At 39.4% G+C, this 72,089-nt stretch overlaps 1 protein-coding gene across 1 annotated transcript; it reads right to left on the bottom strand.

Moving 5' to 3' along the window:
* Positions 1-27,020: 27,020 nt before the first annotated feature.
* DKK2 (dickkopf Wnt signaling pathway inhibitor 2) lies at positions 27,021-69,621 on the bottom strand. The gene is made up of 4 exons (XM_077177167.1): positions 68,794-69,621; positions 32,905-33,055; positions 32,103-32,252; positions 27,021-31,576 (listed from the first exon to the last, which is right to left on the bottom strand). The coding sequence occupies exons 1-4, from the start codon at positions 69,049-69,051 to the stop codon at positions 31,326-31,328; spliced, it is 810 nt and encodes a 269-aa protein (XP_077033282.1). The 5' UTR covers positions 69,052-69,621; the 3' UTR covers positions 27,021-31,325.
* Positions 69,622-72,089: the final 2,468 nt, after the last annotated feature.

Below are 72,089 nucleotides of genomic sequence, written 5' to 3'. Positions count from 1 at the left end.
ACATGCTGTATACAGTTTACCAAAGACTATTTTTCTGCCTTGGAAGGAAATAATTTTCTGGGAAATTTCTGCAGAGGGTGGGATCTGTAAAAATGCTGCATGTGTGTCTGATTTTATTTTCATTTAAATTGATTATAATCTTGTTTACTCTTCTTCCAAGTCTTATCTGACCAATGTAAAATATATCTTATTGCATTCTGTAAAGTTCCTATTTGTCATTCTTGTATCTTATTTAATTTTAAATTTTATTTTTTATCTTTTAATACATCTATTCCTTGTGGACATTGAATGATGTCCCCATGGCATGGGGATTTTACAAAGTGTTTGTAAAAAGCTTTTTAGAAGAGTGTTTACAAAAAATTATGTCTGATACTGAGCTTTTTTTGAAAAATATTCATTATTTTTATCTTTTAAATCCTCTTGCTACTTTTGTTTAGAGTTTTCTTATCTTCAAGTATAATAAATTGGAAATTGAAGAGGAAGGAGTTTTACTAGAACAAGAAAGTTTAAAATATGTTATTATTACTTCATTTCAGATTAATCAGGCTGTATAAAGGACCATATGTGTCCTCCAAGTCATATATGTATTTTGGGTATGAGCTGGGAGAAATTAAGTGGCTGCATATTGTTCACACTGTGGAGAGCTTGGTCCTCTGCACGCTGCTTGTAGTTAGGTTGTGATCACATCTTTACTGTAACCTGCAGTGCTCTGCAAAAACTTGAGGTGCCTTTGCTTAGTTAGACAAGTGCTAAAGTGTTTGCAGAGTTAGAGCTTGCTGTCATGCTTGTCTTTCTTGCCTTTGTGTGTGGGCTGAGAGTTTGTGTGAGGTCCCCAAATGAGAAGGACAGCCACCTTCCTCCTCATCACAGCTTTCATGGAGGAGACATGGTCAGCAGCTCTTCTATGCCTGACAGGCTCAGAAAGTGTCCTGGTTCTGGCCAGAACAGGGTTAATTTTTGCAGTAGTCAGGAGGGGGCATGGTAAGGACATGGAGGTTATTCCATAGCACCTCAAGTTGTTTTCTGGGGGTGGGGAAAGGGTGCCCTTCCAGTCTCCTAGCAGAAGTGAGCAATCAGGTGTTGTAGGGCTCTGTGTGGAGAACAAATTGAGTGTGGATCACCCCCCTCTCTCATATGCTTTATTATTAACACTGTTGCTGTCACTGATCACCTTCTTATTTCATTGTTGTTATCAGTAAATTGGTCTTATCTCAACCTGTCCTCTTTACCTTTTGTTCCTCCAATTCTCCTTTTTAGCCCACTGCAGGAGGAAGTGAGCAAGTGGCACATGGCTTGGAGTGTTTCAGTGGATACACTAAATTGGGGAATACCATTCCTAAACCATGACAGAAGGAGACAGATGACTTCATCATGTCTGTGACTATGATTTAAAATTTTTAAACTCCTGCAGCTACTCTGTTTGCTAGAAGGGCAGTGATGAAAAAGGCAAACTTCAGCTAGCTGACCAGGCTTTGAAAGTCCAGTGCATAGGAGTAGAGGGAAAAATCAAGTCTGGATATCAAGGATGAAAACAGTTTACCTTTTTTTTCATCTAGGGGCGTATCAAGTGGCCTGCTGTCAGGCAGAGGAAATGAAAGAGGGATGAGACAGACAACTGGAATTGCAGGTGGTTCTACTGGTTTTGTGATGAAATTGTTTTGTGCCTTTGATTCCTTAAAGAGGAGCAAGCAGTACGGCAAACTCTTACTTCATTTCAGTGTACGAGAAGGTAAAATGTGTTTCATTAAAACAAGATTCTAAATGTGTTTCATTAAAATAAGATTTTGAAAAATACTTGTATGATGATGACTAGATTCTCAGAGATAGTTTAAAGAAATGTGCACAGCATTCTGTGAACAGATAAAACATTGTCTGTAATTCTTTGGATATATTGCCTGTTATATGCACTGTCATACTCCATTTAAGGTCTTATCAGTAAAGCATGTAGAATAAAATTGCTAGCACTAATAGGGCATTGTTCTAAAATGGATTTGTCTGTCAAATGAAAGTCAGGACCAGAAAAGGTATTTAACTGTGCATCTGCTTTTAATGGAGATACGTGAGCAAAACTCACATAATGAAGGTTTCTAAAATGTTGTTGGGCTGTTCCTAACCTTTCTTAAACCAATGAATTTATAGACCTTGTAAAGTATATAAACCTAAAAGTTCAGGATTCCATAAAGTGGTCCCACAGATTGATATCTTATGGGGTAAAAAAATTCTATATAATCAGTCTGTGATCAATTCATTCTAAGATAATGAACAGAGGACACAAATCTCTGAGGTACATGGTGGAAAGAAGCAGTTTATGTGTATATACACAGATAAAGGTCTTTTGCTGTCACAGCATTTTCACTAGGTTTTCCTATGAGTCTTTTGTCAAGTAATTTGAATTTTCTATTTATTGGCAATTTGGATAGTCTGTTCACCCTTGTTATTCAGTGTGTTCCCATTGCTTGAAGTGCAGCAAAATGCAGCACAAAAAGACAGTCTGTGACCCTAGGAATATATCATCTTTGCAGAGGAATCCTATGTACACAGTAGAGGAAAGTAATAAAAGTATATTTGCCTACAGGACAGCAAGTGGTCTCAGCATGCAAGGAACTTAACCCTTGTCAGATTATTTTGGAAGAGCCATCTGTAAAAGAGGGATATGAATCCTGTGATATGCATATACTAAAATCCCACGTAAATACCAGTGCAGCCTGGCTATTCAGGCAGTAAATCTTAGAGGGACATCTTTTTTGGCCTGTAATAACTCAGACCATAAGTAGAGGTAGAGACTGCTGTCTGTTGCTGAGGACAGGGTCTGCTGAAAGTAACAACACACAGTTAATTAATTCCAGATCTGTGCATTGATTCAAATTTATCAGGCGAGATCATATATAAACATGAATACATCTGTATTATATTCAGAAGTTCACTGTTCTGAAGCTTTTTCTCTAGGAGTTTGCAACATACCTGAATGTACCCATGTTCTAAAGAAGAAGGAAATTTTTTGCATCACGGTCCTTGCCAGTTTCCCTTCCGAAGAAAGATGGTAAGCAGTAGGAAAAAAAATATGCATATGTTATGAAACCAAAATCAGATTTCATTACAGTATTGACTAAATACCTACAGAGAGGTTTCTTTTTTTTAGAATAAAAAAGCACTGGGGAAAACATTGCAAAAATAAGTATTAAGGGTGGGAAGGGGGCCAGGGCTGTGAATAGGAAGCCCCAAATACCAGCACCAGGAATTAGATTCCTGTCGTATCCAAAAAAAAGAACACACGGAAATGAGTTTTTAGGGTCACAACGACCAAGTGCACTTCAAAGCAGGGCACTGATTGCCTGGAAAGAGCAGAAGTGATAACCCAAGGTTATCTGGTGAAGCAGTGAATTTGTGTTTCAGTCTGAGGAGATAATTTTTGTTAATGTCCCTGGTGACCTGTGAAGCTTCTCTGTCAGTGGAAATGACAAGAGAGAGTGAATGACTTACAGCATCACCTGTCTGCTTTTGACAGCAGATGCCAGAGCACAGCAACTTGTTGGGGAGAGAGAGGCGTTAACTCATATTTTTGCCTTCCAAAGTTATTCCAGCCAAATATCTGTCATTATCAATACATCTGTCATGCTGATCCTTGTGGGTAAGAGCTAATGGTGGGTGTTCATTTATTTTGTGGAACTTGTTTTATTGGTATGTTGGAATTTTTTAAAAGAAACCACTCAACAATTCCCTTTATAGCCAAGCAGCACATTAGTGCATAGAGTAATAGTGCAATCAAATCCTTCTACAAGGAAAGCAATGCTGCTCTTTTTTTCTAGGAATTTAGCAGCATCCAGTAATCACAGTGATATGTGCTGGGTTCATGCATTCTCCCAGGGAGAGAAGGTAAGGGAATAATAACAGATGCTAGGCTGGGTATCAGTCTCTTGTGATAATAAAAACAACATTGAAGGTTTCAAGTGGGAAAGGCCTAAATGCAGAAAGTGTTGGAAGATCTGGTTGAAGATTAGTCTTTAAACCTCACGTGGGGGAAAGGGAGGTGAACTCTTTTCCATAAATCATCCATATACTTAATTTGATATCAAACATGAACCTTAACATGTGTCATATAATCTGGCTAAATACACATGGGTCTTATTAAAATTGTGTGAGCCAAGGACTGTGCTGATTTACACAAGTTTGAGCAAGTCTTTTGCAAGGCAGCAGAAGTACCTTAATTTAGAGTACTTTCATTTAGAGATAGAATTTAGGATGTTTTTAGCAATTCTAGTAGTTATCCTCATAAAGCTGCTGACCAGGAGCCTGTTGCTGTAATTGAAAAGATTCTTATAGCTTTGCAAAGGAAGATTCATTCCCTTAAATTCAAGTGGTTATCTGAGGTGTGTGATTAAACAGGGAGAGAAACATTTCTGGAGCATCTGTGACTCTGAGTTCAAACCTACAACTTCTTCAGACTGGGAAATAGAGCTGGATGCTGTAAACCTCTCCTTTCCCCCCCTCTCCCTCCACTTTGTTTTGTATTTCCTTTTTTACTTCCTTTCTATTTTTCTTCTTTTTTCTTTTAATTTCTTTTTGTTTTCCCCTTTCCTTCTTTCTTTCCCTGCCTTCCACATTTTTCCTCTTTCATTTTTCCCTTTCTTCTTTCTTGTTGCTTTTCTATCACCCTTTCAAACCAGATGTGAAGTCCTCGGAACTGAGCTGGGAGAAAAAGTTCTTATTTGGAGTAAAGTGCACCACTTATGCTGAAATATTTGATATTTGGGACCAGTACCAAAAATCAGCAGGTCGAGCAGACCACTTCATTGAATGTGGCTCCCTCAGTTTGGGATTATCAGCCCTGCTTCTCCCACACAGAGTGGGCTCCAGGCTCTGCTTCATCAGCACACTCAGAAGATACCATTAATTACAGTGTGCTTCATAGGCAGGAATGAAAATAGAGGAGGGGAAAGCAAGTAAAGGAGGATTTCTCAAAAGACAAGGCGGCAGCAAAGTATGATTTGAAGCATCAGCCAACAGGCAAGCCTTAGGAAAATGAACAAAGTTGCTACATCTAAGCATATGAAGAGAGTCCATTTTTACCTAATTGAATTTATATTGAGATTTCTGGTATCACTATCAATGATCTATATGGTGTGAGTTAGGTCACACTCTGGTCACTGTGAGGTGTGGTGTTAGGGCTTTTTGCCAGTTAAATATAAGCTCAAAAATGTATTTGGGAAACTAAACAAAGAGATATGCAAGGAGATGCGATAAACTTCTTCGCTTGAGTGAAAGATGAAAACTCAGTCTGCAAAATATTCTGAAGCACAAAATGCCTGTAAAGTAGTTGTGAAGATATATCAGTTCATAAAAAGGTATCTGTAACAGCTTAAAAATGAAGTGAAAGCAGGAATACAGGAACTGCAGGAATCCCTGCAGGACGAGAAGTGCTAGCTGCGGTTGAATTTAGGAATTTTCAAGCTGCCCTACTCCAGTCAAAGGACAGAAAAAAAGGTATTTTTATGCTGACATTTCACAGAATTCCTACAGGAATCCTCATTTAAACAAACAAACAGAAATAGATGATGATTCTGGCACACTAGAAACATCTTAATCTGACCTATGAGAAAAGATTCCTGAAGAATCTGGAAATGACAAAGATCTTAATTTAAATGTAGGAAAATTCTGAACTTGTGTGACCGAGGCACAGGGAACTCAACACTTTTAAATGTGTTAAAAATACAGATGATTTATTGCCATAGTTAGATGTAAGGAAACTTTAATCTTCTGGAATGCCAAACCAGTATTTTTGATTAAACAAAACAAATATATAAAAATAAGTTTTTATCTGCATGATGTATTTGATTAAAAGTAACCTTGTACTATTTGAAGCTTAATTTTTAATTTTACTTCTCACATCTTGAAAGCATTTTAATCCTTTCTACAAATGTTTTGTGGCACCGAGAGTGCTGTGTTTCCCAAGTGTTAATCATAGGGAATAGTTTGTCTTGTGATGGGATGTGATCCAATAGTTAACTGAAGGAAGAGGTACAGTTCCATGGAATTTGGCACCAACTGAATCAGGCTCAAGGTGTTGCAGATTTGAACCTTCAGCAAACACTGAACAGTGACTTTGAACTGGGAGAAAAAAGCTATATTCTGATATTTTTCCTCTGGCAAAACAATTTTCTTTAATCCATGAAAAGTTACTTCATTGAGACTTTCAGTAGAGGTATTAACATCAGGATTATGGCAATGTCTTACAAATTTGATCAAAAATTACACATGAAACAATGAGTTTGTTTGTTTTTATTTGTTTAGGTTTTTGGGTTTTGTTTTGTGTTTGTGGGTTTTATTGTTTTGTTTGGTTTTGGTTTTGGTTTTGGTGTTTTGTTTCATTTTTTTGTTTTTTCTCAGCATTAAATCCAAGACATTAATTGTTCTAAATGGCTTGGAACTGCTTCCATCATACCAATTATTGTTGCAGGGAGTCTTGCAAACAATTCAGGGGACTTGTGGGGTTCAAAAAGGTAAAATGTTAGCATTTGGGTATAGCTATTTTTTCATAGTTTCTTTCTGCTCAAGTATTTTGATTGAAACATTGTCAAAATTAAGTATGCTGTACTTAGCTTTAAGGTCACTGCCTTGAATAGCTGAACAAAGTATCCCTATTTTCCACCAAAGAGACTGAAGATGAAAATATCAGAAGATGAGCATATATAATTGGGACACATTAATTTTAGCAACTTCATTTCATTTGAGTTCGTAAAAAATACAAGTTCTTCAAAATAGGAGAGAATATTTGTATAATAGATTGACCTTTGAAGCAAAACTGATGATCTTAAATATAGAATGCATCATTTCCTCAACTGAAGGAGAAATGTGGCAAGTGACTTTTTTTTTCTGTAGCTGTATGAGTCTTTCATTCAACATAGTGTGCTGCCTGCTGTCTTTTCCTGTCTGCATTCTTCATACCCTGTCTAAAAGTTGCACAGTCTCATTCTCTTTAATTCCTTCTCAAAATACTCCGTTCAGGGTTATCGTACATGACTCCCTCCCTTTTACTTGAGTGGCTTTGAGGATATCTTTTTTCCTTGAGTGATTGGACATGTACCTGCATTTTTGGTTTAGACACCTAAATTTGCTAAAAATACTGAATTCTCTTCCTTATCTGAAAGCAAAGAAATCATTACATGCTGCAAGACCAATGGGAGAATTTCGGTGAAAGCACAGAAAATACAAAAGGAAAAGTAAAGCGAAAAGTAGATTGAGAAGTTATAAGAAAACTTATTTTAAAAGCTCTTTCTTTTTGATAAAAAGATTTGTAGCACACATTATTTCCAATATATCTAATTTGGTTTTTTAAAGGGATTTTTGATTTTGGGAGGGGTGTTAAAACTCTGTTAGTAATTGCTGTCCTTGTTATATGAAACACAGCCACCGATGAAATCTTGTGTAGCGAAGATTGTACATGAATATGAAATTATATGATCACTAACAGATGTAATTCAGCCTCAGTATTGTTTTTCTCCCATACTGCACTTAAATATAAGGAAAAAAAATATGATGCTGAAGGTATTCTATTCTTCAATGGCCATTAGAGAAAAACAAGCCTTGAAAATTTCATTTCATGATGTGAAAGAAAATGAACCGCAGCAATCGCCCATATGCAAAAAGTCTGTTCATGCACTGGCTTTGAATTCTTTTTTCTTGATGACTATGTACCCACATAAATCTATTCAGTGGAGGAATTCCTAATTTTTGTACAAGAAAATTGGAGAAAAAATTCCACTGAATAATATTTTGGCTTTGCTAGAGCTGATTTCATTGATGACAGTTTAGTTTATCTAAATGATTAATTACACAGAAATAAAAAAGGAATAAATAATATTGATTGAGGCAGAGAAAGTAAAAGTACATGTTGTTCTCATTTGAGCTGACTATTATTGTTGTTGTTGTTTTAGAATACCTTGGCTAGGAATTTGATTTGTATACAAATTCTGATCATGTAAATGTTCAATTTAAATTCTGAATATATACCTCCTTCCTTGAATTTTGAAAGACATAAGTTTTGCTTAACCTGATACTCATCTTTATTAGAGTTGAAACCATGGACTTCAGTTGACGATAATTTTAAGTAGTCAAAAATGTTTTTATTTCAATATGTGATCTGTAGGAGATTAATGCACAATTTAGAGTTGTTGTATCTAAACATTTAATTTATCTAAATATTTAATTTATTAAATTTATCTAATTTATTTGTATCTAAATATTTTTTCCAAAAGACTTCCAACACTGTGGAAGTCCTTTGGAAAAAATATTTAGATACAACAGCTGATAAAGATGAAGAAAGTTACTCTGGAAGTCTATGTTATAAGAAGAGTGAGAGGTGGAACTTCTGATTGTGGATATTTTTTCTTAATTTGTATTCACAGTGTAGAAATATTTATAAAGCATAACATCTAGGTAGTTCAGAAATTTTACAGCAGAGTAGAAAATTTATTGTATTTTTAGATAATTTCTTTCTAATGCTGGAATTAAGGTATCTTAATGTTGGCTTAGTAAAATCCTCTGTACGGCATTTTAACCAAGGTAATGCATGCTAAATACAAATTTAATTTTTTTTTTTTTGTGACACATAACCAAAATCAAAATAATATCAAAACAAAAATTAAAACCAGACTTCCCTCTATAGTTATACTCTCGAACAATTCTCTTCTTCTATATGCTTAAGAGGTTGCTAGTTAGAGGGATTTCAATTTGTTATTTATTTGCAACATGCTTTTTCGGAATTGTTTCTCTAAATTATATAAGATACAGTTTTATATTTTCAGAGGGGTAAGCTGTGGCATACATATATCATCAGTTCAGTAAATTTAACTCGTATTTTATTGCATTTAAAATTGTTCAGCATGTGAACCAGAGAAGGTTATAGATTAATGCACAATTTTGCTGCGAGTGTGTGCGGCCGAAGCCTTTTCCACACAAATTCATTGCACGCTTTCTTAGACAGTGCTTTGGGCTGTTTCCTCCTCCAGCCACAGTTTTAGTCCTGTTTCTGATCTTAGACTGAACCTCTGTTGATGACTCACTATTGATGGAATTTGTATTTTGCTTAAAATTATCGTGTGGGGGGAATATTGTCAATTCACATGACCTTAAATTCTGACCTGTGGTTTATGTCCCAGTGTTACTAGTTTTGCTTGAGGCACAGAGTTGAAGACTAGAAGGGGCTCAGCAGTGGGTGGGAAGGAAAGCATTCCTATGCTAATTTGGACAAACTCTTCTCCATCTTTCTGTTTCTCTTATTTAACTTACAAAAGTATGATCGATAACCCTTGACTATCTCAGACTATTTTTGAGTAACGCTGTATCAGAACACTAATTTTTAAAAAGAAGCATTTAACCCATTTGGGCTCTAGATGTGGACTCAGGTAGCAGCTCTGTTGGCAGAAGTTTGCTACAAAGCTTCCCTTTACATACTCCATGTGTTGAAGCCCAGTTGAGGCTTTGCACAACCCCTCATTGGCATCTGTAGAGAGCTCCCATCACACCACAGAGCACTAAAGTGGTTTTCTCTTGGTGTTTTCTCTGAACTTGGTAGGGGCACTAAAAAGTACTTTTCCTCTAGTTGCTTCTGCACTGATGGTGTTTGCAAATTTGGAACAAAAAGCTTTTTTAGGACTTGATCCAAAAAGATAACAGATTATAATGCTGCTTAAAAAACCCTAAAACCATTTGTAACACAGTTGCCAAGTTTGAGAAAGAGCCCAGTTAAACCTATTTAAGTCCTTTCTCGTATATCATTAGAGATTTACCATTCAAAATCTCTCCATTAACGTTATTTATGGACCATTCAAAGTAATATTATTTTATGTTAGGGGGAAATAAAACTTTAGGGATTAAATATTTTACTTGTCAGTGTTCATTCCAGTAAATGTATTTTTCCCTAGCTAAATCCTAGAGTTCTTAGGATAATAGCTTGCACTTGTAAATACTTGTATCTGTGACCCTGATCACTCTTTTCTCATCAAAAATGAAATAATTATATTTCACAAATAGTTCAGCCAGCCAACCTTTCCTGAGTTGTCCCACAGTTCTGTTTCAGTTTTGCTGTAACCTGAGGCTGACATTTCATGGTAAAATCAGGAACAGAGCTATGAGGAACTGACTCCTAGAAGATGCTGGCTATGACTTTTTCAAAGCAGAAATAAATTTGGTTCAGTTATATCCCACTCACAGTTGATAAGATCCTGTTGGTGCACAGGTTCAACTGGGGGTAGTCTGGTAGTAATGAAAACAATTTCTCCTTTTCTTCACAGATTTTAGAGCAACAGTAAGTCAGCATGCACCATCAGAAAGATGGTTTTGTAGGGAAAATCACTTCTTCCATCTCCATACCTTTCAGTTACTGGCACCTCTGCTAAGGATTGAGTGACCATTTTGGTTGTGGTTTTTCATAGGTGATGGATAAAGATTTTCTATGTCTGCCAGAGTCATCCTGGAGAAAAATGTGGTCCATGAGATATGAGTAGCAACCTCTGCGTACATGATGTGTTTAGGAGTTATTGCATGTGCATGGCATAGACTTTGTGCAGGTAAATCTTCCCTGTAAGGCTATTCTAATGAAACCAACAAGTCCAACCAACAAATAACTCATTCTATTTCACACCACGGGGGTGATTCTTGGAAAGCCTGGTGTGTGCTGCACCCCTCACACCCTGCTGGCTGCATGCCTGTGAATCACAGTGCTGGTCTGCACCTGAGCACTGCTGAGTCCTCTAGGGCCCAGTCTGACAGCCAAGACCCAGCCAATCCTTACTGTGCCTATAGTTTCAAGCTTCATTTTTTGTCCATGGTGCTATTTATTTGTCCATTCTATAGTGTTCCTGACTTATCAAATTAAAATAATGAAAGGGTCAGAAAAGCATTTCCAATCTACATTTGGAAACAGAGGAAGAAAACAGTTCCTGGCTGATGTCCTTCATTAACCACACAAAGTAAAGCACCTATTGGGCTCAAAACCCCAAAAAAACAAAGTGTTGCTTCACGGATCCACAGTAGATCTGTGTCAGAGTCAGTGCATAGCATAGAAACAGAAAAATGTAAATGCTAGATTGATTTTATTCTGTGTGGGTTACTGGGAAGAAAAACTGTCCTTGAGCTGGATAGGGATCTTTCATCTGTTATGCTACTATATATATGACATTTTTTTCCTTTGCATACTGTGAATGTATTCTGCATCATGGCATATACATCTGTGTTGCTCTGGAAACACAATAATATTATTTTCGTTGTCCTAGGAAACACAGACGCAACACCTGACGGTGGTTCTTATACCAGTTTGGATGGATGTTTGTTTTCTTTTCTGTCCAAAAAAATCTTCCATTCCCTCCTGTACCTGGAATAACAGAGGTTCTTGTTATTATTAGCATTATCTCTAAGTATCCATTCCCACAAAATAGGACAGGCACTTCATGCATGAAAATATTCAGTCTCAGCAGTACGGGCTTTCCAGTTTATGGCACTGGTCCAGGTAAGTCACTTTTGCCCTCACTTAACATCAAACTTGTGAGAAGTCCCACTGAAATCCATGGGACTGCTCAAGTGCTCAAAGTTAAATGCATGTGTAAGTGCTTTGCTGGACTGATGCCGAACTAAAAGTGTATGATGGCCCACGGCTCAGAGCAAGTGCTTGAGGACCTGAGAAAGTTTGTGGCTCTTGATTTGGTTTTAAAATGGAAGAGGATGTACTAACCATCCTTGAGTTTCCGTGGTTTTAGCTCCTCTGTCATAGAATCACAGAATAAGCTGAGTTGGAAGGGACGCATCAGGATCATCGAGTGCAGCTCCTGGCCCTGCACAGGACACCTCAAGAATCACACCCTGTGCCTGAGAGCATTGTCTGAACTTCTTGAGTTCAGACAGGTTTGGTGCTGTGACCACTTCCCTGGGGAGCCTGTTCCAGTGCCCAAACACCCTCTGGATGAAGAACCTTTTCCTGGTGTCCAACCTAAACCTCCTGGGACTCTGCTTCATGCCATTCTATCAGGTTCCGTCACTGGTCACAAGAGTGAAGATATCAGTGCCTGTCTCCCCTTGTGAGGACATTAAAAACCAAAATAAGGTCTCTTCTCAGTCTCCTCTTCTCAAGGCTGAAGTTTTTATCATTTTTGGGGAAAAAAGAATTACGGAGTGAATTTGAGGGGAAATTGTACACAGGGGAACTGGTTACCTTATGCCAAGGGAATGTATGGTTGTGTCATGGTTTAACCCCAGCCAGCAGCCAAGCCCTGCATAACCTCTTGCTCACTCCCCCACCAGTGGGACTGGGGTGAGAATTGGAAGGGTAAAAGGTCAAAACCTCGTGTGTTGAGAAAAAGACAGGTTTAATAGGGAAAGCAAAAGACGCACACAGGAGCAAAGCAAAACAAGGAAAGAATTCAGTGCTTCCCATGGGCGGGCAGGTGTTCAGCCACCTCCAGGAGAGCAGGGCCCCATCCCGTGCAGCGGTTACTTGGGAAGACAAACGCCATCATTCCAAATGCCCCTCCCTTTCTATTTCTTCCTCCCACATTACACACTGAGCATGATGTCATGTGGTCTGGAATATCCCTTTGGTCTGTTTGGGTCACCTGTGCTGGCTGTGTCTCCTCCCAGTCCCACGCATCCCCAGTCCCCTTGCCAGCATGGCCATACAAAAAGGCCTTGGCTCTTTAGTCTGCTCAGCAATGACAAAAACATCTTTATGTTATCAACTCTGTGCTCAGCACAAATCCAAAACACCAGCCACTGTGAAGAACATTAACTCTAACCCAGCACAGGGTTATTGAGGTGGTTTTCTGGGTGTTTCTGCAAAAGTTCAGGTTTGCCTTTTCTTCTGCTCTTTTGAGGGAAGGGAAGCACAGGCTTCATAATAATTGTTGCATCATTTTATTAGCAATGAAGCCCCGTATGCATTTTGTAGGTTTTTGACCATGTGCAGTTCTACACAGAATTTTTTTTTTTTTAGTTTTTTGTTCCATGTGTCTCCATCAAATCTGTTTTCACAGAATTATATGATAGAAAAAATATATTTATTTTATAAAGAAACTTAGATTAATTTTCTAATACTGCATGCAAATGTCAAATGAGTAAATACAATTTCTCAGTAAAATCAAGTTCATAATCTGTTACACATGGTTAAAGAAAAACTTATTTTCCTTAGACATAGATTTATGTCTTAAGCACTCTTTCTGATTTGTGCATATATCCTTCCTCATGTTCATTGTTTTATAACTGTATTTGAATGCCTGTGGCAAAAACAAAAGCCAAGCATTTCAGCATGTAAGAATATATTTAGTCTATATTTATATATGGACCAAAGTTCCTGGAAGAAAAAGTTGATAGACTCAAGCATGAGTCCGGTATAATGATAAATTTTGACTCCCTGCGGATTGCTTAGTGCTGACAGAAAAAATACCTTGGAATTCTGCTGACCTTTTTCCCAAAGGACCTGGTCCCAGTTACTCCTAGTTACTGGCTTCATATAGTACTGTCAGTAAGAATAACTGCTCTTCATTCTGTGCAAAACTTTGTAACTTATCCAAAGTACAATGTTTGTGCATGAGATAGAAGCAGGTAGGGAGGGAGAGGGAGTGAAGAGGAGCAGCAGGAGACTTCGAGAAATTGTTTATTTTACTTTTTGAAAATTCCTTCTCCTATCATTCTTCTAGCATTCCTTTCCCCACAATCATTATTGCTTTTTGCTGTATTCTAAGATGAGCAGTGTGTGAAACAGAAGGTGTACCGTGCAGTAGCCGAAGTGCGATTCTTGGAAAAAATGTAAAGTATCTCTCAGAAGACGTTTTTTTGTGAGAAACAGTGTTCAGAGGAGCCTTCATTCAGATAAATGGGCTGACAGGCAAGAAGGAAAAAATGGAGAAAGCAGTTAATAAAACCTATAATTCTTAGGTTTTTTTATCTGGTGGAGGAAGGGTATATGTGTCTGATTCTTCAGAGACGGTTTGGGTGTGGTGGACATTTCTGGCTTCACTCTCGCTGGACGCAGCGTTGGGTGTCAATAGCACGCAGAGCAGCACATCTGCATTTTCTGGCCTGGGATAGTTTATTTCATTACTACATCCGTTTGTGGGGAGTAGAGAGAGAGAGTGAATCTGCTCCTTAGGGAAGCAAATCCAGTGAAATGCTTGTGCCAGAGCTGTTCTGTGCTCTGTGCACAAACTATGTAACACTCCAACTGCGTAACTGAGAGGTGACTGCTGTTCTGTTCATATTAACTTATGTAGGTTTCTTCATTAACATTTTTAAACTTTATTGTGGGAGAATGAGAAAGTAATCTTCAGAGGAAAAGCAAAGCATTCAGTAAGACCTGAGGATCTGTGCAATGCTCTGCTTCCTCTTTACCTGGACAAAGAGCATTCCGAGGACATGGCAGAGGGGCTGCCAAGCCCCAGGGCTGGTGCTTCCTGCAGAGTGGAGGGGACCTGCCAGGTGATGATTCAGGCCACCTGAATTAAGGAACTTAGCTTCCCCCCAGGGCTGTCAGGACCCCAGCTTCCTCCTGTAAGTGCTTGATTTTGATGCTTTGCAGGAATTACACGTTCCTTTATTATTTCTGAGCTGAAGGTTTCTTTCTGAAAATTTTGGATCTACACATGTCATAAATCAGCGTAGCTCAGTATCAAGTTTGATTTTGGATGATATTTCCTCGTGTGACTGCAGTTTAGCACCAAGGCTAAATGTATTCTTATATTGATGATGCATTGAAGTAAGTGGAAGTCCTGACAGTGCTGAAGCTAAGGGCAAAATTTTTTGGCTTCAGTCTATATTCCAGTTACACAAAGATATATTTAATCTCCTGTTAACTTCTAGGGGCTTGGGTGCACATCCCCAGAGAGCACTTACTCCCTGCTGACCACCAGTAACTCCTTTCTGATTTTATTATTTTCTCTCTGTCATAGCTTAACATCTTTATGATGCCGTCCCACTCTCCATCTGTCAAGCACCAAGGATCTCTCTTTGTGTCATTCAAGCCTCTCTTTGGAACAACTTTTCTCTGTGCAGACCTCTCCTAGTAAAACTGCCTTTGTCCATGGTCTTATGTTCCTACTTCTTTGGGAACAGGGAGAGATTTCATGTTTTATCTAATGAGTGAGATGTGACAGTAGTTTGGACCTTGGAGTCTTGAGGCATAAGTCATTATCTTGCCTCCTGTTGAAATATTAGATACAGTTACACTTCTCCTTTTAATTCTTTTTTCTTTGATTTGTCATAAAAATTTGGTGCCCTCAAGTATCAAATCATGATTCAAATGAACACATAGTCTATAAAAAATATTATTCCAAGAAGGGATTGATTTCCATTGCATTCAAAGCCAATTTTTTGCATGTAGTATGGGCACAAATCAAGATCCAGTGCTTTTGTGATTTATAACCATTTTAATAGCAATAGATTGTGTCAAAAATACCATTTCATCTTTTATAACATTTTTCTTTTTTTTTTCTTTACCAGTAAATGATGAAGATTGCAATATTGAAAACAACATAAGCATAAAACTGAAAAAAAAATGCTTTTGTACAATTCCTTCACTGGTCTTTCCTCAGTCTATTTGGGTAAGAGCCTTATCCTTCATCCTAAGGCAAAAAAATGAGGTATTTGTTATACCATGTAGCAGAAGATACATGATCTGTTACATCATTGTTGACCATGCAAATAACTATTTCTACTCTGTAAATTGGTCTTCTTGATTATGGTATTTAGGAAAACATCTGTTTCCATTTTCACATGTTCACTGTTTTGTTTTTGGTTTTTTTTTTATGATGAAGGTCACCATTAATGTGTACCAGAATTTGATTAGGTATTGCATTGATGAAAACAAATCAATTTGCATGCACGTCTCACTGACACTTGTTGAGGACCAGGATTTATTATTATGATAAAGACAGGGGGTGGGTCTGTTAGGTAACAGATGTGAGTACAAGAGACCCTAAAGCTTTGGTTTGGATATTTATTAGGATTTATGTAGTTTGACAAGTCTGTATTTTAACATAGTTTGTTAAATTATAGTATATTTTATGCAAGTTATGCAATATAAATGTAAGCACATTTTAGAAGCTGATCTTCAATAACAGTTGGTACTGGTAAGTAAAGGGACAAGTTAAAATGAATAAAAGCATGGCAACTCGCACATATAGAAGTGAAGTGATTTGGTAAATGATGAGAGAAATTAAGGCCATTTTAGGAAAGGGCTGCTACCAAAAGAAAATTTAAGCAAACCAATAGACCCCAAAAGTCTCAAGCCTGAGACTGACAGGGGAACTGCAGATTGTCTTCAAGTTTTCTCTGACTGTGTCTGCCTTCTACAAGCTCCTATTGTCTTCCGTCCTTCCCACAAGCTGGGAATTAGTAAGCACAGTATTATCTCACCCAAGGGAGAAGCAACCTGACATTACCTAAAATGAAGAAGAGGGGAGCCTGAATGAATTAACAGCGATGGGCTGAAGGCTCAGTGCTTGCAGATGAGTTTAACAGTTGGGCTGGATGTTATTTATAGCAATGCAGGTAGAGGCATGATCACCTGGGGATTTCATGGGGTTTAACTCAGAGAAGCTTGCTCTGACCACAGGTTGGTCTGGATCAAGCATTTGTTTTGCAGGTAATACAGACTGTCACAGGTAGCTCATTAGAGTGACAATGACCAGGATTGCTAGTTGGAGATAAAGTTCAGAATATGGTGAAGTGTGTGAAGGCAGGGGCCAGCCATGCTCCCATCTCATGGTACCCATCTCCATGCTTTGTGGTACCCTGCCGTGCTCCACCTAATGTCCAGGAAATGGCTATTAGCTGACCATTATAACTAAAATTAATATGGGATGAGAATAAACAATACACTGTGGGACTCATTATTTGTCTTCCAGATGCAGGGGGTGACGAAAATATGGGAGTTACTGTTTACCTTACAGTACTAGTATTCTGATGGCCACAGTCCAGGCCCTGACTAATGGTTTTGAAATGCTGAGGACAGAAGTTAAACAGGCATCTACATCCCAGACCCCACCAGGGAAACCCTGATTAGTGTGCGGAGGGTGAGAAACAAGGGAAGCGCTGGAACTTGAAGCCTGGCCAGGAGCATAAAACCCACAGGGCTTGTGGCTATTGCAGGTAGTAACAAAGGGACAGTGTCCATAGGAGGGTAAGAGAGATGGTTCAGGGAAGGGCAAGCCAAGAAGGCAGAAGGCTGAGGAGCCCAGATGGTGTGTGCTGCACGTTTCACCATGGCTTAGGGAAGGCACAGCGATGGATCTGCAGCGAGACGTGCCCACGGGGGCAGGACCGACCGCGCACAGGAACGAGGGCCGGGCAAATGGAAGCTCTGAAGAGCCTCAAGTGCCTGTTGAGAAAGACAATGGGTAAGGACATTAGGAGAACTGGCAAGCACTGCTTGCAGTTTGTTTTTATAGCTTCGTTGGAACAAGTTTCACAGGTTTCCAGAATGTTTCTCATACTGTCTGATTTCTCATGATGTTACATAGATTATCTGGGTCTTGGTGTAATTATTCTGTTTAAAAATGTCATAGAAAACTGACATGCAGGAGCTTGGGACAAATGGAAGTCTGTGTTGCTTTGGTTTTTAGGTTTTCAAGAAACAAAGTATTGTAGCTATGCTATCTGAATAGTGAAGAGAAATTGAGAAAGAAAAGGTGGTAAACTTCAGAAATTGAAGCATTTTATTAGGCCATGAGCAAAGAATTATAGCCTGTGCTGTGAGTATAAACAACTCACCCATTTAAGTCAAATGACTAAAATAGAATTTTCTACTTAGTGGGAACATGGTATTTTCTGTCAGAGTACAGCTTGAGAAAATATCTCATCACCAGCAAAAATCCTGGTGAGGAAGTTTCCTTGCTTTTCTTCTTGCAGAGGTTTTACTGATTGTGCTATTTATGAGGGACCGACCAAAACCAGACACATTTTGCTGGGCATGATACAAAGGGTAGGGTAAGAGGTAATCTTCCTGCCTTGGAGAGTAGTATAGGAATAGACAAAAAGGGGAGAGCAGCAATACATAGCTATTAATGTTGTGATGATAAATGGCATGTTAATTCTCCCTTTTTGGCAGAAGAATATTGTTTAGGGATTAGAAAGAAAAGGAATAGGGGAAATTTGTAGTAAAGAATAGGGAAAGAGAAGATAAGGGCTGTGGAGCACTACAGAGGTGGAGGGACTGAGATGAGATTGGAACAAGCTTGGATCAAGCATCAAGAATGGCTTAAGCCCAGTCTGAAGAGAGAGAATATTTTCAGCTCCTGCTTTGCTTTTTCTACATCTTCTCTGCCGGTATCAGTGCCTGGTTGTTGACTCCACAAAGTTCCTTTTTCAAAGCTTCTGTGGCTTGAGTCAGAGGAAATCCTGTCTGAGGGGACACACTGCCCTTGACAGAGGGTGTTCCAGCCCCTGGCACAGCGTGCTGCAGGGGGAAAATGGGCTGTGGCACCAGGACTCCCTCCTCTCCTCTCCTCCACACCGAACCCCTGAGAAGCTGCTCTCCCAACCTGAGCCAGGCTTTTAAACATGCAGAGTGTATCTTGCACTTGAGTAAGAAGTGTGGCATGATATGCAGGGTTTATAAGTGTTACAAGAGTAAATGGACTCTTTTTATACCCAGGATATTAGAAGTTTATCAATAGGATATAAATTCAAGTTGCAATTCTGAAGGTATATCTGCTAATGATATGACAGGTGCAGGGGTTGCAAGAGCAGCCATAAGAAACAAATATTTAATGTAAATTATTGAAGAATTCAACTTAAAAGCTAGGAGAATTACTAAAAGGTAAATATTTCTGAAAGTCTCAATTCAACATCTTCAGATATCTTAGACAAATTAAAAACACCCCCCATCTCAGGACTGGTATCTTAGAACTTATTAAGTGTTTTGTCTCTGAAAAACACTTACCTTGTAGAAACAAGTACTGGAAAGTTTGTTTGTTTTCCTAGAATTGTAAATTCAATTAAATCATTATTACCATTTTAAATGTGAACTCATTCAAAGACAAGATTAGTTCAACTTACTGCATATACAAGAAAAAACACAGTAGAAATCTAGCCCTTGAAATTTTTTCTATAAGATTAAAGTAATTTAAAAGCTTAAGCCTTTTTTATTAAGCTCAAAATATGTAAATTAGATTGTTGGATCTGTGTTTTTAAACTCTGGCTAAGAGCATGCCTTGCTTTAGAACAGCTAAGTAGTGTAAATATCTTTCTTCACCCTGTTTATTGTCTAATATACTCCAAAAACATTTTTATGTATTGTGTTAAAGTGGCTGTCTTTCCTTTCATCAATCAAATCCATTTCCAAAATACTGTTTCCCAATTTGTGTCTCCAAATACAGATTTTTTAAATTTCTCCTTGGTTTTCCTAGCTCAGATGTGTTTGAAATACAATGAAAAGGTCTCTGAGGGACAAAATTAATACAAGTAGAACTACACTATTTTTTGTTAGAAACATGATGTCAGTGCTTGAAAACATTTAAAAGAGGTGGAATTTTTTTTTTAATTATATGGAAATGTGGTCCTTAAGGCTTTTTTTTTTTTTTCCTAATAAAGCCACAGGTGCGCATGGCTTCTTCCTTTCCTGAGGAGACCCTTCCCCATGTGTGATGACTGGGTTGTGTCACTTTTCTCGTCCCAGGGTGGCGTGAGCTGATGGCTCAGCTCATATGGCCACAGCAGCATGCAAGCAGCTCCCTTGAGAGGCACTGGTCAGGAGGAAAGCAGGAATGCACCTCTCCAGCTTATTTCCACCTTGGGTCTCATTAGAGCAAACTGAGGCTGCCAGCTGGACTGAAGCTGAGAGCTCGACGTCTCTGGGAACAGCTCCAAGAGCCGCGACCACCGGGTGTGCAGAGCCCTCACCAGCACATCATCAGGGCAAGGTGCAGCTCCTTGGGCATGGCTGGGCTCAGCCAGGGTGCTTCAGGTGAAAGGTTACAGGGTTTGAAACTGGCTACACAAGGTGCCCTGCTCTCATCACCCTCCTAATTAGTGGGTCTGTCTGGACCCTTCCTGCTCACAATCAGCTCCTCCACCTGCTCAGCTGGCCAAAGCCAGCACCTGTCCTCACTTCTCCAAGCAGGCTGGTTTTAATTCACAGCCCTGAAGTCTCCCTTCCATCCATCCATCCAGGGTTAAGTTGCTGTATTTTCCAGGCAATAGATAAAAAAATAAGATTGACGAATGAGTTTAGCATATGACCATCATGCATCAGTTATTAAAAAGAAAGAATAGCTGGAAGGTCCATCTACAGCTTGTTTGCCTTGTCCATATGGGAAATGGAATTTAAATTACCAGATTGCTTGAGGAGCAGTTTGTAATCCCACTATTGTGAAGTCATGCTTTTCATGGGATGGGAACAGCAGATAGTAAGAGTTTCTGCAGTTAGCATGATATCGAGTGTGATGGCAAGACACTTTAAAGTGTTTTGGCTGTAGATGGAAATGTTGAGAAGCAGAACCAGCAATTCTACCTCCCTGTGAGAAGACACTGAGCCAAGCTGCCATCAGCTTGCTTGTGTTTGCAGCTTCTCTTCCAGGATACCCACAGCTTGATCCACATTCTCACTGAAAAGGCAGAGCAGCTTCCCAGAGCCTGTATTAGGATCACCTTTGCGCAGAGTATGAGGTTTTCCTTTCTTTCTTTATTTTTTTTTTACAATATTTTTATTGCCTTTTTTGGTTTGAAAACTCCTAATTATTTTCCAACTTACTGACAACAGGCATACTTCCTAGTTTAAGGTCTCTGAACATGGGAGGGTCATGAAACAACTTGAAAACTGTTGTAGTGGGAGGCAGGACAATGCTCTGTATTCATTTGCCTCTAGGAATTGTAAACAGAATAATCCCATCTGAAATTTGTAGTAAATATAAAGATATAGTAGTAAAAATAGGCATAGTAATAGACCTTTGTCTGTGAATTTGTATGCTCTTGTGCTAAGTGCTGCACAAATACAGAAGAAAAATTCAGCCCCAGCACCAAAGGGTTTAGACTTCAGAGAGATGGCTGCAGGCTGGTGGGGGAATAAGCAAAAACAAAACGACAGGGCCATGCTGGCGGTTCAGCTGATGTCAAAGACACCTGTGGATATCCTGGTGTCTTCAAGGAGTATCTTCCAGAAAAAAAGGGTTAATGAGAGTCAAAACTCTGGCTGAAGATTTAATGATCAGTTAGTGAGGGGCATCATCAGGCAGAGCCAGGAGGGAGGGATGTTCAGAGGGCATGATACATGATAGATGTCCCTCAAGGGTCAGGGCAGCACTCTACTCTGTTAGAGGTTTGAAGAACAGATCTAGAACCAGATGCAACGAGAGGCAGTTTATAAAATATTCATTAGGTGGGTGCAAAAACTGCACCATGCTAGCGTGAGATATGGGGAGCTTAAAATATAGACAGTTATATATCTTCAAATATTGATCTCAGGCAGTATTTGACCCACTCTTCCTGCTGGGCATACACTGCTTAAACCTTCCCCTCCTATGCACAAAGGGTACAATTCATACTCTCTGTTCCTTACCCATCCGAAAGCAGCAGCTGTGGTATGAACTCAGTGTTGAAGCTCTCCCTCTACTCAATGGAGAAACAAAGGCAAGCACCAAGCACCAGGCAGTCTTCCACAGAAGCAGGCTCTGACATGGGGCAGGTGAATGATTTTTTCAGTGTCTCTTGTCTGGATAATATTGTCATGACACTTTACCTTGAGACAGTTAAAATTTGCTGAAAGGAATCCTGTGCCAGGTCTTCTCTTTGGCTAAATCCTTTATTAAGTCCTGTACATTTTTAAGCCTTAAAAATAACATATTTTAAAATGTAGTAAAATTTTCTAGCAAACTAGAAAAATATTATTATTACTGTTATTATGTTTTGTTGTTATTATTTTTGTTGTTAATACAAAAAGTCTTCTACAAAACTTTTTCACTAAAGTTTCTAGGAATAATCCAAACTACTTTTTCTAAAGACAATGTATTTTCAATCCTTATATCAAACAGAAGGGAAGTTACAATTAATTTCTCATTGCTAATGTTTCCCTGTTAAGAACTGGAAACCATTCCTGTGACTTAGGGAGGCATGGAGTTTACATTTCTTGCTATCATGTAAGGAAGCTTTCTAAATGTCAGTGTTGTAGTGGGTTGATTGTTTGTGGCAAAAAAAAAGATGCAACACCATTATTTAACACTTGGTTAAGGATAAATAAAAAAATTTTTTGGCTTGGAAGGGACTTTAAAGATCATCTAGTTCCAACTCCCCTTCCACAGGCAAGGACACTTCCATGAATTCTGGTTGCTCAAAGCCCCATCCAACCTGGTATTGAACACTTCCAGGGATGGGGCATCCACAACTTCCCTGGGCAACCCATCCCAGTGCTTCACCAGCCTCATAAGAAGGGATTTCTTCCTAACATCTAAACTAAACCTGCCCTCTGTCAGTTAAAGCCATTCTCCCTTATCCTGTCACTACTTGCCCTTGTAAAAAGTCCCTCTCCAGCTTTCCTGTAGGCCCCCTTTAGGCACTGGAAGGTGCTGTAAAGTCTCCCCAGAACCTTCTCTTTTCCAGACTAAACAATTCCAGCTCTCTCAACCTGTCTGCTGAGGAGAGGTGCTCCAGCCCTGTGAGCATCTCCATGGCCTCCACTGGACTCACTCCAACAGGTCCATGTGTGTCTTATGTTGAGGCCCCAAAGCTGGAAGGAGTACTCAAAAGGAATTTTTATCTAGAGCTATCCAAAAATAAAAATCACTGATAAAAACATCACTTTCTAGCCTCAAATAGAAGCAGTAAAAGAGTAAAAAAAATTTCCATAGATTTTGCCACAAGTTCTAGTTCTGATGAGCTTTAAACTACCGTATTTGAGTTTCTCCACAGTTACTAATTTAAGTGTCAATGAAGCTGATTTGAGCTGTTGATCACTTTAGCAGTTTCATGCATGTTCAAACATGCATGTCCCACCAATTTCCCTAGATGAATTGAAATGTGAGTGGCTAGATGTGTCTTCTTCATCCAGACAGAAAAAAAATCCAATTTAAACCAAATGGGGATAAAACAGATGTATTTAAACATGAAACAAGCCACCTTCTATCTTAGTGATTTCAAAGTGAAATGACTTTGAGGGAGATATTATTTGGTGTCATGTGTGAGCTGTGCTTCAGGACAGTATTCTTGACTGTTTAAATGGGCTAAGTATGTAAAATAAAGTATCTCATTATGCACATGAGCATTATGATGACCTACTGCTTCTTTCTAACATGAAGAATTTTTAATTACTGCATCAGGTCACCTTCTTTCAATCTCTCATGACTTTATAGCACTTCATCATCATCTTCACAGTAATTCTCTTTCTAAAAAGTCAATAAACCCTCAACCCTTGAACCAAACCTACTTATTCCACTCCATGAATCTTCTCCTGCAACTATTTTCTGTTCCTGTAATGTTGCTACTCCTGATCACTGAAGTGAGGGGATCATAACTAGGTCAGTCTCTATATACTCTAAGTGTTTGTATATCAGAGATGTATTTCAGGAAACACTCAGAATGTATTGAAATAAACAGGAATTCTAGCATTTATTTCAAGCTGTTGCAGGCTTCATCTCACATTTCCCTGACAGTTTGTCTACTAGATTTTTTTAGTGCTCAGTAGAAACTAGAAATGATCATTCAGTTCTGTTTACTTCTACATTCCATGCAATTACTTTGATTTAAATTCTGAAACTGGGTTAGAGGTGGAATAAACCTGGAGCAGTCTGAAAACTAGGACAGTTTATCTTTTTAGAAAAATGCAGATTTGTGAACGTATAATCAAAAATAGAACTAGATTTGAGCTCACAAATGAAAACTAATTTCCTGTGTTGTTTTTAGGACAATTGCTCTGATAACACAGCTGAGAAGCTCATTAAATATGTTTGGTCATATAAAAATGAATCTCTTTGTCCAGATGGGAAAGGCAACACCAGGGAAGTTGACTCTTATTATAGGTAAGTGATTTCAGCTTTTGTTAAAATGAATGCATGCAAAGCATTCCTTCATGTGAGTGTCTTCCTGATTGCCTAATTATAGGGATTGTTACTAATTATAGTAATGACTGTCAACAAGCAGATTGTATGGACAGGTTTATGGCACCATGATGGGAATTGCCTGTTTACAACCAAATATTTTCAACAAATAGTTTTCATATGGGTGAAATCCTGTTGCTGCAAATGCTGACAGGTATACAGTAGTGCAACAATTAGTTAGTGAGGAGGGCATGAAATTAGTTATTACATATATATTTTTATATTAATATTGCTTTATTTATTTATTTATTTATTTATTTATTATATTGCATTTAATATTGCAGTCTTGGTGTCACTCTAGCATTCAAGTGAGTTGTGCTAACACACTTCTGTATTTTTGGTTTGAATCATTAGTATAGTCCCTGTACAATACAAGTGCTGAATATTCACACTCTGTCGTGGGTGACTTTTAGTTTTCAGCATCAGATGTGGAAAGAAAATTTCTTAATTTGATCTTTTCTGTTTTTTGAATATGTACATTGTGCATTGCACAATATGGTATTCAATTGCAATCACATTAGGATACATTTCTACAAGAGCTTCTAACATGGGAATCTCCACATGTTTCAGAGTTGGTAATTGAATAAACATAAGGAATTCTGTATTCTGCTTCAAAGCTTCTGAACATTTTGGATCAATGTTTTGAGCTGCAAATCTCATGGAAACAAGTTCTGCAATGGCACTTATTGTGAGATTATAAATGCCGTGATTTTGTGAGATTCTAAATGCTGGAGATAGTATGAGAATTGTATTTTGGCATTTTCACATCTGACTCTGCCAAAAGGCAAAATCCAGAGATGCAGAGAAATCAAAATTAATCTGATGAATTAATAGGTTTTGATACATTTTGACTTCTCACTGGAAGCTGTGGTAGCAGAGGGAAGGCCTCTAGCTCCAGAGTTATTTACAGCCGTCCTGAAAAATTTCTAATGAAATTTCTATTCCTATTCATCTAATTAAATTCATCTATGACCTGCAGAATGTTCCCTCTGTAACCATTGATCTCCACACAGGCTGGAAGGAAGCTCCAGGATAAAGAGCACTGGCTTTCAAGTAATCAAAAATTCTTTATAACTTCATCCAATAGGTCTCCAAATGTACAGTATTACCACCTATCTGTGTGCTGCATTGGCAAGCACAGTTATCACCCTCCTCTGAACTTCACAGAAGAGTTAAATGTTTCTTGAAACAGAAGAGGTAACTCTCATTTGAGAGCACATACATTAAGATTTTCCTTTAAGCACTGTTGCAATATCCAAAACGGCTCAGATATTGAGAAAAAGACATTGCCCAAATAACTTTGAGGTGGATTTTTCTAAAGCTTTGGGTGGTCATTGGATTCATTAGAGTGCTGCATTCCAAAATTCCTGGCAAATTTCTTCCAGAACTCACTGTGTCATTCAGTACTTTCAATGTATCTATATACTTTGATGGCTCCATTGAAAATTACCTTCACTAAGGAAAGAAACAATACTTGTGAGCCCTGCAACTAAAATTGTACTGAATAATTGAATGTTTAATACTTGATTTAAAAAAAAAGTTTGTAAGTTTGAGTGAATATTGCTGAATAAGGTACTCTCAGAAATAAATAGCTTATGAGGAATAGAAAACTGGAACAACCATCCCATAGCAACCACACTGGTATACATTTCTGATTTGTTAACTACTCTTCAGCCAACTTTGATAACAGCAGTGGAGAATTACAGTACAAGCTTTGCCAAAGACTCCAAAACTACTATTTGTGTCAAGAAATCTTTGTGTGTTAATGGTGGTTTTTTCTTTTTTTTCTAAATATTTTTTTTCCTAACAATGAAAGAAAAAAACTTAAACAAAATCAACCCTGTGCTTATTCAAATCTTAGTTTCCTCTAAAAAATTATTTCCTCTGCTTCAGGAAGTTGGCAGGCAGCAAACCACTTCTAAATCAAGCTGCAAGCTGGTACTGCAAAAAGCAGAGTTTATTGGTACCAGACATCTGTAAATAAGTAATTGACACTCATGCTATAACAATAAGCAATTCCAAAAAAAACTCAGGGAGCTGCCAGAACAAACAAATTTGCAACGAGCTCTATCCAATGCTATATATCCATCCGGGTCAGTCCCATCAGTGGTGGTCAAAATAACAGATCCAGGACCAGCTGGAGCTCTGTAAAGAGCAGTTGTCTCTTGCTTTTGCCTCTTCCTTCCTTCTGCAAAGACTTTCAGTAGGATCCCTCTGCACAGGTAGGCTCTGAGCTATAGCAATGTTATCCAAACAATGTGCCTGAATCCAAAGCCTCTGGAATTGCTGGGATCTGGACACAGAGGACCAAGGTGAGAGGCATACTACTTCCAGGGGAAATAGGCTCAACACTTCAGCTTTTGAGGGACCTGAGTCACTAAAACATGCCTCCCCTCTTTGGGTCAGTACTGTGGGGTCATGGCTCAGGAACAAAGAGAGGGAATTTGCCTTTCCCCGCTCTTAATTATTGTGTGGAATACCATTAATGTTCACAGTGTCTGCAATAGGATCTAACCACTTTTTGAAGTAGCTTGCCCCCTGTCCCCACCGTTTCAAGCTTTGGGCTGGCTCCCACCCTTGCCACCTCCAGCTTTTTCAATGCTTTCCCCTCACCTCCTGCATTTCTGCCGCAAACAGGGCTGTGGAAAGCTGTCAGAGCAGTGAGAGGGGGCTGCAGCAGACATCTGGGGCTTCTCAGTAACTCAGAGAAGCCAGGTAAAGTTGAACAAATGGTAAGAATGGATACAGGGTGTGTGTTGTACTGTAAGCATTCTTTGGTACTGATGAGCATGTGAAAAACTGTATTAGCTGATAAGGTACTTGAGCTGAAAGTCTTTGTTTACCTCAGTGAAACACTAGGATTTAAATGAGGCAGCACAGACCATGAAGCTAACTCTGTTTCTCCACTCCTGTCTCATGCAGCAAAAGAGAGATATCATACCTCAGACTGGTAAGCAAGGTAAGAAACCATAACTTTATTATAAAACAAAATTAATGATTCCTTTGTGTACACTGTGCCCAAAGCAAAAGAAATCCAAAACAAATGCTTTCCCTTTGTCAGGGACTACAGGTAAGCTTGCTTGGGTGAGGAAGAAGTGTTTGTTTTTACTCCAACACTGTGGGCAGTTATTTTCAGAACATGTGACTGACAACCCAAAGAACAAGGTTTCTTTATTTTTTATAAACGTGGTCTTGATATTACATAATTCTCCTAGCAATTACATTTTTGAAAGTTAGAGGATAGGTCTCAAAACTCTTAAAATCCTGAGCTTAGAGCCTCTGTTATATGAGTTTCTGCTGGTTTTGACCTTCAGGATCTCTCTCTTAATAGGCTTTCCTAGAAAGAAAGCAAACTGGACGGGATGAAAAATACAAATTTTCTTTGATAGCACTTTTGCTAGTGGGGGTGGTGATGCAGAGCTCCAAAGTAAAAGCAGAGAGGGCAGCAATAGTTTAGGAATGTCTCTTCTCAGCTTCTGCCCAAGATATTTTTGGGTGTTTGGTGAGGACTTTTTTTTTTGCTGTTGCTGAGACAATGAGCTGGAAAGTCAGAATATGCAGAAGATGGCTTAAATTTCAGTGAATTCTGGTTTAGGTAGTAGATGCTGGATGTATGCTGTTGAAAGTGTTGTTATAGAAGCAGATAAATAATTTTAATTGTTTTCATTAAAAAATGTTTAAAATCATAAATACTATATGTTGCAAACAAAATGAGACAAAGCAAATAGTACAGTAATAGATACACACCCACATTTATACTGTAAATCAAATATATGTAGTTACAAAGCAGAAATCAATTATTTTTAGGAAAGTTAGTAAGCATTTCCAAAGAGATGTTGCATTGCTGAGGCTATTCTAGGCTAATAGGAAAATTATTTGAATTGTTCAGCAATAACATCTTGTGTACTTGTGTCATGACAGCAGATTTCTGAAACGTTACTGAACCAAACTCATTCTTAATTACCGTGATGAGTGACACAGTGAGTGACAGCAAATTATCCCAATTATCCCAAAATGTAGCTGTTTTTTTATTCTTAAACTGATGTATATTTCCACAAAACATTGACTGTCTTCTAAAAAACCAAAGTTCAGTCTTTCGAAACTGCTTGCATGCTACTCCATTCAGCTATGTGGCTCAGCATTTGTGGGGTGCAAGAAACTGCCTGTGCCTCTTGTTTTTGTTCACAGATTAAATCTCTGAAGGCTTTGGCAGTCTTTCCTGAAGTCATTGGGCTCTGAAAATGCTCACAATTTCATTATGTTGATGTTAAAAGTGTTGGAATTTTCAAAGGCCTACCAACCAAATATCGCAAATGACAGTAGCTAACCTTTTTCATTTTATACAGTCACTTGTGTGATTTGGAGACCATTCCATCCCCCAAATGTACATCTGTTGGAGCAAAGGGTTACCAGAAACATCTAACAGGGATATCAAGACCATTGCTCAATAACCACAGGCATTATTTTGCAATATTTATTGTGCTCTGCAGGAGTTTTCCTGGGATCAAAACTTGGCTGGTTTTATTAACGGTATTCGCAGTTGTGTCACATGGATTGTTTCATGTTATTAGAGCTGAATGCTGTGAGTTGCTATTTCAGAACTGCAAGTTATAGATTTTGCAGGAGCGCATTTGCATGCTGTAGCCTCCAACTATGTAATTTGAATACCACCTTTATCCAGCATGAGTCCCTCTGGTATGTATCACTATCCAGGAAATGTGTCTGGATACCTTTCCCACTTAACCTGGTTGATTTTACATGACACAACCAGGTGCATTATTTTCAAAATGCATTCTTGATTGTTTAGGGTTAAACCAACCCAAGAGAAGGATACAGGTAGCTGTCACTTAAACCAGTTTTGTAGAAAAGATGTATGGGGATTTTAAGATGACCTTCATGTTCTTTACCAGAACTCAGCCTACACACAGACATAAGTACAATCAGATGTTTTTACTTGCATAGCTAAGATACATGATTGGTTTTTTTCAATTGATTTGCATGTCTTTCTGTAAAGAACTATTCTTCTTAAGCAGCAGGTAAGGAAAAGAATATGGGTAAGATACTTGGGGAGGAATGTGAAAAGAAATTTAATATATTTAATCTTATTATACATTTTTCTACATTAAATTCAACAGGCTGCAAATATATTTGCTACAAAGATTTGTGTAAGAAATATCTCTATAAGAAAATACATCTCATTAAACATTTCCTGTAAATAAATTATCCCAAATAACTGTGTTTTACAAGAGCAAAATGGTGGGTAGGCCAATAGGAAGAGCTAAAAATGCTGGGACCCCATTTCTGCAACTCCCCTGCTCATTTTCTTTTATGTGTAGTGAGCACTTGAAGCAACGAGAGCGCTTGAGTTCCTCTTCTGAGTATGTGCTGTGTCAGTGTAAATAAAACTTGTAAAATTGGTTCCTGGACTTTCTTAGTATTTTGCAATTTCTGAGCCTTATTCCTGTTTCAGTGACGTTGGAAAATGCTGGAGTAAGAGTTGTTTCCAGTAGGGAAGGAGGTGTGTGAAATACTCTTGTGCTTTAGAGTCTTATGAAAGATAAGGGCAATGAAGCTGAGGTCTATGTCCTAATTAGGAAGGCTGAGTCAAGTAGTGTAGCTAAGCTAAAGCTTTAAGGCATCCCACTGGTGGAAAAATGTATCAGATAATGGTAATGTGGTCTTCAAAGTTAAACTACATACTGGCCTACCCATGTTGTGCAGAACTGAATAAACAGAAAAGTATCTTTTTATCTTTGTATCATAGAACATGAAAATGGGTAATTAAAAATGGGTAATTACAACTTAGCAGTAGGTCAATTATAGAATCAGACTTCTTTAAAGTAATATCAGTCTCTTTACCAAAGTTTATACAAAGTAATATTTGAAAATAAGTAAAATCTTAAAAGTTTGAAAATAAGTAAAATTTTAAAAGTTTGAAAAGACTTGGGAGACAAGTCACAGGAGAGAGGCTGTCCTTTTTTAACCAGTACACAAATAACGTAGGGTTGGCAGCTGTTTCCACAGTCTACATGCTTCTGTCATTCCTGGCAGAACACTCTGGAGTGAGAGGACATCAGTTTCAGGCTGAATACATGCTGGAGGCTGGTATGCTGTGACATCACATGATGTTTAACAAGTCATTTGTGGTCATGCCATCTTCTTACATCCTCTTCTGCAGGAGAGGAGATGCTCACAAGATCCACCTCCTTTTTCTCTGCTGTCTCGAGAACAAATCCATTATACTGCTGCAGAGTGCCATAAGCTGTAAAAATCTGAGTTTGTAGCACTGTGCTCGAAACACCTCAACAAACGCTGAGGTGTTGAATATATTATATTATAACAGCAACAGAGAAACTACTTCAAAGCTCTTCATGTTCAGTATTTCAACACTGCTATTTCTTTTGGAATTGTCTATAATGCAAGAATGCTTAGGCAAGGAAAGTATATTTAGGACTAATGAGGAACTGCCTGTATATAATTCTGGATTCAGCATGCACACATATTTGCTTCATCTGTTCAACCCAACGCATATTAGCAGTAAACTGAGAAAAATACAAGTAATTAAGTGCCTTACTATGACATTGAACTACATAAAGCATTTCAATTTACCCATGTATAGGAAGCAAAACCCTGTTTAAATGCCTCCTCTTAGGTAAACTGCTGCTCTCTTGAAATTTTGAGATGGCCAGTTTTCACCTTCTTCATAAGGGCCTGGAAAACATAGCACTCTTGTCCTGCAGGAGTGCTTCCTTGCTGAATGTCAGCCCTGAATAACGAGGGCATATGGACATTCACAGTAACTTTATTTCCATTCCTCACACCTGCAATGTGGCCAATAATGTGTTGACAGATGAGTCTCCCTGGCATGCACTGCTTCCTATAGGAGTACAATGTATACAATTTCTGTAGAAAATCCTTACCACGCTGTAGACCCACTGTAGCCCTAACACTGAACCCCTGAAACATCGTGGGACAACACAGACAGGTAAGTGACATTCATTTCCACTCTACTTGTTTGCATGCTAGCATTTCCCACAAACTGGAGAATTATTTACAGGAGAACCGCGCGGTAGGTGAACTCCAGCTACACTTGTGTTTGCCACCAGCTCAAAAAGAAATGCATTTGGTGTGACTTCTACTCATACTCTAACTGTTACTTTAGCCACTCCACTTTCATTTGCAGTCCCCCTTTTCCACCATGCCATAATGCATTAAACACATAAAGCCACAGTCACTCAATACTATCTTCCCAATCCTCATTCAGATCTTCTGGCACACATGAAGTCTTGATTTAGAAGAGGAGGTCGCATCTTTCCATACTTTACAAGACAAACCCTTGGCACAGTCACATCGTTGGAAAATCTCCAGTCCATGGGAGCCTTTCTTGCGCTGTTTGGTGCACACCTCCCCCTGATGCAACACAGGCTTGCAAATTTTGGTCCAGAAGTGGCGAGCACAGCAGTGTCCCTCAATGCAGTCTGATGACCGTAGGCAGGGATCGCCTTCATGTCCTAAAAAGAGCAACCAAATTACTTTATCTCATGGAAAAATGTGAAACTACAGATTCAGTGCAGACTTATGCAAATGAAACTGAGCAAAAGGAGACGTGATATTTCCACCTGTGGCTATTTGAAGGATGTAAACACATGAGAAAATACTAATTAGGAAGGTTCAAGGGTGTAATTCATGAGACCTGCCATATGACTTAGTAAGGAGAAATTCAGCTGCAGGATTGTAAGCAGAATTACAAGTGTTCAATTACATGGCTGCTACAAGAGGAGGATGTCTGCAGTCTTGCACAACTGATAACATGATTGTCAGTCCACATCTGATACAGAGAAGAAAGCAGATGCTGTTTCAATCACAGAAACTGTCGGTTGACATTACATCACTTTCTGAGTCATGCTGTGATCTCTCACAATAGACATTCACTCCCTGTGAAATTACTGCCTATTTCTGGTTTCTACTGCTGTATCTTAACAGCAGTAGATTCATGACATGAAGGAACAGAGCAGTCCAGTCCAAATGTGATCCTACCCTTTATGTGTGACAGCTTGGATCGGGGCCTCCCCAGGTTGTGCCATCCCAAGTCCTTGCTCGCATAGTGACCATTCTTCTTGTTGCGTGGCCCTTCTAGAGCAGGGATGTGAGGAGTAAGGATGCTTTCAGTCACTGGTATGCAAATACCTGCAAGGAAAAGACAGCCACTCAAAGATTTGAATAAGAGGAAAAGCAGCTGAGAGACATGTACTGACCAGGTCAGGATAATGAAAGCACCAGGGTTTGGCCTCAGTGAAGCTCAGCTCTAATCACACGTTCACCTCTGGTTGTTGGCACTTAGCCTTACCACAGCTCTGCTTCGCTCACTGTCAGACAGTCTCTCTGTCACGCTGGCTTTATGGCCTGAGCCCCTGGAGAGCTCCTTACAGACGTCTCTCTCCAGTCTCCATGGAAATGCAAACAGTATGGTTATAACCCTCCCCAGGGAGAGTAGATTCAGGATTCATTAAGTCTCCTTTGCTTCCTTACAATATGACTTCTGTGCAGTCTTCCAGTGAATCAAAGCACACTGAATTTAGAGCTGTGATTTTAGGTAGCATTTTTGTGTTCCTCTACCACAAAATATAAGAAAAGACTGGTAATACCTGAGCCCCAAACATAGAAATACTATTAAAGAAAATTAGGCAGAGTGGATCAAAGCAGACTATTAAGTTTTCTTGGCTTAGAAAAAGAAGAGCTACTTCCCAGGAAAAAATACTGTTGCTGGGAGCACTCATAGCAAGAGACGATGTCAAGAAGGTTGATTTTCTGCAGGAAAGCCCAGGGCTGGCAACCGTACCGTTGTTGCAGCGGTTCCCGGGGCAGCACATCCCGTCCCGGTGGCAGCGCTTCTTCTTCCTGCGGCACACCATGCACGCGGACGTGGCTTGGTGAGGGCTGTGGCAGTACCGCCCCACCTCGCACTCCTTGTCGTTACTGCAGGGATAGGCCTGGAGGGGAACAGAAAGGTCTACAGTGAGGCACGCCTTTGCACAAGGAATGGATGCAGCCTGTTAGAAAAACAAAAAACAAAACAAGCAAACAAACAAAATACAAGAAAACAAACTGCCACTGAAACCTCCAAAATAAAACAGTAGCTGAGGTAACAATTCACAGGGCTAGGAGATGCAACTAGGGGTGCTCCACTGCAGCCACAAAGCAATCTTTAAGTTCACACAACTGCTGGTCATTCCATAAAGAATAAGAGATGCTTGCTCATGGTTTCATCTTCAAACGTATATGGGCACAAGAGAATTCATATTTTTGTGGATTCAGGGATCTGATTCATAGGCAAGAGCTTAAAACTCCACAATGAACAAACAATACAGCCATGAAAGCCAATAACAATACTGAAACACACCCACCAAAAGGTAACATTTAATTTTAAACTCTGAGGAGGCATTCTTCCTTTGGCAGTTGTCAAACACACTGATTTATTACCAATAATAAGCTCAGTGTTGTCACCATGAGTATCTGCATCACACTCATTGAAATGTCTGTAACTGCAGCACTCATCCCTGGCCCACACCAGTGGGACTCCTTGGAAGTGACCAAACGTCACTGGTCAGCATTTCACTTTGATAACCTTTCATTCCCTTCTGGTCTCAGTATACTCCTTATACTTGCCACCTGCTAAACCACACCCTGTGGTATGCAGTATGGAATGTACTACAGAGCACAAAATATCTTGCACGTATAATTCCCTAGAAGCAGATACATGGGTATAAAATTCTTCTCTATTCATCAAAACCAGCATTACCTCACAGGAAAACAGACTTTAAAAAGGAAAAAGCAAAAGCAAAAGCACTGCATTCTCCCATAAAGATAAAGAAAACTTTGTTCCTACAAAAGGAAAAGAGAAGATTCTTGAAAGAGACACAATAATACACACTGCCACATTCCAGGATGCTTTCTGCTGGCTCCCACACAGCTACAACTATACTATCTGTTTAAATTTAATTTTACTGCCTGTAAAATTAATTATAGATTTTTTTTTCCATTCCTCAAAATTATTCTTGAAGAATTTGTTTAAATAAAAAAAGATGACCATAAATTTTGTGCACTTCCTGGAAAATTATGTTTACATTTCCTCAACTAATTTTCTTCAGTATTTCAAATAAATAAAACTATTGCTTTTCAAAATGATTTTGCAATTAATTGCTCATCCTCCCACAAAAAAGCTCAACTGACTAATTTCCAGTGTAGAAGGATTACTTAACTGTAATAATTTTTGAAAACAAGACATATATTTCTCTCAGGTCTTTAGGAATCCACTTTGAAAGTTGCTTCTTTAGGTGGAGAAACTCTTGTTTATCTATCTTCATGCAATTCTGTTGAGAATCACATAAGAAACAAGAGGTCTTCAAAGAAAACCTAATTTCTCTCATGTCAATAGAGGGAGGGGAAACTATTCCATTTCTCATGTGACTTCATGAGTTGTTTGTCAAAATTTACTTTACAGTACCAAAAGTGCTGGCTGGGTATTTCCCAAGTGCTGTTGCCTCATTACTTCTGCCCTCTGAATATGTGCCTTTGAGAATTTTTCCAGGGTGCAGCTGTTCAGAGTAATCTGAACTATGTGGAAGTCTTTTAGCCTTAAGAATGGACATTTCCTCAAGAGGATGAAATCAAAGGCCAGATCTTTTAAGCTAGAAGTACCAATAAGAGATAAATAGAAATACCTTTTTGGTACTCTTAAGGCATAAGCAGATTCTACTTATTCTAGCAAAGTGGAGCTAAAGTGCTCTTTCCTCAATCTCATCACTCCTGTCCCTCATTTTTCCAAAACTAATAAATAAAACTGACTTAAAATTTATTATATAGTTACCATAAAAGTAAGACTTTCCTTATTTAAATTGTACCTTACTAACCTATGGATCTTACAATGCAAAAATAAAGCGATTTTATATAGATTTGTGCATGGTTATACTGAGTTTGGAAAATACTAACTCTGCTAGCTGGAGGAAATGCAAATAAGAAACAGATGGACTGGCTAAAATCTGGAGATGAAGGCATTTTAGACCCCTGTCTGTCATCAAGACCTTCATAACCGCATCTTTTTTCCAATATGGGCATGTGGCATACACCTGCAACTTGTCAGCAAGAAGCCTACTTGCAGTTTTATTTTGGTTCCTCAAATAGCTTCCTAAAAAAAAGAGTTCCCTGATCCTGAATGGTGCTAATGAATGCTCTCACATACCATATCTAGTGATTGTTTTACTTTTGGCTTTTAAGCTGAGTGACATGAAAAAGACATTTTAAGATATGCATCTAATTGTCAGCTCTACACTCTGTCCTTGAGAATGGTGAAAGTAACAAAAGAAAACTTCAAAAATTGCTAGGAAAATCAACAGAACCCAGCCTTTCTTCCCAATCTAGAGCCCATTCCTAAATAAAAATAATACTTCTGAATTACGATAAGCCAAAACTGACCTACCTAAGGCAAATGACTGCAGCACATCAAAAAATAAGACTGTTACATGTAGCTTAGATAATAACTAAAAGGTCCACTCAAACAACCAGCGACCAGCCAGCCATACAAGAAACCCTCTTGCAAATGCCTGCTGCCACCAACTATTTTGATCTGCCAAAGTCACAATCCATTTATAGCCTGGCTATCAATCACAGGACCTTGAAACAAAAATGCCTATATAGCCTTGGGTCTGTTTCCTAGTCACTAGACATTCATTAGAATAGACATAATTCCTGCTCTCAGCAGAGTGATTCCTATTGCTGTGTAGCATTCATTATAGAAACAGAAAAATAAAATAACATATTGTGTACTTAGCCTTGGCTAGCAGGAGGGAAATGCATCCATAATTATTCCTTTATTGTCAGTTGAGTCAATCTAGGTACACTTCTTTAAAATACAGGGTAGAGAAAACATACTTGTAAAAACGTGCATGTTAACTATTATCTATGTATAAGTCAAGGTTTCCAAAATCTCCTGCACCACGGTGCCTGGAACAGAGTCTTTACGTTCAGAGAATTGTAGAGAACATTTCCTATATACAACACAAAGACACAGATCAGTCCCAGATGGAGAGGGAAGAAGCAAGCTGTAAACCAGCTCTACTTCCCCAGCAATGATAACTAATTCTATAAGGCACATCATCCCTTCACATTCTTCAGCTACATGTATCATTTTCTGGTTGTAAATCTCCATCCACTAAACACAGCTTTGATAGCATGGGAAACCAGATGAAACTGAGATAAAATACATAGCCCTCTCTGAAGCTGCATTTAAACAATCTTATTTTTTTATCCCGCTTGCAGGCAATCAAGTCACCCGTAGCATGACATGAACTAGATGTGCCTGTGATAATGAGTCACATTTTCAGAATGTGTTTTCTGATTAAGAGCATTGTTTACTGACATGGTTTTTCCTAAGCCATTCCAATTAGTTTTGTATCCTTGTATAAAAGACACTGTTGATTACTTGTCCAAAACTGTACAGCAAAGGCATTTTTGCAATGTTGGGGGATTCAGGCTAGATGTTGAAATGGATGTTGCTTGTGCTGCACCAAAATGTCACCTGCATCAGTCCACCAAGACTAACCCTTACCAGTCAAGTCACAACAATACTGAGATTTTAAACTTTTCTCTTTTCTCTTCTGAATTTATATTCAAAATTTCATGAATGCATGATAGAATACTCAAGGAAAATTATGCAGAGGATAGAGGACAAAATTTGGGGATTTTTATAGTTGAACATGTCGTTCCAAGCACTAAGATCTTCCTTTTTATATTAACTTCCCAGGAAGGCTGGGTAAGGAACTGATTGTCTACATTTTGTGGCTAAGTGGGTAATGTCATTCCCATGATTTGAGAACCATGCAGCAGTGAGGTTTATGCTTACCTTTGTCTTTCTCCTTCTGACAGAAGCTCTTAGCCCCTTTTCTCAGTGCAATGACACTTTCTTGATATTTTTGCTGGAGTCATTTGCTATCACGCATATTTTATAGGTACCACAGAGTTTCACTGCAAGCTGTAGCAATATTAAGTGGTGAGATTGTTGTGCTAAGAAGTCAAACAGTTTGAGTCTCTCTGTCTGGCACTATAAAACGTAATGGAGAAGTACTCCAGGGGGAAGAGTAAGACAGACGCTGTAATGTGCTGAAGGGTGAGAAGACTGATGGCAAACATACTTTATTGAGCTTTGGGAGATAATGTCTTGAATTTCAACATGGCCTCCAGCAAATATTTGAAGACCATATTCCCAGCCAGTGTCTTAATCACCAGGCTCTCATCTGCTCGTATTAGGATGTTTCATTTGTTTTTATGCTGAAGTACTCCACACCGTATTAGATAATCACGAGTCAGTGAAAGGCAGAAGAGCCACTGGCATTTTTACCTGGACTGTGTCATCACTTATCCAGCACAAGCAGTTGAGACACTGCTGGCTTCAGACCCGCCTTCAACGCTGACAGGAGCCGTGCCCAAATAGGTGTTTTGATGGAAAAGATATCAGTAGTGATTCCCCCAGAAGCAATTAACTTTTCTTAAAAAACACATCATAAAATCCAAGTGCAGAGTCAGTCCTGGCAGAAAATCATGGCTACTACCCCTCCCAGCAGAAGAAACAGCATGGAGGTTGTCCATTAGCCTTTCACTGCGGATGCCAAGCAGCACTCAGTGAGACAGATGAATCTCACGTACCACTGAAATGACAGTACCTCTGCATGTATTGTTCTGCATACTCTGACAGATTTGGTCCATGCTATCATTCCCTGATTATAGTAGGGACTGAGTGGAAGAAGAGGAGAAAAGCTACAACCAGTCGTACAACCAGGAAGTGAGAGCTCTCCAGAGCTCCCAGGTCAGTCCTTCATCATCTTCTCTCACTTGGCAATGAGGCAGTAGCTATATATGTCTCTCAAAGGTGAGACAAGGGACCCAAGGAAATGGACACATATATTAACCCAGGAATTGCTTCCCTGGTACCCATATGTCAGAATACTAATTTAGGCTTTCACTCAGTTTTGTACATATTATCCCTATTTATTAATATCCTGTGCAAATGCCTGTGCCACTAGGCTGTGCTACCACATACTACAGACATCTTCTGCTGTCAAAATCTCTTCTATATCACATCTACACAATCTTTTATATTTATACAATGTCTGTGAGACTGGTTGCCACAAATGAATTGGTACTGCAACTCAGTTTATTACTCACTTGTTACTTAAGGAAAAAAAAGTTATTTTCTCCATTTCAATTAATCATGCTTCCATACATTTTAAAATAATGACTGTGAAGGAGATGGAAGCTGAACTCTCTGTAGCCAATATGCTGGCTAGATGATCAAAACTGTCTTGAACTATAGGCAAGAGGACAGAGTTTCCAACCTCCACTTGAGAGATGAACAAAAGAGCTTGTTTGCCTTTAGTCTTGGGCATATTGCTTAATATTCCAAAGCCATCAGGCACAATGAAGCAACCAACTGGCTCAATCATGGTGAGAATCTCTCCTTCCCATCCTGCTTCGGACAGGACAGAACTATCTTTCAGAGAAAGGACTTGATCCCCATGGAGCAAACATATGAAATAGCCACAGGGGTGCCATGTTTTCTTTTTCTTTTCTCTTTCTCTGAAGAATTAGTAATCCAAATTAAAAGCATGCCAATAAATTAGGAAATGCAAACATATGCTTTAACCAAGTAGCCTGCTGTCAAGACTAACTACAAAGAATGCAAGTCATTGTTTGGCTCCCCAGTTGGGCCTGATTCTGAGTTGGGTCTCAAATTTGTTTTGGCTTTTAACAGATCAACATTGGTGGGACAGTTGTATGCAACATGTGGCCTGTAGAGCTAAATGAATACATCACATGTGGGATTCGTCCTACTCGCCTCTTTGGAGACAGAGTGAAGATTCTCTAAGAAGTCTGAGAGAAATCCTAACATGATCTCACAGGATACAATGTGATAAAGCAGAATGGAGGGGCTAAGAGGGTAATTCAAAGCCTTTTAATAACCAACAAACAAAGCAAACTCCCAGCTCTTTATGGGTTGTCTTTTTCCCTGCAAGGCAACTAAACTACTTACTGAGAGCTTCTCAGGTGTATCCAGAAAAATCCACCTTTGACAGACTCCAGCCTAACTTTCTCCTAGCTGCTAAGCAGACATGTAGGTTAAGATGTGGATGAGAAATTACCATTATTTACTATTTTATTATTAATCCCAAACAAGAAAAGCCTTTATCAGCAGCCATCTGGAGTGATGTATTTTTCCCACAGCACTGCTGATGTTGCTTTTTTCTATTCTTAGCTCAGCAGAGGCATAGATGATAGCGAGGGATCTCACTGTGTGCAAGCACAAAGCCATGGTTAATTTATCCCACAGAGGAAATCATGCTGTGCTCTCAGACAGCTCCAGACATGGATCCTGTCTCAGACTGAGAAACCAGAAACTCTCAACTCTCAGTGACTGCTGTGGCACAGATCCTTCCTAAAAGAAAAACTTAACAGTAGTTGCAATGAAACAGTTTTACTTCTTTCAGTTGCCATAGCAAGTTTAATGATTCAATTTTTCTCACCAAACCTTGTTTTTGTTAATATAACTCTGACCCATTTCTCTCTCAGACCTAAAGAGAAAAGTGCCATATTCAGCCTCTAGATTCAGTACAAGCACTTTCTTCTAGAGATAATTTATTTTTAACTCTTCAATTTAACACAACACTGCTGTTACATGAGGTCTGATTCACAGAGTGCTACATCATGGATACATATATTGCAGCTTCCAAAGATCATTCCTTCAAACTGTGTGGATAATGGTCCCAAAAGCCTACATTATTAAACAATAAATATTCATTTTTCAAAGGAATTCTCAATCCACTGCTAGACCACCAGGGAAAGAACATTTCTATGACCTGCAGTAGTCCAGCTCTCATGATTTGCTAGAGCCAAAGAAAACTCAGATCTTAACAACCAGAAAACAAACCTCACTGAGGTCCCTCTGAACCAACTGAGGCAAGACTCACAGGGGTCGTCTCATAAGTTTTCCTTGTCCAAACAATAATGCCATGGAAAACAACATCCTGTTCTGCAAGCACTAGGCAGTTGTGAAGGGAGCTGTGCTCAGGGGTAGTGTGTAGCTGCATCTGGTGGAAACAGAGTTCAGAGACCTCCAAATAAACAGGGGAGCTGTGCTGCCCTATTTCACACAGCACTGGTCAGTGTTAGCAGTGACTCTCCCAGTGCAGACAGGAAAAGACCTCCAAAGATTTTCCTAAATGATATCTCACTCAATGTGACTCTCAGCCCACATAATGAATTTCAACAAGCATTTTAGGTCTAGACTATCTAGATCACTCCAACCTATTCTACATCTGTAAATCTACACCTTCTCTTACAGAACTACCTACATTTTGTGTCTGTCATAGTTTGACGCTGGCGCAATGCCAGTGCCTTCATGAAAATACACTCTCTCCGGTTTCTGCTGTGAGGTGTGACCAGGAATAAGCAAAGTAGGCCCCCACTTAGAAATAAAGAAAACTTTATTAACTACACTACAACTATATGTAAAAAGGAACACACAGGAAAAATGAAAACCTTACAAATACATTTCCTCTTGTCCCCACTAAATTTCTAATATGTCTATCTCCCAAATTTCAGCTCTTGGTCTAGCACTACTTTTCAGACAATTAATTCTCAGTTCATCAAGAGGAGAGGAGTCTTTCTTGTGCTATAGGCTTCTCCTGGAAACACTGTTGAAACTTCGTGTGTTTTTATGTTACTTGTGGCACCGCTTGGAGAACATCTGCTATCATGACTTCTTTTCATGTCTAGTGCTCTCACCACTGAACATGGACTAGAGCTGCTTCTAGGGTTGTCTTTTAAGGATGCTTTGTCCCGTTCCAAAAAGAGCACAGTCTCACTTTTGGGACACCTGTCTCCCCCAGATTTCACCCCCTGGGGCCGAGGGGTACCAACACTGAACCCTCTTGGCTCTGAGCCATTGCCTCCCCCTAGATGCAGTCTCTGTGTCACAGGAAACATGGTTCTGTCCATGGCTATAACAAGGACAGTCTAGTTAAAACCACTCTATCATCTCTTCTCCCTTAAGATTCTTCTCTCCCAACATCTTTCCCTTGCTCAGACCTTCATCACACTTGCTCATTTCTTTCTTCATCTTCTACTCTATCTCTCTTCTAGGAAAGGTTAATGTTCTGTAAAGTTTTTATTGTCTAAAACGGGGTTAAAAACTTGGGCTCTGCCCACCCAGGGACTCCCACAAGCGGCCAGACACCTTCTCACTGCACCCCCCCTTCTCTGCAAGCTGGGCTGTGCTGCCAGGACATGATACCGAATTTCAAGGTGGCACAGGCTCTCTCTCTCTCTCTCTCTCTCTCTGTGTCCTTGGGGGGCTGCTCAATGCCTCCTGGTGCTTCTCTCTCTTCCACCCTTCCACCCTTGGGGGGTCAGGCCTACCTCTTCCTGCTGCACGGCTTTTCCCCTCCCCTGCCCAGCCAGCAGCTGGGCCGGGGGAGGTCTGACCTGCTTCCCTCGCGGAAACTCAAGAGGGCTTCCCACAGGAGTGCTCTGTTTTTAACCCCTGTGTTCTCAGAGATGTATCCAATGTCCTCAGTGGCCACACTAGGTGCTAATATTTAAATCTGAACACCCATTGGTGTGACCACATCATCTTAGAAAACCTACTTCCTCTCAAATTATGACAGTGTCCTACTGGGAGAAGGTAGTGTCTGTTTAAAGCTGGCCTTGGCTTCAGAAAGACATATGGAGGAAGGTAATCTGAAAGAATGCAAGTGGATCAGCAAAATTTCCTGGAGGACACTATCTCAGTTAAACCTGCCTTAATTTAGTGCATTTTACATGTGGCACAAAAGTATAAACACAAATGTTTAACACTTTTAGAATAATCCACCTTAAAATTTTATTGAACTTAATTCACCTTCAATTCCTCACCATACTTCTATAAATTTTAAAATAATGACTGTGAAGGAGGTGGAAGCTGACCTCGGTAAAACCAGGTAAAACCAGAAATGAGTTACATTTCCAAGTAACTTAAAGGGCAGCACAGTATGCCCAAAATATGCACAGATGTACATTGCTTATCACGGAACAGCATCAAACTTGCTCCAGAATACAGCATATACATTGTTGTCCCTGAGGGAGCACAGCTATGAGTTTTCCAATTCTATCCCCTCTTTAAGACAAATTATCACCCTTAGGTTCATATTGGCATCACTCTGCAGAATCCTCCTTTCTCAAAGGAAGCAAACTATGTTTCCTGCCCCATGCACAGTGTACATACAGAGGTGCTCAGCTTTTCCCTGTCTACCTGGTATTGTGACCATGATATTTCATAGCAGTGTTTCCTCCTCAACATTTGGAGAGATTACGAGACACCTACTCTGCTTGATCTTGAAGGTGGCTTCCTGCTCTGTAGAACTGGGACCTTACAGAAGACATGATTAAAGAAGGTACAAAAATTTGGGGAACATTCAGTTTGACCTCAAATCTTACAGGGTCTGTCTCAATGTATCTGATTCATGTTGTTTGGTGAACTACCAGCAGCAGCATCACAACAGAGCATCAAAACAATGTTAGGTAATCTTTGAAGTCAACAGTGTAGCTCTAAATCAATATGACAGGAAGCCTCCAAGTCTTGATTTTATGTCATTTTCAAATGCATCACCAAAGGCTGCTCAAAGAATGAAGGTTTGTTAACACATACTTTGTTCTATGTCCAGTCTTTTCAGCAGACTGTTCTTGCCCTTTTACCTCTGCCTTTTCCCCACTCTTTTTCTGAAAGTTTTTCTTTTTAGTTTTGTCTCTAATTGGCTATTTATCACCTATTTCAGCATGAGAGTCTTCTGGCTTCCTGATCAACATGTTTACTGCAATGGATGAGCAGTTGGAATACTAAGAATCCAGATGAAAACAGCTAGCAGACCCTATGGCTCCTAAAGTACCAGGCATTAAAACAGAGGGAAATACTCAGATGATGTGGTTGGGTGTAGAATAACACTCCTGGAAACTGGCAGCGAATTACTGCTCAACACCTGGGTTTGAACATCTACAAATCATGGCACACTGTCAAGGTGGAGCTTTTATTGGGAGCTATCTCTGCAAGCATGTATACAGAGCAAGAAAAATGAGATGACAGCTTTACCTTCTGTAGTATTCCTACTAAGCAAGTAAACTGCCTTTGCTTTCAAACATTCACAAATTCTAGAAAAACGAGGGGGAAAACCTGTCTTACTGAAGTCAGTGCAAAAACTCTTCTTTGTCTGCTACACCACCTGGAGAGAGAATGCTTTCAGGTTATAAACATTTGTGCAGCATCTGCAGTCCTCACCCTGGAAATGACTCTTTGCTATTCCTTACAGAATACACTTTGCATTGCAGAATACAAAGCATTTAAGACACCATTTTTCAAAATGCGCTTTCTCTGCTTCTCATATTTAGAAGGACAGCCCTGAAAACATGAGTTTGTGGCAGATGGAGAGACAGCCAGATGCCTTATGTCTGAGAAGGATGAACTGCAGTCTCCACCTCGGCAGACTGCTGACCACAATCTAACATCATTACTAAATGTCAGCATTAGTCTCCTTCCCTGATGGTCGTCTGTGTGGGAACACCTGACTCATATGCCTCTTCCAACCCCCAGTTCTTTCTCTATGCGTCAGAAACCACCACTGACATCTGATATTCCAAACACCTTCCTTCTTTTCCTGTTCTACATGAGTCCCTCTGCAACATGATGGCTGTGACTGCTCCATTGCAAGGGGAGCTGAGAATGCCAAAGCACCTACAGAGAATTGAAATCAGACATGAAATTCCATCAGGCCAGCTTTAATGTCAGAACAACCAACCAACTCTGAGGTACCTGCACCAGCTCCCACTTTCCAATCTCTTGTACCACAGGTGATTCAGAGGCATTGCCACAGAAGTCCATGAGTTTTAAGGAAAAAGAAAGAAACAAAAAAAGTTATTATTTCTTCAGTTTTTAGAATTGGTCTGCACAAGTGAGACTGACAAACAGGACAAGTCAATAATGCAGCCTGGGGCTTTCCTTTTCATAGGACCAAGAAGAATTACAGTATGAGAGTGTAGCTTCTCATCCTGACTCATTCTAGGAGCAGTTGTGCTTGGATGAGGAGCCAGCAGTACTTACTGCAGTGGGAGAACCTGCAGAAAACCAGCTGTCCTGGGAAAACACTTGGTTACAGCCCCCTGAGGGCACAGGCAACCTCTGTGAAGTGCTTAGACTCATACTGCTGCTCAGCTGACTCCTCAGTAAGAGAAAAATGAAAAATTGTAATTCTAGGCTATTAAGGCAAATTATCACAGTTTACTCAAAGAAGGCCAAAGATGACAAAGGGAAAGGATTCCTAAAAGCTCCATTAAAAATGCCATTGTACTCTTATTATATGATTAAGTTGGAACTGCCTACCAAACTTCAGCCTGCGGTAAATAACGTAGCAATCAAGGTTTCAACACTATTCACCCTTTTACCCCCTTTTCTTTTAAAATGCTCCTGGTTAATTTTGCACAAACAAGAAAACAGGAACAGCACAGCAAGGCAAGAATAGCTTGTGAGTAAAACCAGATGAAGACTAACATATTTACATAGTGTAATGACTTCACTATTAATTCAAACAAACCCAGACCCCAATTCTCAGAAGAGAGAGAGAGCACATGCAGTCCAGGAGGCAAGAACAGGGTGGCTTCAGACTACATTTATGTCTGCAGTCCCTGAGTTAGTAGAGACTGCTCTTAGTTTCAGTCTGCAATAGTCACTGGGGGACCATCTTTCATTCCAGACACTGTACTCTGACTACACCCTCTTCTCAATCTTATGGGCCCCTTTCCATTTTCAAGCAAGGCCTCCTTTATGCTAGGGACCATAACACAAAAGAGACAGAACAGTAGGATTTCAGAAAATATCCGATTTGTAGGGAAAAAAACTCCACCTAATCCAAGGAAATGAAAGAAAAAAGAGAGGGGAAAGAAAGAAAGAAAAATAATCCTATACAATTTCTGAATCCAGCCAAAATGGACACTGTCCTATTCTAGTCATCGTTAGCAAGAAATTACCTTGAATTCTGGCATTTAACATGGAATTACCTCTAAATCTGTTCTCCACCCTCAAAATAAACTGTTCTGCTGCTGAGACATGCATTTATCCTCTTCCCTGCTACCTTTTATCCTATCTTCTGAACTTATGTTTTCAAGCACTTTCTTCTTGTCTGAAAATAATATTCTTTATGTGGAGTTACAGAATTTCTTTTGTTCCTCGATGTCTTGGATGTTGGTCAACAAAAAGTCATTAAAAAGTTTAATCCCCTGTGTTTGGCACTACATCAGACTGAGAGCAATTTCTTTGTAACAGCCTTTGGAATAAATAAGCATTAAAGCAGGGGTGCTTTTTCCTTATACTGGTCACCCACACTTTATAGTGGGTGGCCCTTTCATTTATCCCATTACTATATTTCCACTTCTAAAGCTAAGCCAGATGCAGCAACCTGATACTACTTTTTAGTTCTCGCAACTTTATTGTAGTGAAAACTTCCGTGTATATCTGATTCTTGTTAGGAAAGGTAAAGAAGCAGGAACCATGGTAATATTGCACCACCTTCTTGACAACTTCTACTCTGCATGAGCTGCATTCCCCAGGGTACTGCAGGCTTTGTTAGCAGGCATTTTTCACATTTATATGCCCTGGATTGCAAACACAGAGTCATCCTGTATCTGGCCTCCTCTTGCTGGCATTGTAACCTCGCCCAGAGGCAGCCTCTAAGTGCTGCGCTGTCTAGGTACTGTGCTTTCTTAAAATTGTGCATGATCAGTTCTTTACCTGCTAGATAGCCTACACAGCGAAACTAGAAAGGGCAGAAAAGATTTCAAGTGTTTTACTTCATTGGTTTTGTCTACCTTTATTTTTTTCTTTCTTATTTCCTTTATACCCCCCAAGGTAGTGGGGTATAAATGGCTTGCTGTGCCAAGGCCACATAAGAAGTACAAAGAACAGAAATAATTCATTTAACTGTATAATTATTTCTCTTTTTTTTCTGAATTTGTACCCTTCTTTTCAGATGTGCTAAATATAAGTGATAATAACTGCAATAATTATCTCCTTTACAGAGAGACAGAAACACAAATCAAGATGACCATATTTACCAGACAAGTGGGAAAAAAAATGTATCCTACTTTTGAGTGATACCCATGGAAGCATATTTTAGAGAAACAGCTTGATTTTTAAAAGCATATTTTACAGACAAACTCAGAACTGGAAAAATATTTCAGAACATGACTATGCACAGAGTTCTCCTTAAATTTCATGTTTAAATCAAACACTGACCATGGCTATGTAATCATGACAAGAGAAGATTTCCTTCCTTACTTTTTGCTACATTGTTTGCTGGAAGATATGGAGATATGACTTACTGTTTCCCTATACTTCATATGACGCTCCAGGGAAAAAAAATAATTTCAGTTAGACAGATAAAACTATTTATAACTAAGTCTTGGGTAGTTCAACTAGCAGTAGTGATGTTATTCAGATCCTTGATGTTATTTGCATATTTATATTTCTGAAAATATACGTACATTTGTAATAGTTTACTGTACACAAAGTGTGATTCACCTATTGGGCAACAGATTATTTTCCTACATGACAAGGAGGCAGAAAAACAGACCAGGCTGACATGAATTAAAAGTACTTCATCACAGAAAAGTAATGAACACTAGGTGGTTTTCCTTAGTCATGAGAAGGATATTTCCCAAGTCAAGAAATTCCCTTTCAGTTTCCTGCTCGTCTAAATCTCCAGGAGATAGGATTGCTCAGAACACATTAGAACTAAAACAAGAAGACAGCACAATTTCCTTTGGGCCATGTCTTTAGCTCTGATGAGCAATTGGCCCTGAGGATCTCCCTCCACCTGCACTAAACCAACTCTTACATAGTGGTGGTTACACACCTGCTCTTGTTGGAAGAGCTGCAAAACCCACTAGGCAGTTCTTGGCATAGCCAAGTGACTAAATTCACCTGAGAGTTTGCATATTTTGGGAAAAATCACAGGGGAAAAAAAAAACCCAAACCAAAACAGAAAATGACCCCTTTTCCACAGACCACTCATTCTCAAAACAGGTACAATTCCTATTGTCCTAAGAATTTTCTCCCAAGTAGGAAAATCAGCCCATAAATTAAGTAAGAACAACTGTTTAAAAATTAGAGTTTTATCTTAAATTTGGTGGATTTTCCTTGAAACCAACTCAAAGGTTCATATGAGATAGGAGCATTCAGCCCTTTGCCTACTCAGAGGATCTCTCTAAACTGAGGCACTGGGGTACAGCCTTGTGCTACGTTCTGCTTGAAAATGACCATAATTGGTCATTTTGGTGCACTATTCTCATTTTAATCAAAAGTTCCTCAATTAGGCATGTCACTTCAGGTCTTGGCCCAAAGGCAAGTCAGTGCTTATTTTAAAGGGTTAACAGCCAAGAGATAATTTATTTTAGAGAGGTAAATTTTGTCAGTATAAATAAACTATCAGTCAAAATTCTTGGTTTGAGAGTGTCAGGCTATCTTCACCTGCAACAATAGGATATATTAATTACTCAATACTTAGCTCAAGCTTTAGATAGCAAATAGTGTATTTTCAAAGACTTAATCTAATGTAAGTGTATTTTTCCAGGTTTATTCAATAAAAGAGATTTTTTTCCTCAGTTAAACCAATGCAATCAGGCTGAAGCCCACATGTAGACTGAGTGAAAGAGCATGGATACTGAGTAGTCCTTCAGTAAAACATGTCATAAGTGTAGTGTCTATCAGTTAGGCCTGTGTATGCTTCAGAATATTTCTTGAACATAAAATACAGCTACATTGGTATTTTGATGTTTTTCTAACACATTCTGAGAGAACATAATCATTCTGCTGCAAAACATCCCTTTCCAAATATTTTCTTATTTTTCCTTAGCTGGTATTAACGAGACTTACCACGCTTGATCATGCGACCTAAAAAAAAAAAAAAACCAGGAAGAAGCACATCCTAGTGCAGTTAGTCCATTTTCTTTAAACAGAGGACAAAGTAGGTCTACACACACCCCCTTGCAATCACTGACCTATTTCTCTGCTGTAGTTTAAATCTTCATTATAAAACTCAATGAAGCAAGATGGGAGGCACTGACAATATCAGCATTAGCAGCAGTGAAACAATTTGTCACACCACTAAGACCCAGCCATTTGTAGAGTGATGGCCAGTAGAGAGTGCATGCTAAGAGCAAAATACAAATGCCTGGATCCTCCCCAGCACCTCTTTCAGCTATTTATAAAAATGTTTGCTGACTTTCTTTCCTCATTTCTTTTCAGCGTCAGCTGCTTTTTACCAATGCCTAAGCCACAGTCATTTACAATGCACCAAAAATCAAAATTAATGATCTTAGAGTCTTCAAGTCAAAGCACATCTGGTCTGGAAACAAGACTGTGTCTTAGGCCCAACTTCCATGTAAATACACATCTATCTAAGTGGAAAAACACCCTGTGTGTTACAGATTTGCTGAGGAACGTGCAGCAGTACCCTTATCATTCCTATCAAGTGTAACTCAAGAAGGACTTTTGAGACGTTCAAAAGAAAAGCAGCAAGCCACAAGTCTAAATGAGACTCCATTAAGCAGAACTCTGCTCATGACTCTCCCAGATCACTGTTTTTATTAGCGAGCTACATGAATAACAGTAAAGCTACAGTGCTTAGCAGGCTGGGTGCAAGGACCCATCCTGCCAGAGAGCTTTTAGATGTTGAATCCAGCACTGCTGCTATCTGCTCTGGAAGAAAAAAACTGATGTAAACAAATGGAAATTTTGTGTTTGGCCAACAAAGGGACTTTCCCAGCCAAAATCAGAACAAAGTTTTAAAGTTATTTGATAAATCAAAAGGCTAAAAAGACATGATCTTGTTATCTCTCCCTAATGTGAGTAGTCCTCACAGTGATACCATGGTTTCATTGAGCTTCAAAACAGATTTACTCATTATAGACTTACCTCATAATCAAAGATTTGAAGAGCCAGTCATCAATACATGGCAGAAGAAAAATTATTAAATGTAAATTTTCTGCTGTTTGGAAGCATTCACTTTCAGTTATTTTAAAGCAACTTGGACACACTTTTGAAAAGAGGCATAGAAATGCTTTGTTCTAATCACAGAAAAGCTAAGACCATGTCTGTCAATTTTTCAGAAACACCATATCCATTTATCTATGTACTGAGTAATGTCATGGTCTGATGATGTCCACCAAAATCCATTTGGTACATCAGAAATGAAACTCTTAAAAACGTAAATAATCTGATTTGCAGACAAACCTAGTCCCTGAATAAATGTCATTAGAGCAGTACTTCATTCAGAAAAAGCAGCTATAGAGCACTCCATAAATCTATTTCTGCTTCCTCTGTGCAAAACCCCAGCTTCAGAGTTAAGAATCCAGTCCAATGCTACAGAACAAACATCTGAGAGAATAAACCAGATCAAAGGCCTGATCCTAAGTCTTTTCTATTGGTAATTATGGCTGAGACAGTACTTCCATTTCGGCTGCCTCATACAGCCACCAAACCTACTCCAGAAAATTTATTTAAGTAGCTACGAAGCATCCCACAGACATGACCCCAATAATTTTGATGGGATTACTGACTGAAGGGTTTGTCTCCCAAGCACGAACGCAGCAAAGAAACACTGCTAATAATACCTCATCTCCCCAAAGGTGCAAGAAGTGGGTAAAGTCACCCTTAATTTGCTGCCATCCAATGAACTGCTGAACCTTGCTTGTAAAAATCAGGAAATAGCACACCTCAAAAAGTATGCTATCTCAAAAAACCCACCACTTTTTACTGAACAGTTTGCAAGAAGCAAGACTAAGGCTAGAAAGGAGAATAACAACAAAACTAAGAAGGAAGGCTACCCACAGTCTGACATGGATTCTCGGAGAAGAATCACCAAGCAACACAAGCAGGGAAAACCTTCTTAAAAAAAAAAAAGCTGTTTTTTTTAGAGCGGTCTTGGGAATAAGATATTAGCAAAAGGGAAAACAGCCACAAGAATTGCCAAGAAGCAGATATATAGATACAACTTTAGAGGCTGGTCTGCACCCAAAAGCAGGACTGGTGAGTCCCCTGAGCAGGCCAGGCTATCACAACTTCTACATGAAAGCAGATGTGTTCAGGATTCCAGGGATGGAGACATACACATGCTCCCATGCTTGAAAAATGTACTGCCTACATGTGCATACACCATACTAAACCCTTTTCTCACCTAATAAGAAAAGCAGTGATGAGTTCATTTTAAACATTTCTTCATTACCTAGATATATGTCACATGACTTCATAGCAGAGATACAACATGGGACCACGCTGGTGTATGGCAAATAATAACAGAATATTACAGAGAACTACTTAACTTGCAAGTGTCATTATAACCGTGCTATATCTGCTTATAATTTTTTCTACTGAGGGGCAGTAGAGAAACCTTGGTTAGAGATGAGACCTGCATTGTTTTAAGCAAAGCATAAATAGGAATTCAGGGCAAATGCCAAAAAAGTTCAAATCTAGCTCTAAAGGGAATTTACAAAGAGATTAATGAAGTCCAAAGCCTTTTAGGATAGGAAAACAAATCAAATTGAAAACACAGCTATTCCAACAAGCAATCTGTATGTACTTACATAGTGCATATTGGTATACCTGCCATGGAAGAATTTGGTTTAGCTATCCTAGTTAGGAAACTCTGAATTTAAGTTTTATTTGCCTCTCCCTTTTGAAAACAGCATACTATTTTCCTCTTTTTCTTTTATGGGCCACCAAATAACATGTGACCAAATGTACCTATTTAGTGAAAATGAGTTCCATTAGTATGTAATCTTATACTTGCATTGTTTTCTTCTGAAGGAAAATAATGGGGAACAGGTGGTGATGCTTAGCATCAGGCTCCTGTTTCTAGAATTACAATCTACTGGGAGCCACCAGCAATCTCTGAAAGCTGTCATAAGTGCTCGGAACTAGTAAGATCCAGAGCACACTCAATACATTAAAGCTTCTTTTTGAAAATTTAAGTAGGTGTGACAGGAGAAAACTGGCTGAATGGTGCAGGGATTCTAACGTGTCCCTGCAAAGGGTCGTGATTTCCTTCTGCATCCCACAATAAATAACTCAAGCTGGCCTCCATTTCCACGGCAGAAATTAGACATTTAAAAAATTCAAATAGGTACCATATGCACCATAAACCTTTCTGGTTTAGCATTCAAATGCAGACTCATTCACATTGTTGGAAAATATGGGATTTAAATTCTCCTAGAAGAACTTCAAACAGCTGTTCCTTTACACTTACTTATTCTTTTCTCAGTGCCACAAAACCAGCACTGCCAATAAATATCTCCTTGATGTTGTTTGAAAACCTACTGGAGTCACACAGCATAAATAGTTTTACCCAGTGAGTCACAAAACCACACATCAAATGAACACTTCTTTGTTTTATCAATCCCATCCTTACCTTACCAAGTAGGAAGTGGTTTAGAAATAATTTGATATAACCGAGTTTTCCAACAAGTTTTCATGATAAACACAACACAGAAACACCAGCTAACAGATCTATCTATACAAGCAAAAAAGCATTATAACCATGTTTTAAAATGTGGCTCTGAAGCTGAGGGGTAGGACAAAGACAACACATATTTGTAGGGCAGTTTCTACTGGCATACAACTTTATAAAAACAGACATGGAAGGCTGGTTGGCAGTCCTAACTACTGCTAGATGTCAGATATGCCAAGATGCACACTTATAAGAGGAAAGAATTAATGCAGGCTTTTTTTGTGCCATTGTGATTTAAAACGACAGGAATTAAAAGAATATAAAATTATTTGCAGAGCCAGATTTGCTGTTGGTAGAAATTTGTAATCTCCCACTAATTTCCACAGGAATGTGACAAGTAGTACCAAGGAATCAGATTGTAGTTAACAATTCACATTTCTGCACATCTATATGAGACCAATCTTACACTTACTATTACTGTGGTTATTTTTTTTGGGGGGGGGGCGTAGTCAAAGCAGTCCCTCCCTTCAAGTAGAAATTATTTTATGCTTCAACAAAGGTTCTTCAGCCAAAGAAACACTAGCTTTGTACTACAAATGTCCTAATTAGTCTTTCCATCTGAAATCAGGTTGCTGAAGTAAGGGATAATGTTAAATTGTGCCATCAGATCTATCTAAAATCAGTTGTTTTCTGAATTTCCTTAACACAGTAAATATTTCCCCTCATTTATCACACCGATTAACCTGAATCCAGACAGTAATATTCTCTAGCATGTGCATGAACAGCAAAGTTCTTGACCAAAAAGCAATCACAAAATTATGACTATTGTTAATGAGAGAACCAGAAAAAGTGCACAGCCTAATCTCAGGAAAGGTTTAATCTCCAAGAGATAGAATAATTCTCATCCCATTTGTGAACTGACTAAACTTAAACTTTGGAAAACAATACACATTAAAGCACATTATGCCATTTTTTAAAACAACCTGTTTTATAATACTTTTACTTTATTTCCAGACTCCAACCTTACCTTCAAAACTATTTAGAAAAGGAAATTTGCTATGCTTTGAGCATTTAGTAAGACTGAAAAATTAATTTTAAAATCATGAATAATTTAGTTTTCAAAAGACCAAATTTCTTTAAGGGTTTTTTTCCACTTACAAGAACTCAAGGTTTTGTGTTTCTATCAATACTTCTTGAACTTCTTTTATGGTGTTTTCCCTTTTCTTTTTACTAGAGATTGCAAAAGCAGTTCTAATAACAACACAGTATCAGCAAAACCCCCCAGAAAGTAAATTTTAAACTTCCTGCTTAATCCACATATGATAAATGGTCTTAGTATATAGGCACATATGTACAGATATATAAGTCATATATAATATAAAAAATATCATATTAGCATATGCTATTACAGAGGGAAAATAATAGATATTGTCTTTACCATCCCTAAAATTATGTCCTTGGCTAAAACTTTGTAAGTATTTTAAAGGTAGAAATGCTTTAGTTGCCTTCTTAAAATCTTTTTCTGACTGATCACTTGCTAAATCAATTTAAGCACAAATTCACCTTAGCCTGAAGCCCAAAGATATGGGATTTAGCTCTTATATATTGTTGAAATTTCCTTTCAATTCAGATGACTTGCACAGGTGGAAAAAAAATCAGTGCAACTGAAGAAAAATGGTATTTTCTAAGTTATAATACTTACAGTGATTTTTCTTTTCAGAAAAGATCCCTTTGATTTCAAGTTCACATGGGTACTTGAAAAGGCAGCCAAGTCATAACACTGCATTTTGACAGGATAACTGGCACTTAAGTCCTTACACTACTTTTCCTCCCTCCATCCTCAATAAGATACTACTACTACTACTACTGAAGTTAGCTCCATGGAAGAAGTGAATTCCTTACAAAAAAGCCAAGGCAACAATGATTAATTTACCGAGAAACTACAATATTAGAGCAAAAGAAAAACATGGAACTATGTGTCTGACCTTCCAAAAGACTAATTTTTGTTTGCCTTTCAGATGTTACCATTTTTCTTCAAAGAACAAAAATCTAATCTTTTCAAAACAAAGTGTTGAAAGATGAATCTGTTCTGAATTGCATCATTCTGAACTAGCTGGTGGATGGTCCGTACGCATTAACCATTTATAATTCATAAGGGATAATATCCATGGTATCATGATTTCAACAGTTTGCTGACAAACAAACTGTTTAACTTTTGCCCAATTTGCTTTTCTCCATAAGCAGAACATCAGTACCTTGTGGCAGCACACTTTGCAGACAAACTGCATTGCACCACATATGACACAGTCGCTCACCCTTCTCGGTTTGTAGAGTCTGGATCCAATTTTCAAATGAAAGATCACTTTGCTGAACATTTATTTTTCCTGTGGAATTGCTGTTTGGTGAATAGGCTGCTTTCAGCCTTGGGGGTTATTTATTTAGATTTTCATTCTCTTAAAAATGTTGGTGGAAAATGTTTGTCTGCTGGAGGGGTACCATATGCTTCTGATCTGAAGACTGAATGACTCCTACCGTGTAAAAAGTGAGTGAGCAAGTAGAAACACAGACAGAAGATTGAATGATCATTAAGAATCTAAATGAACTGGGAATTACAGTCCCAGTTTCCAAAGTCTGTCAGATGAATTGAGTTCCAGTCTAACTCAGAGTCCTGGGAACCTAAATTTCTATACACTCAAGAGTTTAATATAATATCAGAAAGAGATGGATGAGAGAGCATGAAAGCTGAGAAGGATATGAAATGAATGCAGCATAACCTGCTGTTCAAGAGCAAATGCAGGTTCTCAAAACAAATATTCTTCCTTTCAGCAATAAATTATGATCTTTTTCTGCTTAGAATCTGTACCAATTGTGAAAATGGCTCCTTTTTTTTTTTTTTTTTTACATTGAACAACTAAACAAAAAATCTTTTATTCCAAGATTTTTTTTGTTAGGTATGGATTTTTAAAAATAAAAATATTCCAAGGCATGTTTAGAAAAACTACTGTTTAAAAGCATATTGACTTAAGCAGGGCCATATTCAACCTGTGCACTTCCTATTAAACTTTATGACATTTAATTTCTTCTGTGTTTCTCTTCTCTAAAAATACTCCCTATTGTGTAAATGTTTGGATTGGTTATCTATGTTATCATCTTCCAAGTGCTTTTAGTTCCTTGAAATATCATATAGTTGTTTCAAAGAGGAGCATTTTTCTGATGGGGAAATTCAGATAGCATACACTGACAGGTTTTTTTGAATCAATGCCATAGAAATTTAGCATAACTGATGACTGAGCCAACCAAGTATTATGCTTGAAGTCCAACCAACAAAGCATTTGTGGCCCTTGTAAATTTATTTCACAGAGCCATTGAAAATACTCTGCTCAGATAGCTAATACACCATATGCAGAGAACCAGCAGAATGAACAAATAACACACCATTAGCTGGGATTTTTTTTTAACCAGCAAAAAAGGTGTCAGAGATTTTAACAAGCAGACAAATTCAGGATAGCAAGTTCCTTTCTATGTGTGCTTTAGAGAAAGGAGCAGACTGGACTTGGTCTCATCTACCAAAATTCATGTATGCATTAGCCTTAATGCACCAAGTATCTTCACATCAATCAACTGGTGACAAGATGTCACACCTTGCTGTCAAGCACAGTGGAGAGGCAGCAGTCCTGCCAAGTTTCTTACTGAACCTGCATGGTTGGAACCCAAGTTTGAATGCCAAAGTACTTAAACATGTGTGTTAACCATGGCTTTTAACTCTTTTGGAGTTTGCAGGTGGAAGAGAAGATCAAAGGAGGGTTTAAAACTTATTTTTTTAATACTATCAATACTCGTTAAGTCAGAGATGGTGAACAGAGACTGCTGCAAGGGGAAAACAATAGAGGGAACACAATATTTTGTGAACTCCAACTTTTGCCTGATGCAGACAAGGATCTGGTGAAAGCAGGGAAAGACATGCACACAAACATACACATACCAGGGCTTACAACACTGTGAATTCTACTTAGGCTCCTAAAATCTCTGGTCAAATTTACTTCAAAGATAAAACAGGTGATTACTGGAGTTTGACTGTAATTCTGAGTTGCTCTTTGTCCGCAGCTTTTTTTATCTATTTGTAGACAGAGCCAACCAACCCTGTACTTCCCCGGCATCAGAGTAGTTTCCATCAAAACTGTAACAACTTTGGAAACATTGGACTTTTCAAAAATTTAAAGATACTCAGCCGTGTGTATAATGATAATTTGCAAGGGAAGAATTTATTCGTTAGCAAAATTCTTGAGGAAATTAGAAAGAAAAGCAAAAATTCTTGAGGAAATTAGAAAGAAAAGCAAAAAGACACACACCCTACCCCGAACGCCCCCCCCCCCAAATCCCAAAAATCTTTGTTCTGAGTAATGAATTACTTGAAAATCTTACTCTTTTTGGAAAGCATTTACTTCTGTAGCTGATTAAATTTTAGCAAAAATCTTTGAAAATACTCCCCTGACTTGTGTATCCTACATACTTTGTAAATATGTTCTAAGCCTCTTTGCCTCTTTCTTCTTCTTTCCATTTCCTTTTCATTGCAGTCATGTTTTCCATTTGCTGCAGCAATCTCTTTGTACTATTTAACATTTTGACTAAAAATATGGATAACAAAGCCACACTGGCATTCGTGGGAGTGTTAACACTGATGTCCACGGGTATTGGAGAGGATAAGAAAATCAGTGCCCACTGTCATAGACCCAAGGACTGGGTTCAGCTCAGAAGTTAAGTTTTTGCATCATATTTGTATATGCAGATCCTAACAGAAGTACACAAAACACAAATGCTTACTTTGAACCAGATATGCTTAAATTTCCTGATAAATTAAGGCAACAAGCTGGAATACTTATGATACTGATTAAAAAAAAATTGATTTTATGTTGATGAAAATTATTAACTGCATAAGTACATAAAAATTGCCATAACCTATCAGAGAAAAGTGGCCAGGCCAGCATCCAGCTAGATGCAAATACTCAGAGGAATAAGATTATAGGCAAACACAGAAGGATCTCTCCCATTTGCATTCTCTCAGTTTCAGCCAACAGGCCCTTATGCACATCCAAGGCTGGAAGTTCAGTACCTACCAGTGCCATCTCTCATCTCTGTGCCTGTCTCCTCTCCATGTAAGCAGTTCCCACACATGGCTCTCACAGCATCATGTGGCAATGAGATCCACAACATGAAAAAGTAGTTCCTGGCTGTCTGATAATTTCACACTGTCTGCTCTTGGCTCTTCTTCTACAGCAAACACTGAGCAATTGTTCCCCACTCACCTTCTTCTGACTCTTCAGTACTTTATTTCTCTCTATTCTGTTCACCTGTGGGCATCCCTTTTCCAAACTGGGTCTTTGCATTCTATTTACTTTCTCCTGTGTTTAAGCAGTTCTGGTGTTATGATCATCCCTTCTCCATTTAATCCTGACTGCTTTTATATCTTTTAACAGTTACTCAGCACCATGAGATAAGAACTAGTTTAAAAATGCCCTCTGTTTTTTTTTCACTTCCTGATATTCCACTTGGATTATTTTTTTAATATGTTCTTAGTATTTAATTTTTGTCTCTCTGGTGACTTCACCGTTAAAGATAGCTAAATTTACTCTAAATTACAGGTTATCACTTATGTGCCAAATTCCCATCACATGGTGCCATATTATATTGCTTTACACTATTAGAATTTTACCCATGGGATTTGTCTTTCAGATGGTAGTATACTGGCATTTACTGCAACTCTGTGGTTCACTTACGTTTTTACTGTTGTGAATAAATTTTTGTCAAAATTTCTGTTCCCATTTTCCAGAAAATTTGCCAGTCAACACTCCCTAAGTTGAACAGCATCAGTTCTGAAATGTTTATGTGAAGCTTTGCTCATAACCTCCCTGTATATTGAAATATGGCTGTTTAATCCTGCTTATTTTTGATCAATTATCAGTTATTCTAATCAGTTACAAAATGGGTTATACCTTGGCAATTCTGTTTCTTTAAAGTTTTTGTACTTGAGCTATAGCTCCATTGGCATAAGTATTTGAAGACCAAAGACGGAGCAATTTGATTTTGATCAAATGTTCACAAAATGTTCTCTAGTAGCTACTCTTTAAATTGATTTCCTGACAATAGGCTCATTTAGGGCAGAAGGGGATCAAAAGTGAAAGCAGTGGCCATTTTACTAACAAATGGTCAAAGGAAACAAGAACCAACACTTCCAGTAGAGTCAAAAGCATCAGGAGCAGCTGAGCTCCCTGTACCACAGGGACAGAGATGTGCATTGTTCCACTGACAGGATATGAGCTGTGTCCATGGCTGCTCTTGTCTGCTCAGACTGCTCAGCAGCGCGGATCACCCTGCCTGAATTTCACCCCTGTGCAACCTCAGCACCCTTCAAGCCCTCCAGCTGCTGCCTCACAGAAACTGGCCTGCCTTTTGATCAAGGGGTAAAATTCAAATTGAAAGGGCTACATTGCAAAATTAAAACAACAACCCCACAAAAAAACTGAAACAAACAAACAAAAAAAAACATTCACACATACACACACATCGCACAAACTCTACAACTACAGAACCAAATACTGACCAGCTGACAGAAGGAGCACTGGAGGTCAAACCAAGGAAAGAGAGAAAATCAAATCCAGAAACTGTCAGTCTATGTTGTGCAATCTGTTTTCACAGAATCAGCTAAATCTGTACTCGTGAATTCCACTGCAGCTTTTGCTCCTACCGGCCCCATATCCACAGTATCTGGGAAATGACTTAAACACGACTCTGGAGAACAGCATGGGACCAGGGCTTCCAAAAGGCCAAAGTCAAAACGTTCACATATCAGAGATATGTGCCAGGGTAGCCGTCCCAGCTGCACAACACATGATGCGTCAACTGCTTTACACAGGGTGGGTCAGGAAGAGGCTCATTAAAGACAAGCACTACAGCTCTCCTTGCAACATCTCTGCATCCATGTCCAGTTTTACAGGAAAAAAAAAAATTGAAAAAGATATGCTGGTTTAAGAAAAAAGTTACTCTGGATGAAGACTGTAACCCAGAGAGAAGGGCTGGTGTAACCGTGTCTGCTACATTAGATGTGACCTATAACTGATTTTTTAGATAATTATTTCATCATTGAGGGAACAGCATAAATTATTCTGATTAAACTTTCTGTAATAATAATTATAACAAATTATTCTGATGACCAAACATAGATGATAGGTGATGAAGGAGAAGAGAGATCCTTGTCCCTGAGCATGCCTTGCACCAAGTCTCAGACAGACGACTTCCTCTGAATTCCTCTTGTGCATGGAAAAGACCATGACTACACTCTCTAAATGCAGGAAGAACCTAATTCCCACTGAAAACATTCAGGGAGTTAGGTACATAAATACATTTCAGACGCATCCTGTCAGTAAACAGGGCCAAACCTTTGAGATGGTTTTCTGTGCAGAAGTGTGTGGCACTTCTTGGATAAGAAGGGCAATAAAGCAGCATATTTTGCAGAACAAAGAACTGAAGTGTAGCATTTCTGGCAGCATGAATTTGTGTCTATGGCCAAATTTTTTGGTGCCATCTGCTGAAAAACAATGCAGGAGGGGAGCAAGTTACATCACTTTTGTTTGAGTAGTGAATTGTCACCATCACTATGGATGCTACCTCCAGTGTACCTCAAAGCTGTTAGAAACAAATTAAGATATCCTCACATGGCTGTTAAAGCAATGCATTTTCTATCATTTTAACCGTCCTTAACCCTTCTGACCCCTTTAACAGTAAAATAGATTTCAACCCCACCAAACTTAAAAGTGACAAGGGCACCCAGATCTGGAACTCACACCCCACTATCACACCTTTCATACAATGTCTCCATTGACTTCTAGTCATCTAAAACCTTTAAAACAGAGCCAAGGCAGTGACATACTGCTTATCTGTGTATGCCTATTGGAAGAGGCTTTTGTGGGTAACTCTCCAAGACAAGAGCCTGACAGTGGATAACCACTCAAATGGCATCTTGGCTAACTGGGACTATCTGTGGCACAAGCCTATCAGAGATTTTCAGGGTGCTAATCTCTCTTACACAGACAATCTGCAGCCCATTTGCAGTTCTGTTTTAGCTTTATTTCTTAACAGGGCCTTAAAACATATTTTTCCTTAAAATGACAACGTTCTTTTCTGCCCTCTTTGTTCATGGGGCTTTGTGCACTCATAAACAGTTTAAGAGTTCCCTTCGCACCTGGAGTGCACATGTATGCCTGAAATAAAGATTCTCTTATCTATTCTTCACTGATAACTTGAGAGGATAGTGCTTAAGAAAAGGCATCATCCTTTTAAATGCATTGGACAAAACCAAACCCAAGCCCCAAAGCTGCAGCAGTGACAGCGAGGCCAGGCGTGTCTGAGGAAGGAGGGATCCTCAAAGTTAGAGAAGAGAGGCAGCGAGGAGGGCAAGCACACCTGCACTCCTTTCTAGGTGGCAAATCCTGCTCAAGGGCACAAGCATGCCTCCTGTACCATCTCAAGATTTTGCTTCATCCTTTATTTACCTTCCTGGGCTCTGTATTGCTTATTTGGAAAATCATGCCAAAAATGCTTCACAGTTAGCATAATCTGAGCTATGCTGAAGCTGTGCTGCCACTCAAAACCCTCTTGCTCAGGAAATGCCCCCCATGGACTTGTTTCCTCAGCAGGAGGTGGACCAACATGCAATGGATTGCAGTGCTTTGTCTTCTCAGCTACCTCATGCTGTTATAGCTCTGCTCGTACTGACATCACCGACCAGCCCCAGCAGAGGAAAACCCTAAGCCAGCCTAACCACAGAACAGTTTGGGACTGGCAGGACTTTCACACCCTCTTGCAGCTTAAGCATCAGTACAAAGTCTGAGGGAAATTTTTCTCTGCAGAGAAAGCCTTAATCTTCTGATTAGACAAGATCACACACTACAGTTTGATACTTAATAAACTGTCATTAAGCTATAATGCAAGTATTCACTTGGTCACTTATCCTTTTAGCAATAAAAATCAATTGGGACTGAAGTTCAGTGGCAATTTGTTGCAGCTGCTGTGGCCAGGACCCTCTCAGAAGTAATCTCCAGAGTATTCTTCTTGTTAAAAAGCCATTTTCCTGGCGAGGAGTGGGATGTCTGGAAGATAGCAATGGGGAAAAATCCAAGCACAGAAGTTTACAAGCATTCCTAAAGAGCATTTTAAGAACTCAGTATTTATTTAAACAATTACAAAAACATTGTATGCAGCTAAGCAGTTTAGTACTAACCACCAAACTATAAAGTAGACTTCCAAGCCTAGGCAGTTTTTCTCTTTACCTGTAAGATGACATGAAGCAACATCAACATATAGCTCCATATGGAGAAAGTGTGGAGAGAAGATGGCAACCTCCTATTTTCATGGTTCTTCCTTGGTTCCCAAAATTTCCATTCCTGAATTCTGACCTACACCCACACTCTCTCACCCTACCACAGGAATTGGTTATGAATAATATACAAATGGAAATTTATCTTTGTTGGGAGTAACAGCAACGGAACAGGTCTGAAAGAGCAACTTTCAGTCTCACTGGGCACCCCATAGCGTTCAGTTCACACAGAGTGGTTGGTTATGTGAGCCAGATGGTGTCATTATTGCTACCTCAGTGGATGATAAACTGAAATTTAAGAATGGCAGGTCTGGTAAAACATGACCATTTGCTATGTCCTGTCTTCCCTCCCTCCTGAAGAATGAGAGGGAGATGTGTTTGAAAAAGAAAGAAAGGAAGTACGCACCCAGTACTCCTACCAGAGGGAGAGTAAAAGACTCACAGCTCAGTCTCTGTGTGGGCAACCTTAAACCCCAGAAGATAGAAAGAAACACAAACTTTTATTTTTTGAGGTAAAAACAGCATCCTGAGTCCACAACAAACTGGGTGGGAGGACTTTCTGCTCTCATTTTCAAGCCAGAAGAAAAGAAACAAAGAAATATGGCAAGTACACTGCAGTATGTACTGATCCTGACTGTTCAGGCCACAGCAGAATTTCCAGTTTAGTATCTTTTCAGACTGCCAAGAAGAGGTGCACCATTTTCTGTAGGGACATAAAGCAAAAAAAAATCCCAAAAACTAACACAGTTTGGGAAGCTACCTTGCTCTGTGCAAAAGGAAAAGTAAAGGAGATGTTCCCCCGCCAGATGCACTACTTTCCCTGATGCTGTTCCAGTTAAGAATGAGATTCCAAGAATAAAAGTTTCCTGCTGCAACATCAACGCATTGTGTTCACAGTTCCTTTAAGAGATCTCCACTGTAGTCATTTCGGATTGCAGAGAGGAGATCATGCTGACAGCAAGTCACTGCTTTACTCAAGGCAAGCTGCCAAAACACGTAGAACTGAACCCTGTCCTCTCATTCACTGGACCGATAAATATGCTTTTAAAAGCATGCACAGCCTGGTTCACACTTACATGATGCACAGAGAATGAGGCAGAGGGCTTGCAGAGTGAAGCAACACCTCATTCCCAAGCATGTGCAGAGCAGTCTGCCTTTGCTTACTGCTAAAAATGCTAAACCAGTGCCATTTGCACTACACATGTGCAACATGCATGTCTCAAAGATTCATTACTATGCATATGAAAATTCAATCATATCAAAGCTTAGCTTTAAGAAAGTCCCAAGGGGCTGAACCGTGTGCTTATGTGCTTTGAGGGGGGAAAACCCAACAACTTTTAAGTTTTTTTTCCTTTTTTGTAGCATTGCTCTGCTCTTTCCGTTAGTAAGAACAAAATAGCTGCTGAATGAGTGAACTCCATGTTCCCACTGCGTGTTCGTATTCCATTTATTTTCATAACTCAGGTTCTGTTTGTGTGAACAAAAATGTATAAATCACAGATGCATTTAAGGCCTATCCCCAAAAAACTGTAACCAAGATGAACAAAACTCATTATTTTATTTGAAGATTGCTGTGATTTAGTATTATGCTGTCCTTTAGTATGAACATATGTATCCTTTTAAGCCATCTCGCTCGCTCTCTAGCACTACATTCTGGAGCAAAGGATTCTGCAATTAGCTTGGAAATACCATAAATCATCTATTTCCACATTTCATTACAATTTGAAAATTGCTTAATGTTGATTACAATTTCCATTAGAATAAATTTGACCTTCAACCAAAAAGGGGAAAAGTTACACTGAAGAAAAGTGATGGTTTGGGGACACACACTGCCAATGCACATCCTACACTTGGTGAAAAAAAGATGAGACGAAGTTCATGGTCTCTAATGTAAATAAAAACTTTTGCAGGCAAAAATAATTTTAAAAGAGGAGCAAAGCAAATCTTATGATCTTCTTGGCTTTTGTATTGGCCTTTCACATCCATGGATATGAAGCTCATAGAAGCTTCCTATAGGTTTCAATCTAAAAGTACCAGAAATACCACCTAGAACACAGCAGTAAAACACAAAGATTTCAAAAGGATTATCTTCAGTTCACTAAAAGAAAAAAAATAAATATAAAATTCTTAATATACTTGGAATTTTACCAGTGCAGGAAGAGCAGAATGATGGCTTCTAGCTTTCTCCACCATGTCTATGGTGTCACACAAACTCCAGCTCCTTAAATCCATCTTAAACATTTCATGACTGCAGTGCCAAAACCAACAAAAAGCTCGACAGGACAGGGTGACAACCCCCATGGCAACGATGGGCCAAGCAGGGGCTGCTGGCTCCAGGTGTGTCCCACCACACCCTAATTCCTGCCAGCCACAGCTTGTGTGTGCATGCAGGTGGTAGCATGAACTTGGTAGGGACCTTGGCAACCACATGCAGGAGAGGAAGCTCTCTGTTTTGAAAGTGTTCTCCAAATTAACATTTTTACATATATCTAAAACTTGTTTGGATATACTTAAAAAAATAAGCAGATATACAAAACCTGGAGAGGAAAGCCATGCTGGAAAACCAAACAGAAGCAGAAGCTTCATGGGGCTCCTCCTTTGCAGAGCTAAATTCCTCCTGAACAACATTTCCAGGGTGAGGCATTTGTAAGAACAAGTGTAAAAGGACCAAAGGCTCTACTGACAAGCCATGAGATACAAAGTGCTTGCAAGATACATCCGGTGTTGAGATAATTAAGATCAAAATTAAACTTGTGCTATATTTGCATCTGCAAAGCATCAGTTAATCAAACATAATGAGTTAATCATACTCACTTTTCTGAGGGGAAAATGTAATCATGCTTCATCATCATCTGTGTTGTCATTAAGCACTGACAGACTTTCCATACAGAAACTGACTCTTCCTAAGTACTTGCACACCCAGGCGCACATCAGAGTCCTAGAAATTTTCTAGGCATTATTGCAAAGCTAATAGGAAATACTATTTCTAGGCATTGTTGCAAAGCTAATAGGAAATAAAGTAGTAAAGCTACTTTATAGGAGCTTTTGCTCTATATTATTACATCAGTTAATAATAGCAATTTGAAGGAGACACCAAGCATGACCCAGGAAGGAGATAATACTCTGCACCCCATTTTTTGCAGTTAAGAGGGAAGCCAGTAGGTTATTTAGCAAGACTGCTGCCAGTAAAGCAGTATATCACCCAGATTTCTAACACCAAACAGCAAGAGCAAAGAATTAATCCTCTGGTGGCCTCTGCAGATTTAGCAATTCTCAATTTTTTTTAATTAAATAAAAAAATTAAAGGCAGCTATTGCTGGATGTAATTTCTAGCTATTTTAATTAATTTATTTTTAATCCCATGAAGAAATAATTTTTACTGTCTTGGTTGCTAGCTATTTAAGATATTGTGGTTACATTTTTGGTGTCTTTGGTACATTTTATTGTAACATTGTCAGGGCACTGCATTCAATTACTACATCTCATGCTGTTTTACTCACTACAAAGCATCATCCAAACATTTTCTAGCAAGTCCTTGTGGGTAGCTATGTCCTGTCCAAGAAACACATGTATGTCCATGCGTTAATAGGTATGAGATCAGTATCAAATTAGTAATTTGAATAAATGCCTCTTTGGTTTGGCTTCTGTGGTCTCAAACATCTTAGCTCAAGCTGCAATAGAATTTAAAAAAAATAAACATATCTTAGCATTAAATCGAGTGCATTTGGAATAATAAGGCTTATCTGATAGCTGTCTGTGATGCCTCGGCAGCACTAAAACTTGTCCCAGCTTTTCACTCCTCTCTCCCTGTTCCAGACCTCATTATCCCTTAGCCCCACAGATGTGTCAGTTCCCTCCACTGGATGTCCCAGTTCTTCCCTTCATTGCTACTGCTCCCATCATGTTCGTGGGGAAGGGAAAGTCTCAAGGGGAAGCACAAACCCAAACAGATATGCAGCAGCAAAGGGACAAAGGGAATGAGAGACACATCTATCTGGGGAATGAACTGAAGCGACAGCTTGTGGCCAGGAGGTGGGAAGGGAAGAAGATAATAGCACCCATAGATTAAGGAGAGACAATAGCTTGAAATAAAGCTTGGTAGGTCACAACCTGCCAGATCATTAAAGGCAATTGAGTGTGAAGGCACGAAAACCCCAGCATTGACAGAGGGCACACGTCTCAGCGGAGAGAGGGGACTAAAACCCAGAGGCAAGAAGTCTAAAAGATGGTGAAGCAAATTAAAGAGGCTACAAAGTCATCAACCAGGAATCTGTGGAATGGCTATGCCTTTCAAGCATCATCGTACAGTATGTTCTATTTTTCCTTTCAGGTTGCATCTCTATAGCTGAGCTAGATCACTCACGTGGGAGACCTTGCCCAAACACAGTGGAAGCTATAGCTAACACACAGAAAAATTAATCTATCTTCACTGTCAATTATGACTCTGTTCACTGTATCATATTTTCCTAGGGAGGGGATATGTCCAGAACACTTTCACAGACAGGTCATGGAACTGAGGTGTTGGATATCCCTAGAAGCATTTCTCTAAATCAAGTTTTGAAAGGAAATAAATAGCTGACAGGATATAATCCCGACCCCCCCAAAGTAACCTAGATTAGCATGCACTGTACAATACTGGCTTTGAGCAAAAATTTCCCTTGTGCAAATGCTGTGGACGCTTTCTGATTCTCCGTGAAATTGGGGAAACATTAACAGCTTGTAGAAAAGGAAAAGCAGCAGTGACAGTAAAGAACAGTGAAGAGAATGAAATCTCACTGATTTAGCACATCAGTGCTTCTCATTCCCTGCTGATCCAAGGCAGTAAAGGGAATAAGACCAGAAAATAAATAATATTCCTCAGAAAGACATAAAAATGTTAAGTCTTACTAAAATCCACATTTGCCCCGCCAGTCTCTCTGCAAGCTGGATCAACTTGCTTTGCTCATGTGAGTATTTTCATTAATTTAAACTGGAACTTTGCCTGACAAAAGAGCACTGGATCTTCCCTTTCTGGGCAGAAGCACTGTAACTACCAGCTGAAAAACATCAACACTCCAGATAAGCCATCAGCTATTGTATCGGTTGATTTATCACTGATTAAACACTCCCAAGTTGCTCCTAAGTCCTGAGAATTAACATAATTGAAAAGTAAATAGGTTGTAGGTTGATGATCCTTTCATCAGTTTTGGTGATTTCCACCACATGTAAATCCAGACCTGAAAGCACAGCTCATAGATTTTACAACAGCAAAATTCTATTAATTTATCCTTAACATGCATATCCTTGGTCCTTAATAAAACTATTTCCTAGATGTAAACAAGACTCTCAACTCACCATCTAATGTTGCCAAGATATAAAAGATACTCTTACTTTTGAGACATTACAAATTCCACTAATTAAACAGATTGTTTCAGAAAGAAATGCATAGGCCTGCTCTTTTGCAAGTGGCATGGTAAACTTCAGTGCAAAGTCCCATAATCTAAACAAATTAAATACTAACCTAATATGAGAGTACTTCAAAAAAGATTATGAAAATATCATGTCTTAATTGGTTGATATGCATGACCCCGCTGTTAAAAAATGCAGCGGCTTACCAGCCCTACAGCTGGAAGTATCACCAAAGAGAAAACCTTTTCAGAAAAGATACTCTTTTTCTCTTTTCTTCTCTTTTTTATTTTTTCTTTTCTTTACTTTTTTCTTTTCCTTTTTTTCTTTCCTCTCTTTCATTTTCTTTTCCTTGTCTTTTCCTTTTTTTCTTCTTTCCATTGCAATTCTGCATTAACTGTGTTGCTTCAGGCAGATGGCCAAAAGTAGCATCTAGAATTATAGGGAGCAAATCTGTGTCATTTTCACATGTGTGAGGCCATGCCGGATCTGGGGACAGAATCTCAGGGTAAATTCAGTGCTGACAGCCCTTGATGGGAGGTCAGCCTTCACTCCCAGGGAGTCACAGCCACCAGTTCTCTGGGGGTCTTTGCTTATGCTACAAACATGAAATCTTAATAGGCATGACATCTCCTCTACCACTACAGATACTTACAGAGCTGTCTCTCCCTTGAAGTGTGCCTTGTGAGTTCATGCCAGTAACTAGAAGCACCCAGAAATCCCAGTCCAGGCTGGCAAGTTAGGGGCAAATCTTGCAAATACAACCAGTGGGTAGCACAAATTGTTTTTCAGGAACTGGGTGAGTTATAATCAAATATTTTCAACATTGCGCTGAATACACAGTGAAGTGCTGAGGATGCTGTACATGGGGGAAGGTGGCAAGACTTCTCCATAGGCAAAAGCTGGGCAGCAGAGACTCACAAAACTCATGAGACTGCTGACACTCAGGTGGAAAATAGGACCTGTATTTGGACATTTTGTGAATACGTTGAAAACAAAAGAAAATCCAAGGAGAACGTATAAGAAGATGCATTGGGCACCTCTATCTCCTGAAGGTGATTCAACATAGCAATGTAATTGTAATTAGTAAAATGTGAACTAGAGAAGAGCACAGTACTTTAGTAATATGAAACTTCATCACAGCATCTCTTGCTAAACTTTGCTTAGAGGTAAGGAGAGGCAACCAAATTCTGCGCAAATTATAAAACAATTGAGTGGCTAGGGAAAGAAAGCTTGGAAATTTCTCAGACACAAAAACCAAAACTACCACTACTGTTACTATGCTTGCACACAAAACCAAATTATAACATTCAATTATTAGGAAGCTGATGTGAAACACTTTAGCAAATTCAGTGGATTACTTGAATTTTCAGCTTCTCTGCTGCTATAAGGAAAGTTTAAGCAAGTACAGACCCTTCAGGCATTGAGTATTTTGCCTTTTTAGTGCTGAATGTTGGCACACTCTCTTGCTGCTACAATGTTGCTTATGAAAAGCAGCTGTATTTAGAGATACTAATAATACCCAATAAAATCTACATTTTCTGAAGAAGTCTACCTCTTTCAACATCACAACACGAACATTCGTACCATCCAAGTTAAGACTTGAGAGGGAAGAACAGGACTGATGATTTAAAATGCTGCTTTATAGTTTAGTGCAAAGACAGTTGAATGAAGATTATTTTCTACCAGACTTGCAAGTTTCCAGATAGGGTAAGGAGGAAAGAAGACTGCACAAGCAAGTTAGAGTGTTGGGTTTTTTTCCCCTTAACCTTCTTTTTCTTTTTCTATAACCTTTACTATCTTCTTTACATTCCAACTCTCATAACCAAACAAAACTTCCACAATCATTGGAGCATATTCTGGACAAGGAACATAGAATTAGTTTTCTGTCTTATTAAACAAAGGACTGTACCTTAAAGTATACCACAGGGATAGCATGCTTTTTTATTCTTACCAAGGATAAAGATACCAGAGATCAACTTGCCAGGTGTGATTTCTAAAACCAAGTTTGTTACACTGCTGTGAATTTTTTACTTCACGTTCAAATTTTCCTCACCTATTCAAATTCAACTCATTTACTGTCTTGACAGTTACCAAGAAATTTCTTCCTTTGCTTCTGGCAGCCTTTTGAAGGAGTCGAAAAAAAGAAAAGATGATAGTTTTTTAGATTGCTCTTTCTTCCACCAGTTATTAACCCTACAGATAAAAATCAATGGTTTAAACCTCCCACTTGCACAGTTCTTAACATCTATTATGACATTATATTGTCCCAGGCAAGCCCAATGAAGTAAATTAATTAATTTAGGATATTAAAGCTCTGAAAATAATATGAAAGGGAAGACCAGCAATTATTTACATACAGCACACGGACAGACACTCAAGCAATGAAGCCATGTCCTACCTCTCCTTGCCGGTGATAGTGCTTGGGAGGTTTTCCCATCTGCTCTAGCATTTTGCCCTTCTTACTGCTAGAAAGCATCAGTCCCTGGTGGATGCCTGCAGATCTGTTGGTTGCCTGAGTTGGAGCCTCCCCCATCAGGGTGGACTTGATGGAGTTCACCTTGGAGCTGGAGCTGTCTAGCTGGGAGCTCTCCACGATCAGGACCGCGGCTAGTAAGAGGAGACAGCAGGAGCACTTATTCCACATCAGCACGATCATCTCCCCTCCCCCAAAAAGGATTATCTTTTTTTTGTCCTTTTTTGTTGTTTGGTTTTTGGGGTTTTTTTTTGGCTATGAGAACAGAAGAGAGGGGGTAAAAGTTTTTCTAAATATCTCCCGAAGTTGATAAGGAAGCAATGGACTTCAAAGCCACTCAAGGAACTGCTGTTCTGAGACACGGGAGAAAAATACTTTAAAAAAAGATTCCCCTAGGAAAAAACAACAAAACAAAAAACAAAAAAAATGTGACAAGTCTATAGGCAGTGAGCAACTGTCAGGTCTGTGATGTCTTTTTCCTCCAGGTCCTCGAGAAGTCCAGGCAGTGAGAGCAATATGCTGCGAAGGAACTGCACCCGGGCAGCTCCCCGGCAGCACAGGCACCAACCAGCACGTTTGCTACAGCTTCAGAGGAAGAGTGAGCGACTTCCCCCCACTCCTCCTTCTCTTGCTGCTCAAGCCAGCAGAGAGGAAACTCAAACCAGATCCAATCCAAGCAGCACCGGCAAAAGCTGGGCTTAGTTTTCTTTCACTCTCTCTCCCCCCTCTTTACTTTTTATTCCCCTCCTCCTTTTTCTGCCTTTTGCCTCAGCAGTCAGCAGGAGTGAAAGCGCCCGGTCTCCTCCTACTCTTCCTCCTCCTCCTCCTCTCCTCCTCCTCCTGCAGCCCGGTCGGTGCGGGGCGAGGGGTTCTGGGCATCCGGCGGCGGGGCAGCCCCGGCACCGGCCCGCCGGGACCCGGCAGGGGAGGAAGAGCCCCCGCCGGGCTTCCTGCGCCGCTGCCCCTCTCACTCGGTGGTCTCGGAGTCTCTCGCTGGCCCCTCCGCAGCCCGCAATCCCATCCCCGGGGGGGACACGCCGCTCAGCGCCTCCCGACCCGTTCCCCCCAGCCCGGCGGGTTCCCCCTCTCTGCCGCGGGGTCAGCCCGGCCCGGCCCCGCTCGGGGCTCAGCCCCCCGTGCCCCCTCCCCGACACCGGGCTGCCGCACCGGAACAAGTGTCCAGGTGCCCCGGCAAAGCCCGAAACGCTCGGACGCGCAGAGCTCGTCACACCCGCAGAGCTGGGAGGGCGGGAGCGGCAATCGAACCCTGCCGAACCTGCTGCCCCAGCCAGCGATGTCCAAGCTCAGGGCACGTCCAGCCGAGAAGGCTGTGCTGCACTCTTCCCCACCTGCCCCTTCTCACACCACAGTGCCAACATCAACCCAGAACACTTTCTTCGTATCCACCTTCTCCATTTCCTCGGCCTGAGCACACATCCGATTGTAAAATCCCCAGTGCTACAAAGTACACTCACAGCATCCAAGACATCGCCTTGCTGCAGCACCAAAACAGCGAGTTTCAGAAACAGAAGGTATACAGGGACACAGAGTATAAAATTAGCAGAACAGTACAACTCTTAACTTTTCCCTGCAAAAGCTCTAGAACAAAGCAGAGAACATCACTGCGAGGCACTCAGTTACTGCCATGGAGCAGCTACAAGCCCTTGTCCTTCCCCTGGGCTTGTGAAAGGGGGTGGAGGGAACAAAAGATGGTGAGAGGAACAGCGTTCTTGCTGTCCCACATGTTCTTGTATGAACATTACCTTGTCTGGGAACAGTGGAGAGAATTTTCATGCTTTTCCCCTCTTCTGGAGGGTCCCTCCTCTAACCAATCATTTCCTCTTACTCTAGCCCTTTACATAGCAGAAGGGGGGGAACAAGAAATGTGCACTTCGAAATTTCATTTACTGTAAATTAACTGCTGTGCAAACAGCAGTTGCCAAGTCAAGAAAAACCAGAAAGGACCCAGGCACCGTTGTGGCCTCCAGTGCTGCTGCTCCCTTGCAGTGAGCAGAAGCCCTCCTGGGAACTTGGGAGCTCTCAGCAGGAATGTCCCAGGAACCACACCACCTTGGATAAGGTCTGTCAAATGTTGTCCAGCGAGCATCATGTGAGTGGTAGCAATGTGTCCTAACCTCATGGGCTGTATTATATTAAACAGAGCACCTTGTGAAGAATGGAGTAATTTCTGTCTTTATCCAGAGCTCAGAACCTTAGAATTGTTTGAGATAATTTAAATCCATCTCCTGGGCCAGTTTTTGGATATTTTATCTTCTTTATCTAAGGATCTCTTTAGGGAATTACTAATTTTTTTGTTTTTAAGGAACAACTGAAATGACATGTCAGTGTCAAGACTGAGTTTTAAACTCTTCTACAGAGTATGGCACTTGCTCTGACTCAGGCTTCAGATGAGTTTGTGTTTACTGGATTTGAAACTGAAAGAAATTTTATTTGACTTGATTTCAAAAACTTAGGTTCAAAATTAATTTTTTTTTTTTTTGTACTCAGCTTGGCAAAGAGCAAAGAATGAAAAAAAAAGCCCTCAAGTTTGTCTTCTTTGTAGCATTTCCTTTTTTTCTATCTTTGTGCAGCTTCAAATAAACTAAAATTACCTTTCTGACTTAATCCTTGGTAATGCTTGGAGACATTTTTAAGGAAATGTTTCTGAAAAATCAGAAAGGAATTTGCTACTTCACAGGAAAGAGATGTAAGCCAGTCTTTTTTGATTGTTTTTGACTTGGCTTTTGACACCCAGGCCTCATGGCACTTCAGCCCTCCCAAACCCAAAAGCAAACAGTTATACATGCCCAAAGGAAAAGCTCTAATAGGTAATGACATGGAAAATTGTTATCTCACCTGTGTTTTTCTCACCCAGGAACAAACACAAATTTTTAAGTCAGTGGTAGAGTATTATCCACCAGAGTTTCTTGGAATAAGGGAAGATTCTAAAGAGAACAAAATAATTTGATGAGACATGCGAAGAAAATTCATGCCATTAAAAACACAATACAATGACCTCATGCCAATATCATACAGCTCTTCTTGAAATAAATGGACATGGGTGGTATTAAAAGAGGCACAGAGCACCTAAAGGATCAGATAATAAGTAGACTCTAAATTAATTAAATATATGTCTATTAATACCTTATTAAAATTTTTATTTACATTAATACATGGAAAACTCAAGCCACATTACAAGTCTTTAGATGTAAATAACAAAG

Source organism: Agelaius phoeniceus, chromosome 4 (assembly GCF_051311805.1).
Source record: "Agelaius phoeniceus isolate bAgePho1 chromosome 4, bAgePho1.hap1, whole genome shotgun sequence".
NCBI classification, from domain to species: Eukaryota; Metazoa; Chordata; class Aves; order Passeriformes; family Icteridae; genus Agelaius; species Agelaius phoeniceus.
The sequence above is the reverse complement of the archived record's forward strand: the minus strand, read 5'-3'. Positions and strand labels throughout refer to the sequence as shown.

Bases quoted from the DNA above. Each gene is read 5' to 3' on its own strand.
- DKK2 (XM_077177167.1), bottom strand. From the start codon at position 69,051: ATGATCGTGCTGATGTGGAATAAGTGCTCCTGCTGTCTCCTCTTACTA. The intron at 32,253-32,904 runs GTACGGTTGCCA...TTTTCCTTGCAG, and splicing joins CGGGAACCGCTGCAACAACG to GTATTTGCATACCAGTGACT. The intron at 31,577-32,102 runs GTAGGATCACAT...TGCTCTTTTTAG, and splicing joins CAAGCTGTCACACATAAAGG to GACATGAAGGCGATCCCTGC.